At 40.0% G+C, this 71,653-nt stretch overlaps 4 protein-coding genes and 3 pseudogenes across 5 annotated transcripts in view; 6 read left to right on the top strand and 1 right to left on the bottom strand.

Annotated features, from left to right (window-relative positions):
* LOC110067000 (uncharacterized) overlaps positions 1-1,974 on the top strand; it is a 5,711-nt gene extending 3,737 nt beyond the window's left edge. For both annotated transcript variants that reach the window (XM_020774271.2, XM_020774270.2), the window contains 2 exons: positions 294-461; positions 902-1,974. In XM_020774271.2, coding sequence (XP_020629930.1) covers positions 294-461; positions 902-912 — 179 coding nt within the window. In that variant the 3' untranslated portion in view covers positions 913-1,974. The remainder of the gene's footprint in view (positions 1-293; positions 462-901) is intronic.
* Positions 1,975-16,402: 14,428 nt separating this feature from the next.
* LOC149097493 (uncharacterized) lies at positions 16,403-21,305 on the top strand. The gene is made up of 5 exons (XM_089280090.1): positions 16,403-16,595; positions 18,256-18,390; positions 19,045-19,143; positions 19,733-19,912; positions 20,506-21,305. The coding sequence occupies exons 1-4, from the start codon at positions 16,445-16,447 to the stop codon at positions 19,909-19,911; spliced, it is 564 nt and encodes a 187-aa protein (XP_089136216.1). The 5' UTR covers positions 16,403-16,444; the 3' UTR covers position 19,912; positions 20,506-21,305.
* Positions 21,306-26,660: 5,355 nt separating this feature from the next.
* Positions 26,661-34,139, top strand: LOC110066978 (uncharacterized). The gene is made up of 5 exons (XM_020774245.2): positions 26,661-26,840; positions 30,295-30,429; positions 31,374-31,472; positions 32,445-32,634; positions 33,806-34,139. The coding sequence occupies exons 1-4, from the start codon at positions 26,708-26,710 to the stop codon at positions 32,621-32,623; spliced, it is 546 nt and encodes a 181-aa protein (XP_020629904.1). The 5' UTR covers positions 26,661-26,707; the 3' UTR covers positions 32,624-32,634; positions 33,806-34,139.
* Positions 34,140-38,942: 4,803 nt separating this feature from the next.
* LOC110066989 (uncharacterized) lies at positions 38,943-58,679 on the top strand. Its single transcript, XM_020774254.2, has 14 exons — positions 38,943-39,398; positions 41,527-41,765; positions 48,440-48,560; positions 49,404-49,573; positions 50,254-50,372; positions 51,113-51,204; positions 52,090-52,200; positions 52,571-52,663; positions 52,931-52,972; positions 53,251-53,361; positions 54,284-54,373; positions 55,597-55,722; positions 57,453-57,566; positions 58,294-58,679. The coding sequence occupies exons 2-14, from the start codon at positions 41,565-41,567 to the stop codon at positions 58,407-58,409; spliced, it is 1,506 nt and encodes a 501-aa protein (XP_020629913.2). The 5' UTR covers positions 38,943-39,398; positions 41,527-41,564; the 3' UTR covers positions 58,410-58,679.
* On the top strand, positions 44,395-46,754 carry LOC149097492 (E3 ubiquitin-protein ligase TRIM45-like; annotated as a pseudogene).
* A 3,083-nt stretch (positions 58,680-61,762) lies between the features above and the next one.
* On the bottom strand, positions 61,763-64,914 carry LOC149097491 (uncharacterized; annotated as a pseudogene).
* A 2,104-nt stretch (positions 64,915-67,018) lies between these two features.
* Positions 67,019-70,396, top strand: LOC149097490 (uncharacterized; annotated as a pseudogene).
* Positions 70,397-71,653: the final 1,257 nt, after the last annotated feature.

Raw genomic sequence — 71,653 nt, 5'->3', positions numbered from 1 at the left:
TCTGTTTACTGTCCTTCAAATATTTTTTTCACCACGCGCAGGTTTGAAAATTGGAGAATATTACTCGGGCATTCCCCAGTTTTGGCCGCCGGGGGGATATTCAGTCACGTGTCGCGGCGAAAATACTTGATGGATTGTTATTATTATTTTGGGCGATTATCTTGGTCCTCTTGGTCCCTAGTCTTTCGGCGGGACGCAGTAAAAGGAGTCTTCTGTAAACAAGTTCCAGTAGGGGACAACACAGCCCCAGTGAGGTAATTTTTTAAGGTTTCTTCTCTCTTTCCATGTCACAGAATGCAGGAACCTTTATAGAAACCTGTGCAGATACTGGAGTGATTATTGTGAGCCTGAAGCATTGAGATACGCAGGCAGAAGGACGGTGGAGCAGTACAGAGTCATTTGTCCGGTTACGTGCAGGATATGCTCGCCTGGACAAAAATTGCTGAACACATCAAGATATGGTGAGTAATACCAGTCTCGTGGGTCTGTACCGACTAAAGCTGGAGCAAAAGTGGAAATTTAAAAGCAGAAGTAACGAGGCTGGGAAAATAGGTTCGCAATGCGTACTTATATTGTTTGCTTTTCAGCGTGACTTTGAAACATCGCGGGTGATGGATATTTAAAGATTAAAAGCTTTGTGGACTCCATCTAACGGATAAAAAGAAGAACGTTGTCCCTGTTGTTGGAAGATTTTACAAATTGAGTCAAACTGAGATCCATTGTCGAAAATTGAAATTTGTCTCTTTGATAACATTGCAATGAATCATCGCCGACACTTTCTTTTGCTACTACTACAGATATTCCTTGAATGTGGTTTAACTGAACAGTTATTTTTTGATGTCAGATTTTCAAAATTATTCAGTCAATTAAATTGTTTTCTTTCACTGCTTTTGTGTTTCAGAGCGTCAGTAAATGCTACTTGCATTGGAGGAAAAACACGCGTGTCGAAAGAATACGAGCACATGCACCTTAATCACCGACTGTTGCACATAACGTGAAGAAGATTGACATCAGCGGCAGAGAGATAAATCTTAGCCTGCGAGCAGGCTCACGTTGGAGCACAAGCGGGCGCGGCGTACGAAATCGAGCCGCGATACGAAAAAGTGGCGCCTCTTCAGCAGACTCCTTCCCGCCGGATCGCCCTTGCTCTTCACCGCTAGCGTACGTGAACTCAAAGGCGAGCCTGCTCGCAGGCTAGAAAAAACCGAGCATTGAAACCATTCACGTCTGACATGGAAGCAAGTCGGAGTTTTATAACAAAAAAAGCAACCTCTTAGTTTATCATCACTGAGTTCTAGCTGACAACGGAAGATTAACAGTCATTCTGGATTGAAACAGTTCATTTTACGACAATTTTTGCGAAGAAGAGCGTAACGAAATAGAATTACCGGATGCTGTCACTGAGAAAGATCTGTACAACAAGCCATAGCTGAAAATGAAGAGGCAAAACGTAAAGATAATTAGACAGTATGGAAAGTATACTACAAATTCCAATATTTCGAATAATTCGAAGAAGTAAGACAGTGCCCACGGGGGAGGGGGAGGGGCTGCAGTGCCGGCCATGGGAAATATTGAAGGAAACTAGGCTAAACTATAACTTTCATACCTTTTAGCAAGAGATTATGATCCTAAAACATCCTTGGGTTTTTCTTAAGACTTTAACTTGAGAACTGGTTCTTGCACCAAGAGTATTGATTATCATGTGTAACTCAGTCATTGCAACAATGTAAATGGCTTGTAAGTCTGACCGAAAAGTAAAAAGGAGTAAAATATGCATTTCTGAAAAGAAACATACAGGTTGATAACGGCTAAAGATGTAAAAAGGTAATTTCACTGTAGCCTATGAACCTAGTCGGTTAAGTAAAAATTTTCATTGTAATGATATATCTAAGGGATAAAAAAGGATTACATGTAATAAGTTATTATTATGAAATAGAAATGATTATTAAAAACTGGATCATTGTATACATACAATCAGCCAAGAGTTTTAATTTCTCCGAGATTTCTGTAAGAGCGAGTTGTGTTCTTAGATGTCTCCTGGGAGGGGTATTTCATGACGATTTCATTTGCACACTACGTGACCCGTTTCTTCTTGTCTGCGCAACAGAGTACAGACCCTGCTACAGGCGCTCCAGTAGGTCAGAGCGGTGCGTGAGTGCGAGGACACATAAGCGCGCGCGGACACGCGTCTCCTCGTCGCGCGTGTCGTACCGCTCCAGCTTAATTATTTCGAATTACCAGTAGACTCTGAGTCGAGCGCATGTTATACAGGTTACGTTTCCTCAGTTCGTTGTGCATCTCCCTCCCTCTGGAATCTAAAATGCCGTTTCTGCAGATAAATATATATACATGATCGGCTCACTAGAGGCTACTGTGGGTATGTGCGACCCCAAATGGTATGGTTTAGAGTGATTTTGGCCTTAAAAAGGTATAGATTTTGACCAGATTTGTCTGAAATTGGCTATGTTTTTCACGCTGGCTTGGCATTGCACGTTTTGTTTTCAAGGAAATAGTTTTTCCACATCAACATTGGGTACAGGTCAGGTTTCAAGGTTTGGGCTTACACCCCCACCAAAACCTATGGGAAGTAACCTCCGGGGCGATCACACCACACTTTGTGCTTCCAACGTCAACAAAGAGTTCACTTCTCTGAAAGAGAAAAAAAGAATGAAACGCGCAGAAGAAGAAGAACAAGAAGAAGAAGAAGAAGAACAACAACAACAACAATAACAATTAACAGCAACAAGTAGTTTATAATGTAATTTTTAAAGAGTGATAAAAGCAATAAAGTTCAAAGTACAAGGAATGAATTTTAGATCTTCTTGTTTTGCCGCTTCTGACACCTATTTGATTGACACTTGCGCCCAGTTTTACAAGTGTAGTTGATTCTAGACTGTTCACAGTCCCCTATTTTTCCGTGAGATCGTAGATGTCGATCGTTGAGCTCGACGGGCCGCCATCTTGGTCTTTTGATGCGAGCGAAACTGGAGAGAGTACAAAATGCCCGTGGGTAGGGGTGGTGGAGGGTACGGCTGACGTCCCTAATTTTTCCGCCCCGTCACCCCCACGTTATTAACCCCTCCCAATTAATTCGTCTTGTTGTTAACAAATTTAAATGTCCATTAATAACTTTTTTTGACCTAACACAAAGCTTTCTTCTATTAAGCTTTCTTTCGCATTACTGCAGATCAATATTTGACTGTACTACGACTGCAAAATAACATCTCCCGCAATTTTTATTAGGTGCCTTTGGGAGGTCTGAAGCTTGTGTTTTATCACACTGACAGTGGTTGGCGGCATAACCGCGTTGATAACCACTTTGATGAGGTGTGATAAGTTTGAGCCGAAAAATTGCCTTTTCTAGCTCTTTCTTAAAGCGAATTAGTTAACTGCTGGTTTTCAACAATCATGTTATCAAAAATAAAGATCGTAATCATTCAGTAAATAAGCCAAGAATCCTGAATATGACATATCATTGCATGATAGATATATGAACAAGGTCGCAAAGAATCACGTCTGTACAGTTTTTTCTTACGCGAGTACTACATTGTATTCTGGGAAATGTTTCCTGGGATTCCGGGGGGTACTTCCCAAGGTTTTTGATCGGTGTGAGCGGCTTTAACCGAGTTGAAACCTGTAACCTATTTCAGACCAAAATCTGTGATTTTCCATACCCTACATACCCTACTTTCAGATCAAACTCTGCAATTTTCCATACTCTATTTCAGACTGAGCCGAAAATGAAAATCGACACCCAATTTCAGACCTCTAAAATTAGCACAACGCTCTAATATATGACCACAGCTATTTCAAAATTTATGAGAAGGGCTACAAATGCATGTACGGTATGCCAATGTTATCCAATATCCAATGCCATCCAGAGTGAAAATCATACCGTGCAAGTATTTTAGACCAAAATCGCTCAAAAACCATACCCCTGAGGGCCCGAAGGGGGGGGGGGGGGACTTAAAATAAAAAGGACGGGGGTGCTCTTCTTACGGTTTTGGTGCCTCTTAGGGTGTTCAGCCTCAAAAGGTCCACAGTGGGAGTTTTGAGCCGAAAAAATATGACAGGAGATAATATGTTGCCTTAGAATTGGTACCAATAGGGGTGAAAAAAATTTAAGCCACGCCCACAAAACAGATTCTTGGTACCTCTTAGGGGCTCTTTTCAAAAATTTCAGACGAGCACCCTCATCTTTTTTATGTGGAAGTCCACCCGGGCCTTAGGGCCGCACATACTCAATAGCACATATAAGGGAGTACACCCCCCCCCCCCCATCCCCGCCGAGAAATTTAAAAATTTATAGAACTTTGACGCCATATGTTGGTGCTCCTCCCTCAAACGTGATCTGGATTACAATGCAGGGAACCCTGTCGAGCGCTACAACTTTGTAAAACGTCAAGTAATTTTGCACTATGACAACGTGGCGGTCAAGGTCACGGCACTAGGTCAAGGTCACGGCGTTCCTCGGAACCGTTAATCAGCTAAAATACATACTTCTTCTCGAACGCTTTCTCAAGTGATGAAGGTTGGCTAATAATAAACTTCGTCAATGCAAGTTCTAAAAAGATTTTCTCAATATAAAGCCTTTCTATTGTAGTCCATCACCTGCTGTTTGAAACTGTGCAGTTTGTTTTGCAATTGGAAAAGATTTTTTACTGACTTATTAACCAAAAATAATCATTTTTTCTGATTCAACATTTTGTTAGCTTTGCAATGGCAGGTACTTTTCTATGGTTTTACGTTTTTTAAGCGACGCAAGTAGAAGACAACCGATAGTGTACAGATGTTATTGCAATAAAGTCATAATGACGCTCACCTTCTCAGCTTGAGCTGCAGCTGGAAATGCAATGAAATAATACTCCTCTGCTCCACGGGAACAAAATTGCAATAAGATGTTTTTATAAATTTGTGAAAAGCGTGTCAGACGATTGTACGAAGTTATTGTTTTTTTTTTCTTTCTTAACATTTAGATGGAGCACGATTTTAAAAACTAAATCGCGACGCAGAACATATTACAGTCGTACGTGTTGCTCTTAAAATAGTCTATACCGGCAGTATTGCACATTGTCTGAGGGTATGGAAGAGAGTCACGTTTTTTAAACTGGAAATCGTTGCGCCATCGTTCTTCCCCCCGCCCACACAAACTGCGTTATAATTTTTTTTATAATTTTTAATCTATTCTTGTTGTTGTTGTTGTTGATGCTCGGTCGTGACTCAAAGCAAACTGCTTTTGTGAGAAACATAAATGTAGAACGAGAGGTGCAAAGGTACGAGGAACGTTCTTTTTTCTAAGCAAGATCTAACGTAAATTAACTCACATATTTACTGTTAAGAAATAATGTGGTCACGTTTGTAACGCGATTCGCTCGTCACGCCATCTTTTCTCCGTCAATAGGTGAAACTTCAAAATATCGATAAGTACAGAACGTATAGTCTTGTAGGATTACATACATACACACTTTATTGTTACCTCCCCAATGGGGCTTTTCAGGAACAATTACTTAAATTACTAAGTTACTAATAACTACACAATCAAAATTAATCAAATTTTAAAAAAAAACATTTACAACATTATCTAAACTTTATAGTCGCGAAAAATACTAAAAATAAATGAAGTTTAGGGAGTATTTACAAAATTGTCTAAAAGCTTATTCTTTAAGATACGTTTAAAAACTTGAACTGAACAGCTTGATTTTAAAAAGGGGTCTAAATTGTTCCAAAGTCCAATAGTTCTGTAATAAAATGTTCTTTGTCCTGAGGCTGTTTTAAAAAACGATTGACAACAAGCTGGTGTTGCTTTAAAATTTGATTAAAAAGGATTGACAACTACCTTTATAAATTCTTGTTTTTGTTGTTGTTGCTAGTCGTGACTCTACGCAAACGTCTTTAGGGGGAAAATCGGAACATTCAGATTGAGCAAGATCTAACATAAATTCACACGTTTACTGGCGAGAAATAAAGTACTCACGTTTGTAACGCGATTTCCTGGAAACTTGCTCGTCACGCCATCTTTTCTCCACCACACCGCAAATGGACTGACTTCAAAATATAAATAGCGGTCTTCTAGGATTGACAACGCAGATGAAAAATCGCTTGTTAGCAATGGTGTTAACTCTGTCGAGTAGACGTTTACGAGAAAAAAACAGGTGGACATAGCTCACGCGGAATGAGAGATCATTCGGAACACGTGCAACCGCAGACACCACCCAGGGGTCCAGGAAATGAACTGTTGCTTTTTATAGCAACACCAACTTGTTATAAATGTGACTCCAAGTATTTCTGTGTTGCAATAAACAAAAACACGACGATTACTAAGGTGGAAGAAGTTTCTCCAGGACTGCAGCAAGCGGACGAAAAAATTTACGCACTACCTGGTAAGTTTGACTATAAAATGTTTAAGTACACGATTTGTTTTCTTCGTGTCAACCGATTTAGTGGCGCGAATTCTTTCCACATGCTACTTGAATTGAATCACCTTTACTCGCGTACCTGGGTTGCGTACGACTTCGTTTAATTTGGGCGCGACATTTACTATCGATATCACTTATAAGTCGCATGCAACAGTCGGTAAAAGATCGCACAGCCTAAATCGGAATTTAGAAGTCAAACCTTCATTAACTTTGTAATATTTGAGTTTCAAAGGTGTGTTTTGAACGCCATAGGTCTGGAAAAGTCTTTAGGTCTGGCTCCGAAATCCGCTCGGTAAATTTTGCAGAACAGCTCTTTCAGTGCGGAAATAATCGTGTGTCATTTACTTTTCGGACCACAAATTCTCTGAGACATGATAGAGGCCCGCTCAGTCACTGACCGTCACTGCATTTTGAGTGTTTTTTGGCCATGTACACAATTACCTATAAATTGAAGGAAACCTGAAAATAGTAGTTTACTTAGATAGAGAAACACCAGAAAGATAATAACAGACAATAAAGGAACATAGATGGTTTGGGATGGAGAAGATTGACCCGGATTACAAATTTTCCCACGAAGATCCCCCGACCTTTTCACGTGGGATTTCCCCGGGTTCGATACATTTAAAAAAAGACCGGAACGACACCGCCTAATTGTGATTTCGCAGCAGGAGACAGGGAGGTAATTCGAATCATGCATGTCAGGGGAAACACAGGCGTCTCGAGCGCATCACGTGAAAGCAGAATTCCTGTGAAATTTGTTATATGGTGTTGCGAAACAACGTAACTATATCGGAATTTATATGGGAATGTATCGAACGTACCTTATTATCACTTATTTTCGCGAGACTTCATTTTCACGATTTAAAAAAATTCGCGAAATTGAAGTCCCGCGAAAAAAAGAAGCCGCGAAAATTAAAGACGCGAAATTTAGTGACCTTTATATAATCCTTTATTTTAGTTTTCCATCTGCTGTGAGTTTACCTACGAGTAGGAGGGCTCAAATTTCAGTTCAACGCAACTCATTATCTGACTGATTTTGCTGAATTTAATAGTTCCTGTAACACTTCCTCAGTACAGTCGTCAAATTTGCCATCGGCATCTGGCTCCCTATCGTTCTCTGTGATCAGCTGCTTGAACCTGTTCATGATGACTTCATTCTTTTCAGAAGAATAAAATACAGAAATGGAAGTTTAAAAACGAGCACCCGTTACTTGATTCGCGAAATTTAATTACATTGAAAAACGATGATTCGTCAAAATACGCGAAATTGAAGTCCCGCGAAATATTTCTTTTCCAGATTCGCGAAATTAAAGTCGCGCCAAAATAAGTGATAATAAGGGAATTCCCCTTTGGGAATTTCTAATGTTACTGTCGATTTCCACGAGTTGCAAAACCGCCAAAAAAAAAAAAAAACTAGCCAAAAAACAACAAAAACAGGCTACGAAATTGTTGTCATTCAAAAAATACTGTGAATAAAACCCTTAAGCGGCCACCCAAAAGTTTAAAATACATGTAATACTGTTTTGTTTTGGAAAAGGTGAACGACAGAAATATAACAATCTGAAAAAGAAACTGACCACAAGTTTTTGTCATCACGTGATTCCATGATGCATGTTTGTATTTGAACAAATTTACGTTTCCACTTACCCTCGTGCTAATTCCTGACGAAGACTGTTTTTGCTTTGTTGACTAGTGCAAATATTTTATCCTGTCGGGGCAGCGTCCCTATTGGATTATTTTTACGAGTTTCTTTTTTTAGGTAATTTTTGTGCAGCAAAAACTGAGCTCTACCGAGCATAGGCACATGTTGCCATAACAGTTGTTAGAAAGAGAAGGAATGTTTTTAAAAATCGACAGGAGCCATAATCGGGGACGGAGACCGTAAGTCTCGGGATTCGCGCGCACCTATGATATGGGACAATTTTTCTATTTTTAGAACAAATTGCGCCATCCTGACGTCATATATCCGCGCGGATTCACGCACATGTCGGGGGCTCTCGCGTGGATGTTGTCACGTTGCGTGATCAAATGGTGAGAGTTGAGAGATTCTCTTGCGTATTTTTCACGGCGATGGCAGGGAATAAGGCAGGGAATACGAACCAGGGCGCTTATATGTAGTTTTATGCTCTGAGCTAACGGAAAAGGTGGGTTTTTCAGGGTCGAAAACAAGGCTTCAATCTCGCGCTGAGAATGAATAATAAGATCTGCTCGGGCTAGTTGTAAGCTTACGCGTATGTTTTTGCGTTCGTTCTGACTTAAGAATATAGCAAGAAAACTCTCTACTCTGGTATCGAGTTAATTTGTGAGTTTCTCAGACAATGGTTAATCATAACCAAAACCTGTTTTGACGGTTTCTTATTGTTTCTGCTTGTTTGGTGAGTTTGCAAAAGATTTTGCCGGAAAGGAAAGTCTGACGCGTACAATTGGCTCATTTGCATAGTGCAGCTCGTGCACTTTCAAGTCCGAGTCGGTGTTTTCAATTGTCAACAAATCTTGACAAAGATTTCTTTCGTTATATTTTGTGCTGAGATGCTGCAACAAATTTCACGAACGCAAAAAAGGCTACTAACATTATGTGTGTTTCTTCAAAATAAGCATAGTGAAGTTTTACATTGCGAAAATGAAAATAGACAAGGAGTTTTGATAACTCGATCAACAAAATCGAAATCGTTATTCGAAGTTGATTAAAGAAAGCGTCATCGTAACTTTGCTGATTATTTCTGCTTTATTCGCATATTTTCGGCTTAGCTTTTAATATGTTCTCAAACATTTATCAATCTTAAACATATTTAAAAACTATAGAGTTATTGTTTGAGTTCGATGTACGCTTTCACACGAAAGTGCGGCGGAATTACAATTTGTCATGTTTACTGACTGTGCAAAACACGCATCGGCAGGCGCTCTCATTCATCGACAACAGAGAATTTACCGGACTTTTACACGAATAAAACTGAGCAGTATCTACGGACGTAAAGTTATTGGGCCTTGATAAAACATCAAGCGTTGCTTACAATTCAAGCGAAACTCAAACTAGCAATTATTTTGTTTAGTTTTCGGTCGCGATAGACTGGCAAACTCCTCGCAAGCGTGTGGCAAGAGGAGCTAGGAAACTATGAAGTCCTGAAGCTCTCCTATATCTTAATGTATCCAGGTAGTTTTTTTCTGTGTAATGGAAAAGCTGTTAATCTTCAACATATGTGAAATATAGAGTGGAGTAATGTACAGCTCATGCAAAAGAAGCATCCGTCGGAACACAACTTGGTCAGCGATATATATAAGCTTACAGCGGAACATACCTAGCTTCGACACTGTCTTACTTCACTCAAACTGGAGCAGCTTACGACGAAAATACCTAAGCAAAATTCCAACAGACGTAAACGCGTTCAGTTGTGGGTCAAAAACATGAAAAATTTCGGGAATTTCGGACGCCATTTCCCCCGCGCGACATCCGCAAAAATCCTCGCAGCATTTACGCGCGTGTGCCGCAGGTGATGGCGCAATTTGTTCTAAAAATAGAATTATTGTCCCATATCATGGGGACAACCCCAATACTTGAAATGGCGCGCGCTGACGGTCTCCGTCCCCGATTATGGCTCCTGAAATCGGTTAATTTGAAAAACTGAGGCTCGTGTCTAAAAGAGCATCTAAAAGTTATAAGTTTACCAAATGTAAGTGTTTTTGGTTCAAACACGAAGATGTAATGCACTTTTGAAAAGCTGTGATTTAAGAGAGCTTTGTATGGTTTGGAGGGACAGGTGTCCCTCCAAACCACCTTTTGCTGTTGAGCCTTTTTTGCCAAATTAGGACTGATAAAACAGGTAGTGAGACTGAGGTAGCTGTTTCACTTATTTGTGGATCTCTAAGAATTGTGTCTGAGTGGATCACTTGTCGAGTTTTACCCATTTATCGACAGATTCTGATGTAAATCTATAGCCAACCAGCTGAAGTTTCAAAATAACAATTGTTCTCTAAGGAATAGTTTTCGTTTACAACTGCAGTCGATTATGTAATCATTAGAACTGACCAAACTGGACGAAAGAAAGCTAAGCTAATAATTTGTTTTGAAAAGTTTTCACCATCTGTTCACCTTCGGCTATAGAAAACTTATGGATGCGTTTTTACCACTGAGAAATAAGTTAACGTATGTGGTCAAATGTAAATAAAAATCAAAGAAAGGTGTAGCACTTGACATAAGAATTTTTTTGTCCTGTTTGCAATTTGAACAATTCTTTTCTGGCGATAGTTTTCGTTTACAACTGCACTCGATTATGTAATCAGTAGAACGGACCGAACTGGACCAAAGTATGCTGAACGAATAATTGTTTTGGAAGTTGTTGCCATCTATACACGTTCTCCGGTAGAAAAATCTTGTTCGCGTTTTTACCACCGTGGTAAAAGCCAACATTTTAGTCTAGAAATTGAAACCAAAGAAATAAACAGCACTTGACATTAGATTTTTGGTCCTGATTGCAATTTGAACAATTCTCCTTTGGGAATGGTTTTCGTTTACAAATTATCTAATCAACAGAACAGCCAAACTCGACCAAAGAATGCTAAACTAACTACTTATTTTGGACGTTCTTTACCTCCTGTACACTTTCCCCGTTAGAAAACTCTTGGTCGCGTTTTTGGCACTGAGAAAAAATCCAACATGTGGTCAATAAATAGAAAACCAAAGACAGATGTAGAACTTGACATAAGATTTTTTGTCCTAATTGCACTTTGAATCTTTTTTGTCTGGGAATGGTTTTCGTTTACAACTGCAGAGAATTATGCAATCAGCAGAACAGAACAAATCGCTTAAATAATAATTTGTGTTTTAAATCTTTAGCATCTGTTCACGGTCGCTGATACAAAACACTAGTACTAGGTCGTGTTTTTATCACTGAGAAATAAGCCAACATTTGGTGTAAGCCAAAACCAAAGGAAGATACAGCACTTGACCTAAGTTTTTTTTTTGTCCTAAGTACACTTAAAAGTTTAAGGCAGCATGTATTAAGTTACCAGAGTTTTGAGTAAAAACAATGCCTTATTTACTGCTAAGTACATTTAACACAAAACACCTTTATGTCAAAGGTTATATAATTCTCGCTTTGAATTTCTCGTTTAATTGTTATTACAATAACTGTAATTGTAAAAACCAACATTCCATTGCGCGGTTTGTACCGAGATTGTTGCAAAATCGCTAGTTTAGCGTTCTTTCGTCGAGTTTGAACAATAATTCTGCTGATTACGTAACCACCGTTATTATTTTAAAACAACACATTACAGGAATGTTTGAACTAAGAATTAAAACTATGAAATCTGAATTGGCGATCAGTCGGATAAGATTACCTAAGTTTAAAATCGATTTAATAAAATCCAGAAGGGTAGACCGAATGAATTTACGGGCTTTATCATGGTGCATATACGAATGTAGTGAAACTGTTTGTACTTTTAATTCCCATGTGGATTCTCTTTGGCTTAGAACTAAAAACATATAAAACGAAAATCACATATAAGGAAGTGTGAAATCATTGAAGAGGACAAATGTAACAACTTGAAAAATGTTGAAAAGTCATAACACGTTTACGAACGAGATATCAGTGGTAGTTTTGCAATGTATAAAAGCCAATCGATTAAGAGCAAATTTGCTTCTTTTTGTGCCTTCTGACGCGAAAAGAGCTCGGGTGTAAAGCAGTAGTAAGTTTCAAAAATGCTAGGTGTAGTTAAGTGTGTAGACGTGAGAATTTGACAACCATGGTTGATATGACAAACATGTGTATTTAAATATAAGTGTGTGGAAGTGAGACTGACAACCATTGGTGATATTACAAACATGTTTAATTTAAAAAAGGATCTTCGTTGAATAAGGCGGTGTTTTTTAAATAGACATTGTAATTTGGACCGATTGGGTCTGATGAAAGGGCCTTATTGTCTGAACCCTTTTAAGGTACAATGACACAATTGATTAGCAAACATCTACTTAAACGTCAATTGCTGTTCTTTCATCGCTTTATACTGGCAATAAGATCTAGAGTATGCGATGATAACAAGTGTCTATACAATCTATGCTCTCGTGATTACAATACCATTCTTGTTACTAGTCACAATGTTGCTTCACGAAGAAATACATGTATCAGATCTAGAATATAAAAAATGTCAGTCGGTTAGCTAAATGAATTGGAAAATATTGAGCGATACGGGACGACTTAGCATTCACTTGACCTGAAAGAGCGATGGATGAGAGAAGTGGATTTCGCGGGATTTCGCGCGCGAGTGCTTTTGTTTTGGCGCGAACTCAAGTATATTTCAAAATGTCTTTCGCGGAATTTGTAACAGACTTGTGTACCACCTTGTACAACAGAAATAAAAAGTAGAAACTTCTATTGAATTGTTACATACTAGGGTTTCGTTCGCAGACAGAAGATCGAATTTAAACAAAATTCACCCGTAACATATACTTGTGACAATGTTTTCCTTTTTTTCCCTTTAAATTCACGACGCATCACGCATGTCTTTTAGCTGTTTTTCACGCGTCACGCGCCAATTTTTGCCCTTATCCCGTGTCATGCATTTATCCCTTTGGCGTTTTCATCCATTGACTTATAAATTACAACCACCTGGCCTTGTACAGCACAATAAACGGTTCCACGTGAAGGTGAAGAGGGGGGTGAATAGGTTTTCGGATCGACGGATTCGATCTTGAAAAGCGCACGGATTGTGGATTTTTCCGGTAAATCGAGCGGATTCGCGGATTTTGAAAACACGGTGGATCGTGCATCAGCTGTGAATTTTGGCGCGGATTCCGGATTGAGCCTGTCTTGATGTTTAGATCTTGGGTCCTAAATGAAATTTGGATCACAGATCTTTCGTCAGCCTTGGTTGGTATGTTAATGAGTTCATCCAAATTATGTCTTTTTTTCCAAACAAACCTCATTTAAACACAGGTGTGAGACTGTTATTGGAATTGTACTGTGTGATAGTCGTCTAGCATGTTGCCTGTTCTTTACTATTTGTGCGAAATTAACAATGGCATTCACATTTACCAGTTTACCTTTGAACTTTTACACTTCTGTTTCCGGATGTGGTTGTGATTTCGGATTTGAACAAAAATTTTGGCGGATCGACGGATTTGGTGAAAAAAAAAAACACGGATCGGCGGATTTGCGTACCTCTATTCACCCCCCTCGGTGGTCACACACTAGGGTCTCATCCACCCACTGCACAGTTAAAATCGCCTCAGCTACACGTGACAGTGCCACCTTGGTAGGTCTGGAAGAAAACTCTAAGAAGAAGTAATGAAGCTTCCTGTCCCTTGGAAGCATTATGTAGCAATACAGTATAATAAATATTCGAAACACTTGTTTGTAAGAAAGCACTGCTAAATAGCGAGATCTCCTGGGGGGAAGGGGGGGAGGGGGGGCTCTCATACAAAAAGAACAGGGGTGCTCGTCGTACCTTTCAGGGGTCAGTTAAAAAAGCGGAATTGGTACCTCCATAAAAGGTGATCAGCCTCAAACTTTTGCGGTACCTTCTAGGGTATTGAGCCGAACAAAATAAAAACATTATTCCATGCTTCATTGTTTCTCAGCTTGGAGGCATCTTGCAAAGCATAACAAACATGCTAAACGCTAATACACGAGAAAGTACCGCCAAATTGCGATATTATTTCAGTGGGTCAGCACACAATACGATTTCGTGATTACTCCGGTAGACGATACAACTACAAGAGACAGCTTATCACAGTAATTCTGCAAGGGAAGTTGATAGTCCTGACATTGACCACCTTAGGGTTGAAAAATAATTCGCGCATTTAAGTGGATTACACCGGTGAGGGGCGATGAATCCTACAGAATAAAGCGATTTTTATACCACTGGAAATCAAAGAAAGAGAATATACCCCCGACAGGCTTGAAGGAATAAAGTAAAACCATACCAACCAATTAACAAATCTCGGGCAAATAAATGCATGCCATCTTGGTTCAGTGCGACGGAGTCGGTAGGGGTTGTTGCCTATTTTTGGGTGTACTGCTCTAATTTGGGAGTTGGGAGGGCTATTATTCGTGTACGGAAATCCTGTTAAAAACTAAACGTTAATTTTGGGATTCAATCAAGAGACCAGTTCAACTATCGAGGACTACATAAATAGATTAAAACCCATTACTTTACATATTGTATGTTTAAATTCGGGGGAGTTAGAGGGGTGGCGGAGTAATTTACACGAAATTTCTTTTCACAATAAAATCTCCCCTCAGGCCCGGATGCAGTGTTTGTCTGAAAAACTCGCACGTCAAATAATTCATTGACAATTTGATTTTTTGTCAGCATAAAATGACGCTATTTCTTTTCAGAAAATCAACGTAACCATCGCGTGTTTCTTAGTTTGGTGATCTCGGAAGTGTACACGTACATACATTCTCCATCGGATTTTAAATATTATCATGTTTGTTTACACGGAAGACGACCCTGAATTCTTATGCCTGGCCGGATAAAAACTTCACGTAGATAAACGGAACTCTAATTTCAGATGTTATCTGGGTTATTTTCATTCGATTAGTAGCGATTAGTGGTTCGAAGATAAACCACGCTGGATAGACCTGGGTAGTAACTGAAAACGTTTACGTCAGCGTTGACGCATGGGAACAAATTTAGCCCCAAGTTTTGAAATTTGTCCAGGTTGTTGTAAACAATCTCGATCTCCTCGAATCTTAACCATTCGTGGTGGCGCTCTGTGGTTCATTGTTCCTTAGTTAGGTACATACAGCTTTTCTTGAGTTCGAAGGTTTTGCGACACGGTAATTGGGCTGCACCGCAGACCCAAAGGTGTTCTTGTAGGGGTACGTGGACGACGAATGGGAAGTAAAATGAACATCCTGGATGGCTATACCCGTGGATTTCCCAAGAAAGAATTTTTTTAAAAAAAACCATTGACTACAACCCTTTTCACATTTGCATTTTAACTTAGCGGCTTGGCCCCTCAAAAAACTAACTTAAATTAATTAGCGCTGGCAGCCGTGTGGGATTCGTTTCGCTAGAGAAACTTTAAAGCTAATACGTGTCCGGTCATAGGTGATTTACGTCAAGAAATTCAGGAAAGCTTCTAATTAATCATTCGTTTTACCATCTTTTAGTAAAGATAAACCCCAAGACCAGACTTTTGAGTTTAAAGGTGATCCTTTTACCCAGACAAAAGAGGGGTGAAAATGATGGCCGGAAATAAGAAAGGTCGCCGCAAGTCGTTAAAAGATCGATGCAAGAAAATGAAGACTAACGACAGTTTTAATTGTGCAATCACACGGTACTTTGCACGTGTACGATGGGCACTGAATGTTTATTGGAAACTGTACTTCGAAATCGCGTCAGGAATGTTTGGCATTTTCATTCCAACATTAACCAGATCAGATAAAAGCACTAGAAACGAAAACACAGGATAATCAAACAAATAAAAACAGCAGGACAAGCGCTCTCGATCCCGTACGATTTTTCGTTTCCACGCCCGATTCATTGATTGTTTTGAAGGACTTGTCAGAGATATTATCCAGAGCGCTGAACTTCACGAATAGCAGCCGGAACTCCAACTGTGCTAAAAATTTGGCAAAGGATAAATAACTGACGATTTCTACATTCCTGTGAGCACGTCGGAGAACAAAGAGAAGAAAACATCTTGTGATAGTGATCTAAGACGGAAGACGTTAAAGTACACACTGGAGGTGTATAAAAATAGGGTTAAACAAACTCTAGCCAACGTCTGGAAAGTTCTACAAATCAACCACAATCGCTCTTTGGTAACGTCAACAGAAATAAGTGAAACGACTGACCTAGGCATATTATTTTCCTGTCGATGTCTGGCATGTAATAGTCGAGTACGCGACGTGCTTCTGTCAAGGCAATCATTCCGTTACAGGACACCCTGCGCGTGGCTTTGTGACACGACCTCAATCCAATCATTCCCCACGCCCCCTACTCAGACTATAAAGCCACTAATGATTTGTGTTTTTCGGCAGACGAGTAAGCAACAGAGGAACAGAGAGCTAGCAGATTTCGACATGGCAAGTCATATGAAGATATCCGTCCTGCACCTTTTGGTCGCAGTTTTGTTACTCTGTGAAGTTATCGGACAACGTTCATATTCACGCAGAACTTACAGAAGGCCTGGAGCGAGGACGAGGTACAGTTCTGGCACGATCAGGAGAAAAGGTATTGCACCACAGTCGATCCATAAATTCTACTGATCTGAAGCTTTCTTGATGCGTTCTTAACAATTTTGAACGCAACACAAGCCAAAATTTCCTACAACGTTTTAAGCTCGAGACGTCGTTTTCTAGGACACTTTTCGAGTTTAGAATTTCGTCGATTAAAAAAACAAAGTACATTTGTTTCTACTTTGTCTTGTTCGTGGCAGCGTTTTTTCGACTTGACGCAAACGGCAGTGAAAATGTAAGACCAAATTAAAGTACGCATTTGTTTAACCTTTGCCTGCAACGCCACATTTATCGATTTGTCCTCAAAAATTCATTTTTTGTCTGGAACGTGGTTCGAAAACACTTGGAGTTTGAGTCACGACGACATCGGATTTCAGAGTAAAAAGCAAGAATTCTGTCGAGGCCTGCAAGTTAATAGCGAAAATCTTCTGCCTGGTCAAAAAGAAACGAAAGTTTCACTATTTTCCAATTTCGTTGCCTTTTTCGATGGTAGATGTTTACAAGCATTTTGGCAGTTTTAAACATGAAACAAATCAGACCGCAAGGTACTCCATTGTCTTTGAAGGAAACGTTTAATTCGCAATGTTTTACACCATATGCCACTCAGGAAGTCGAATAAGGACCTCATGAAAAATACCTGAAGCTCGTTTCATCACTATTTGTTTTAAAATGAGATTTCATCGTTTGAGAGGACGGTAAAGGCTTAATGCGTAACACGTGAAGAGAGTAAAACTAAGCGTGTGACGCATGAAAAACATCCAAAAGAGATGAGTTATCGATGCGTAAATTTATGAAAAATCACTTTTCACGGTAGTTTAACTGAGTCTATGGGATTTGTGGTTGAACCAGTATCACAGCACCCCCGGCTTCGCTACCCGTAGAGAATTATCTAAGAATTTATTGGATGCAGTTTAAGCATGATTGCAATCTTTATCGCCACTTAAGATTTCCGTCTTTTAATATAATCCACCCGAGTCAAATAGCTTGGCATAAAAAAAAAACATAAGCGATGGTAGATGTCTCACACGAGTATTGTACTTTGCTGGAGTGATATAAAACAGACAAAAAAATAATCAAATTTCCCCTTTGAACAGCTCATGTCTTATTTCCTATTTACCTACAGAGGCCCAAGACAAGAAATGTAATGATGATTTTTTTTTGTCAGTTGATCGCGCAGGCCGCGCGCGGTGTTTGCGGGCTTAGCGTGCGAGAGTCATCTTGCGTGACGCGCGGGTGGCCGACAACAACACCCACGCGTCCTTGAAATACACGTAATTAGTATCGTACGAATTTCAGTTGAATTGCTTTTTGGCTGTTACGATGCCAGGATATTTAGGGGAACCACGTCTGTTCCCGTCGTATTCTAGACTTGCCACAAGTCAACCTCATGAGTCTCAGAGTATGAGTTTCGGGGTAGAATAGCTAGGCGAGCGAAGAAAGCTGCAAGGTTTTAGGCCGCAAAGTGGCCGAACGAGCGAACGAAGCGCAGGGCCATACATTATGTCAGTCGGGATAATTTATCTGGTCGTACTTCATTTACTAACACAATCTCCTACTGATCTTTTTCTTTATTCTCATCACCTGTTTGTTTGACAATGTATGGAGCTGTTAGGAGAAATAAGATATTGATCACACTTTCTCAATCTTTCTCGCAGAGTGCAAAGACGAAACAGCGCAAAACGACACGTGCGCGAAGCTAGTCAAAGAACTGGGCGTACAAGTGTGCCACACGAAGGTCAGCCAGCTAAGAGCTAAACTCGCGAGAAGCTGTGCCAACACTTGTCACTACTGTAAGTAGCGCGACTGAAGTACATATTTCATAAGAATGTACATTTTTCATGGCCGCCTCTAGCTTGAAAATATTCTTGTTGACATTTTAGATTACAGAGTCAAGCACACTTTTTTAAAGTATATATTTTATAAGAGTATCGAGGTTGAAGTTTTCCAAAATATTTGAAATAAAATACAACACAATTATATGTTTTTCACCAAAGAGTATAAGTTCTTCCTTTCTCTAAACGGCAAAACTAGCCCAAAAACAACCCAAGTCGTATGTCCGATGTTAATAACATTTCTGCGAGAGGTTACGTGTGTCTTATCAGGCTTTATTCAGCATGCAGGCTGGCTCCAAAATTACTTCAACGCCACCAAAGTCAATAAAACCGAAATGTCATACGCTGTAATTAAAGAATATTTACAAGAATGTTTTCAGCCAAAAATCGGCAGAAAAATAAGAATAGTTAGCCTCGACTGGAAAAACAATATTCTCATAAAAAAGAGTTTACCTCATCCCTATATAGGTTTTTATCGTTTTGTTAGCTGGTTTTTATTTAATAACCGCTATGACCTGCCAAGGGCACCATTCCGTACACATAATTGCAGAAATGCATTCAGACCCCAAGAAGAATGTTGTATATGCTGACAGTTCTCAATGCTGTTTTCAGGTGGAGAACCTTTGCAAGGTTGCAGAACAAGCAGGTACGGCTGCTGTTGGGACGCTTATACACCCAGAGGAGATATCTACGGCAGAGTAGGCTGTCCGGGTAAGTTCAAAACACGAAAAATATAGTTTCACGTCACCTTGCAGTTCAAGTTGAAACGTTCGCAAAGAAAACCCCACTGTTTATGAAAGAATCAAAACCAAGCTGAGCCGTTTTGGTTTAAAATAGGGTTAGGCGGTATAAATTTTAACCAGTTTGGTTGGAAAAAAGCTTTAGTTTGTATGAAAAAAAAAATTCATATATTATTCTCTTTCACACAGCACAACCAAAATTATTGAGGAGCTTTCTCAGGTATCCCTTAAAAAAGTGGAAGTTTTGAGTTCGATTGTTCATTATTTTACATTATTTGCCTTTCCTTCCCCCCCCCCCCCCTTTTTTTTTACTTTTTTAATAACCTTAAATGTAAACCGCCATGGACATATTAGTGGATTTGGCGCTATGTAAATACTTATATTACTATTGCACACGAGAGGCGATTATATAGACGGTCCCCTATACCCCTTTGTAAAACTCAGTCGCGTAAAAATATTTGGCCTTTTCACGCGTCATAAATAATATCCAAAAATGATGGCCAAGCGTTTATCCGGCCCTAGCTTACCTGGAATTTATTTTGTTCCTTCCTCTGCTATAGAATGTAAAGATCATCTGCATCTGTGCCGTCGGTTTAGAAGATTCTGCAATTCAGAGAAAACTGAAAATAAAGCTTTCATGGAACTTCACTGCCCGCTATCTTGTGGAAAGTGCTTCCTAAGGAGAGGAAGGAAAATAACAGGACAGAAGATCAAGATGTCAGACTGGAGCAAACTGTGAAGTAAGTTCGCTTAAATTCCTTTTCTGATTATTTTATCGTACGAGTTCGCCACTAGTCCCTGATTCGCCTATAGAGGAATCGTTGTTTACAATATTTGACATATACATAAGCGATACAGTTTCTGAGCCAGCTACAAAAATTTCAGTTATGAATTTGGAGAGGGCGTAGAGGGATAAAACTGTCCCAAGGAATTTGAGCCCGATGTATGGCTTGCTTTTTGTGCGACGTGGGCTTAAAAGCTCCAATTTTTTTTTAAAACGAACTTATGGCTCATTCATAGCGCTTTCGGCACCCAAATATTCGGCTGTTTTTGAAAACCAATATTACCTTGAATATTGCAATCAATGAGTCAAAACTAGCCAAATACCAAGGTTCACTAGCTATCTTTGAAAAAAAAAAAAAAACTTTAAGAGAGATTTAACCTGCCATTTTCAAATTTCCCGATTTTTCAAATGAATTACTGTTCTCCTACGTGGCCCGAGAAATTCGGCTTTCTCCTGTACATATGTAGTTAGAAAATGTTTTTCTCATCCGTCCGAGCAAAAGAACTTGTTACGTACTCGTTTAACCACCGATTATTGTTTTACTTTCAGATTTTGAGGTTCAACATGTATAGCGGGATTTCCATGCAAATACAAGCCCATATGACAATATCCGGATTTCGGCTGAAGGAGTTTGAAGATGACATATCGCGACGGCCGCTCTATATGTGCGGAGTTTTAATCCAAAAGAAAAACATTGGCATCAGCAATTCACGAACGTAGAGCGTTCGTTTTGAAATCATGATTAACTGTATAATATATTTTCCGAAGGAATCAAAGGTTTCACGTCTGCAGTGCAGAGAACTATCACGCGCTACGAACATGCAATACTTCTTTCAGGTAGCGTCCACACTAGGCCGGATAAATTTGAGAACACAGCTTTATTTCTCCAGTTAGGCCTACCGTCCACACAAATCCGTCACGAAAACGGAGCCTTTCGAAAAACGATGACGTCACGATAAACAATTGATTTTACCTGACCGAGTTTTCCTCAAACACAAATCCAAAGACCGGAGATTGTTACGTTTTTAAATTTCTCCGGCGTAGTGTGGATGGGGTCTCAGTTAGAACGCTAGATTTTTCAGTTATTGGGGTGATTTTCAGTAGACTTGAGCTAGTTTTTACTGCAACTGTTATTTAAATGTTTTCACAATCTACAGCGGTGGACTGTAATGCACGATATAAATAAGGTCATCACTTTTTTTAATATTACCAAGCATTGCAATGAAAATCACCGCTAGAAAGTAAAGGATGCATAAACACATTCACAATTACGAAGTTTTGTTATTTATAAAAAGGTTTTCTTCGTGTTAAATATAAATAACCGAAATAAATGTCGGTTTTTCATGAAACTTTGGATGATCTATTTATTACCAATAACATTTCTAAGAGCCTTTTGTTGCCCATCTTTACTCTTATATTCCCCATGCAAGTATAATTTTCGTGCAGCGAAGGCTTTGCTGGTAGTGAGGGGGTGATGAGTTGAGGGGGAGGCGGGGGGGGGGGGGTGATGGAGTGACGTAATTCCGGTCGAAGGAATTGGACGTTTTATGATCCGTCTAGCTGAACACTTCACTCTCAATAATTCAAAACACTGAAGGAGCTCAATAACGTACAAAACTACCTTAAATTGAAGGAAACTTGAAAATAGTTTACTAAGATAGTAAAACACCAAAGAGATTGTAATAAAACATAAAGGAATAATGATAGTTAAGTTTGGAGAAGATTAACACGGATTAGAAACGACGAACTTGACAATTTTAGGCTAAACTTTTCAAGATGGGCAAACCGCGACGTAGCTCCTTAATAACAAAAGAACCGACGAGGTGACGCTGTTTTCAATTGAGTTCTTGACGGGTACTGATTATGCCGATTTTACTTCTCTGGTGTCCGTGATTTGGGTTAAGTACTAAACAATCGAGGAAATGTTTCATCACAATCTCAATTCTGTCACAATTCCTAAAAAATATTCCGCTGCGCTCCGTATTTTCAACTTTTTACACGGTGTTTTTCAAACTCTGCCTCTCGTGTTTGATAAAATATTTCATATACATGTAATGCCATTTTGAGATCTCTGGATCGTGGGTCAAGAAAACAAAATTTCCATTGTTACGACCTCGTTAATTCGTTTCTCGAGAGCCGGAAATTCCATGATGCACTCTCACTTATTTTACAGGAGCTCCCTGAGTAACCTTTTCCTTTTAGAAGCTTTCAAAAGCTCCCGTAAACATTTGGGTGAAGCTCGTGTAAAATTGGCAGTTTTCAGGTGACGTTGCCATATTTCAAACTAAAAAACCTACCAATTTTTTTTCGAGGTTTTAGCTTCATTAGATAGAATAGATGTAATAGAACGCTTTGGATTTCCAAGCTTTTGAGTTTCGTGACTGTAAAAAATGGTGGCCCAAAAAGGATGTCGCGTAGGTCAATAGATAACTTATCTCGTAAGGTTTTTGCTTACTGAACATTCCTTACATTAGACGAAGTATAAACATCAATATATCAGAGCTCTGGAGAAATAACTTTTTGCAGTTAATAGCAAATTTCAATGGTGCCCCTCTGAGGGGCACCTGTATGGCATTCCCATACAAAACTCTACAAATTTCATTTGGACAAAAAATCGTGGCGCGGACTGACTTGTTCATAACTTACTATTAAAAGCCTCTACCACACCTGTAAATAACGGTTTCTTTCCTTTTCTTATTTATTAGCTGTCTAAATGTTGAGACAGGATCATGCAACGGGACTATTCACATGTATGTGTGGAGTTGTTATCACTAAAGTTGAGATAATCAACAAAACTCCTGTTTGAAAGTGAAGAATGATCATCGCAGTTAATTTTCCAATTTAAGCAACTGGAAAGAAGAAGCCTGAAAAAAAAAAATCAGGGCTTCAACGGGATTCGAACCCGTGACCTCCGCGATACCGGTGCGATGCTCTACCAACTGAGCTATGAAGCCACACATTGGGAGCGAGGTCAATTAATTGAGTTCATGTCTTCCCGCGAGGAGTGAAATGATGTAAAGTTTATATGAAATTTTTTTTTTTTTTTTTTCAGGCTTCTTCTTTCCAGTTACTTAAATTGGAAAATTAACTGCGATGATCATTCTTCACGTTCATCTATAACCGCAGTTCATATATGAAATATTTCATATAAACTTTACATCAAAACTCCTGTTTTTGAGACTGAACAGTGTTGGGCAGTCCAGGAGCTTGGAAACGAATGCAGAGTTTCCCGCGCAATATTGCTCACAAGGTCAACCTCGTTTCCAGGCCCGCGTTGCCGCGTAGCCTTTCGCAAGTCACGATAAGGGATCAAAGGATTTTTCTGAGCGTTGCGAGTGGCCTAGTGGGACGCCACTCTCTCAAGTAAGTGTTGTGTACTCCAACAGTGTGACACAACACCGCCACGTTCCATTCTCGCCTGTTTTGCAGGCATAAGTGGGGAAAGGGTAGGGAGGATTCTTCCTCTTTCCCACTCGGCCTCTTTAGACCATCCCCGTTCTCTCTTTCCCTTCCTAACGTTTTATGCCAGCCACGCAGGCTAGTTCCTATCGTAACGCCTACGTAAATGACTGCCCCTGTAACTACCTTGATCTCGTACGTATCGTAAACTTGGGCTGCCTGTGGTTCATCGCGTGATGTTCGTGTGACGTGACGAGTTTGCGTTGCGTGCTTGCTGTTTATTAAAGCGTACGTCTTCTTCTTTTTTTTTCAGAGATCATCATTCTTTGTCCAGGACACACGGCCGGTGAGTATCAACAATTTTATTCTACATTCTACTCCGCAGTTCGCCCCAGAACATTTTCCCAGTTAATTACTAGAAAAGAACATTTACGATGTTTAATAGCTTTTGATTTTCTTATAACTGAAGTCAGTGTAGAAAATGATTTCACGATATCATTTTCAAATTTGACTTCAATCAATGATGTCGACTATACCTACTTAATTTATCTTCAGGCACAGCACAATTTTCATGATCAATCTTATACTCGTTGTTATATTTTGTTCTCAGTTGTTGTGGTTGAGGGTTAAATTTTGTATCGTTTTGTAGAACCTAGAATTGCGAATCTTGGGATGGGTAAAGATAACAAAAAAAGACAACATGATTTGATTTCTATGAGCTTCGTAAAACTTTTCCCCCTTACCGGTCGTTCTTTATTCTGTTTAGCATGCGATCAATAAACCAAACGTCATCGTCGTGTAATTTAGCATAGATAGAAAGAACCAATTTGTTTATAGCTAGCATCCTTTAGAACCAGCTGAGTCTATATCTGGTAATTTTATTCCCCTCCAACGGCCAAAAAGGATGTGATAAAAAATGACCCCGACTGCCAGACCATGCCGTGCTTCGTACATGCATGAGATCTAGCTTTGTTCGCATCTCAGTTAAAATTCTTATCAAATTTTCATTACAGTGAGAACTTATAATATTATAATAGCTTGCTGAATTGGGCTTACCGGGAATAAAACATTTTTTGCAGGTATGGCACAATGAACTGTTCAAGGTTTAGGCGACTACTTTCAGTCAAAAAAATGTTTCGTGATAAACGCGAACTATTTTCCTTCCGGTTTAAAAGCAATCTGCGTCCATGCACAGTGGGTTTTGGCATCGAATTTTAAGATAAACAAAAATCATTATGCTTGCATCACGTTTGCGTGAATTACAAAAACACGGACGCGGTATTTGTCCCCCAAAAACAAATTTCGGGGCCTAGGGCGACCGGAACAGTTCAGAAATTCTGAGAAATGTTCATTCGGATGCCGAGAAGACCATGGCACGAGCAGTGTTATTTATTCGACTGTAGGGCAGAGCACTTCATGTGCATACCCTAAGATGCCACGCCCCCAAGGAAGATAACATCATTCTGCAAGCAACAGTTAAAGAGGCTATATTATACATGTCGTTAGCAAGCTTTTGGAACGCTCAGCCCACCTACCCTTTAAAAAAACAGCGTTTTCCATCGCTGTGCCATTTTCCGGCTACTTCAAAAGTATGAAAGAGTGACCGTTCAATTGAAAAGCTACTGAAGCTGAGCTATGAGCTATTGATTGTGTTGCAAAAGGTGCTTCTCACAAGTTTAGGGTGTCGGTCAAAACGTAGCGTTTACCACTTTCATATGACAATGTTTATGCTGTAATTATGTTTAAAGTAATGAGGCAAGAAGAATTATCCCCAAGTCAAAGTAACCTCTGGTTAGTGGGACCGGAGCGCGGGCGACATTTCAACTTAGCCATTGCAACGTGACCACGAAGAATCAACCAATAAGAGCGCACGTTAGATTCAGCTGATTTCCAGGTATGACTTTGAAAAGTCAAAACCCAAAAGACTGATGAAAACCGTCGCTAAATCCAGTATAATGGTCTAGTTTTGTCCAAAATTACAATACAAGTGCACTGAAGCTGAAAAAGAAGTCTTATAATGGGCAAGGCGTCCATAAGAAGCTATAAGATTGTGATGTCAAATTGGAAAAGTCTGAGAGACGTTTTCAAGTTCTTTTGCCCTGCCTACGAAAATCGCTAAAAAAAAATCGCTTCACATTGCTCTCTCATCACTGAACAATTCACTTCATATTTTCATCTCAGTGTTCTTGGCGCATTTCGTGTGCAGGTGTACGGTTTTGATCCGTAAATACAACAAAATTTCCGTAACAGTGCCCCATTAATCATTTCAAGGTAAAATACACGAAGGAAGAGAAAGTAAATCAAAAAGGAACCAGGATGGTAAGGGGTTAAGACTGGGAAAGACGGATTACGGACGGATTAGTATCATGGACAGAACTTCTTTCAACATTACAGAACTTCTTTCAACATTTGTGATACTTCTAACGTGGACGATCCAGTAGGATATAAAGTTGTGACGCGAGGTAAAATAGTATGGGACCCGGTTAATTAAAGAAAAGCATTATTGAGACCCCACTGACCCGAACTCAGTGTTTCCTCCAGCCTTAAGTGGTATCAGTAAATCATCCATGTTAATTAAATCATTTCAATTTTCTCTGACTTTTATTCAAAATATCAATTTTCCCTGACACAAAATAACATTCCCTGACTTTTCCTGACTTGACGGATTACTCCCTCTGTCCATTTCCTGACCTGTGGAAACCCTGCGACCAAACAAATGTTCATCCAACTGACTTCTCGGACTCCGCCAAAATGGTGGCACTCAATTTCGCCAAATAATAAATGTTGTTCCACTTTCGTAAGACATGTTTGCAATGTATGTAGCTTTTAGAGTTGTATCCTGGGCTCTGTGAGACACAAAACGAGGCGAGAAATGTCTAAGAAGGAACGCATTCGAGAAAATTCGATTTGAAGTGATTACGGAAGTGCTGTCGTATTTATCACCAAATTAGTGTGAAAAAAAAGCGCGAAAACGTCAAATTAAGAAACAGCGTGGAAAAATAGCGTGTACGTGGTCCAAAATTAAACACCAAAGTGGCAAGATTATGTTTATACTGCAGGTTATCTTTTATCTCTTGCGAAAGTAAACCAAGTCTTGACCCGTTACTTGCGGAGTACCCCGCAGTTCTCTCTAGAACAACAGATTTTTATCAATTTAATGAACGAGACTTTAAAAACCTGGCATGCGTGCAAGAAATGTGCGATTATATAAATTCCTAAATCCTAAGTCGCGTGCCTCACGTCATCGGTAAAACACGCCCAGTAAATACGACAGGTATATAACGCTTATGCATTCCTCTTTTCAGGAGACAAGTGGAAGGAACAGAATTGATATCATCTCAAGCATCAAGACATGGCGATTCGAGCTGTTTCCTTTTTGCGCCTTCTGGTTGCAGTTTGGTTGGTTTGTGAAGTCTTTGCTCAACGCTCGGCTGGCAGAAGCAGTAGAAGACTAGCGACAAGGAACAGACTGCGAAGCGGCGAAGGTACTTGATGGTGTGAACTTTTCTAAAATCTTATCTATTTTAACCACAATTTTATCCAAAAGTTTCTAATGCAGCCAAGTGCAACATACCTCTTAAGAAGTATCTAGTCCGTCGAACGCAGCTCATTTCAAGTGTTTTGTTTATTTGTAGTGCCGTTGCAATGCTAGCAGAGTCGCTTCGATCTTTTCTAGAAAAATCAAGGAAGTGGAAGGTCAGCGCGCAGGATATTTCTTTTTTTAATCAATTATTTCCAGTTTGTTCGAATTCATAGCAGATAGCAGACCTTTGCTTTCTGAAAGACGAAATGCACGGAAAATATTCTACACCTCTAAATCTAAACGGCATAAAGTTCAATAGTTTGTAGGAGCACAGAATTCTTTGCTTTAGATGTCGTTCAATATCGGGACCTCTCCATATGAACTTGTTTCGTGTAAGCATGTTTAGAAATGGCGTGCAAACATTTTTCTACACGATAAGGATCTTGCGTTAAGGAGAAAAAGTGAATTCAAGATTGTTACATTATCGTGAGTTGAACTAAATCAAAGAAACAGTTTACTGTCAGTTACAACGTTGGGAAGTTCACAAAATCTGTGATGATGGATTGAGCCTCTCAGCTTTGTGAAGTATCGGAAGTATGTGCTCATTTGTCGATACCTGTTTGAACCTAAACTTAGACCTTGATGGGTGTCCTCCTGACAAAATAAGGCTTGTTTACGTGTTGTTTGTCAGTAAAGCGCTGGAACTGTTACAGTAGATTAATCCCTTTTAAATTAATGTGCTTAGTATCAGATCTTTTAAGCTCTTTAAATTAGAAGCAGGCTCTTTGATAATCGACGCATTGTGTGGCTTTCGAAACTCCCTAAGTTATGAACTGCTAAATTTCGCGGTTATCTTAAAATCTTAGCCACGGCACAGGCACAAAGAGCCAGAATTCTGCGAAGCTTTTAAAGGTCAATCAATCATTTATTTACCGTCAATTTCGGTGTTTGAGCAGCATGGAGTGTTATAAACCCATTGCAGCATGATGTCTCCTGAGAAATATTTGGAAAGTCCCAAACATCTCACCGACACAGGATGCAAAGAAACTCAGTTTTTCCGCTTGCCCGAGGGGCAGGTTAAAACATAGTTAATAGAGGGAAATGGTAAAGAAGCCAGGTGAACATCAAAGGAACAAACTAGTATTTTAAGATTTATGTTGGAAAGTCCTTGAACCCGTGCGTCTTTTGTTTTATGCTCATTGACTATGCACGAATTAAATAATCGCAATGCTTCTATTGGTTAGTTGTACGAGCACATAACCACCTTTTGTATTTTGCCAGGTTAATTCAGGGTCAACCCCCAAAATAGCCAACAAAAACGTACATACAACAAAGAACTTTGCCAGGTTTCATAACCCGATTTCTCTCTATCATCTATGGTTGAAACTTGGATGTACTAACCTAGCAGTAATTTTAACTACCCCCCCCCCCCCCCCATCTCCTAACAGTTTGATCTCTTAAAGCACTAAAAGAGAGTACAGCACCTCTGCAAACTTCACTTGCTCAGCGGGAATTGGAAGGATAGAATCTTGACCGCAAAATCTACGAGCCCAGGGCAATCCGACACAAAAACGTTTTTCATTGCACGCTGCGGCAGTGGCTCACGCTATTTTTATCAGCGATACTTAATTAAACCGCATCATTGCAATTTGTCAACTCATAATATCAGATACCTGCTGCCGCTTGAGGAGGTCAAAGTTTCTCAATTACTTCACGCCTCCCAGCCATCACGCCAAAAAATATGTTTAGTCCTTCTTCGTCATGTTTTATACCTCTTGAAAAATCATATTTGTCATTTGATGCCCCTTAAGCGAGAAAAACACTTCCTAAACTGCTTAGTTCTTACTTTAAAACATGTTGCCAAAACATCCCTCTATTTTAATATATTTCTGATCGATATGAGTGATAACAAAGAGTGGTATCATCGGAATTTCTGTAAAGGGCTCCGCAGTCTGGCAGTACATGTAGTGGTACAAACTCTGACGTAGAAAGACCTTCCGAATATGTTTGATATATCTTTTTTACATTCAATTCGATAGATATTATAGGTTGTATTAGCCGTCACTATGCGTCCTGCGCTAATAAAGGTCGCTGATAAAATTTCGCGCCATGTTCAAGTAAAGGAAGTTTTGTCGAATGCTTCAGTAGCATTGCGACGCCCGTCGCCATTTTGTTGAAACGACTAAAGATCTGAATTTGCTTAGGCAAAATGCCGCTGGCTGTGACCAAATGCAGTGAAAAAGTTGCGAACAAATTCTAAAACGCACTAATAATAGTGGCGACGAGAAGGAAATTATACTTCTCTTATCTGTAAAATAATCATATCAGTTTCTCGAAGCCCGCCTTACAGTGTCTTATGATAACTTCGTTTAATTAACACTAATTTTCGAGAACAAGACAAATCAGTATTGAAGTCATAATGAAGTATCAGTAATAAAATTACAATTTGTTTACCATTTAGGATCACTAATTAAGCTTAGGATTTCGTTAGCCTGTTTTCAATGTTGCCTTTATCCAAGTTTCATATAAATACGTTATTGGATGGCACGTCTTAAAATCAAACCGATTCCAAAATCAAGCCTGTCGATGAAAGGTTTCATAATAGCTTGACCGTACTAGCGAACATGCACTAGGTTTAAAACAGCTCTTTGCCTTAGAGCCTAAGCCCTTCCTGTTACTGCGTCATAGACAAAACTAGGTGGTTTTTAACAAACTATTTGACAATGAGCTTTATTTTGATCTTAAGAAACTCAACTAGAAACAATTGGCTTGCGAGTCAGGCAACTGATTGAAATAGGAATGACCCGAATGCTGAATAATACTTTAAGTAGCGCTGTTCATTACTTCGCTGATTGCGTGCCCCCAGCACCCAAAAATCAATCACTTGCTTACTTCAAATGAACCATCTTTTCGAACACATAAACTTATCGCTTAGGTGTCCGAAAAGAACGAAATACACCTTTGAGAACCATAGGAAAGATAGTTAGTTTCTGCCCCAGTTTAAGAGGGACTCCCAGAAAAATTGGGTGGGGGTGTGGTGTGCGGCCCGCTTCCCAAAACCCTCACCCTATTTATGACCAAAATCTGCGATTTTCCCTTCCCTATTTATGACAAGACCAAAAATTCGTTATCCTCTTTATGACAGTTGCCCTAAACATAATTTTTGAAGGGCTTTTGTTTATGGTCTTATCGATAATGATGAAAAAGTAGCCTCTTCTAAAAACATACCCAATTCAAGACTAGAGTACAAAAACCATACCCCATCTAAGACCAAAATGGCCAAATCGATACCCTACTTATGACCAAAACGGCTGAAAAACCATACTCTTTGGGGCCGCACATACCTTTATAGCCCATGTAAGGGAGTACCCCCCGGAAGAGGGATTTGCTAAGTAAACTCCTGTCTAAAATTGCAGAATGCAAGGATCAGGAAAGGTCACATGACACCTGTGTGAAGCTTACCAAGGAGCTGGGATTAGGAGTGTGTGACACTGGAATTGGTCAGCTGAAGACCAAGCTGAAGAGAAGCTGCGCAAAGACCTGTCACTTCTGTGAGTAACACAACCTAGACAGTCAGAGAGTCACGCAACACGCATGTGTAATAAAACAAGTATAGAAGTGATGTTACAGAGTTTAAGTAACTACGACGGCGTGGCCGAGGACAACGTCGTTAAGAAATGAATTTATATTTTACCCACGAATCTCGCGATACTCTAAAGTCATTTAGTTTGTTTCTCTATGTCAAAACTATTTCAAAATTGAATACGAAACACAGCTTAAAATTCGGAATGTACATTATATAAACTATCGGCCCTGGTTCACGTCCTCCACACAACGCAGAATTTGGTCATTTCACGTTATGGTTTTACAGAGGACGCTAAAGAAATGTACGAAGAATTATAACACATGTGGACAGCCACTGTTCTGCTCATTAAACCTTTTGTTTAGCGACATTCCCGTTGCCGTTGTGGTTTTCTTAACCTTCCTATTTACTAGCTCAAATAAAGGGAAAGAGAACACGGGTTCTAGCTTCATTTTATATATCAAGGCATTTGAAAACTCAGAACCATTTTGTGTTATAGTATGCTCGACTGTCTTGTTCCCAGGGCCCATCAATTCCCTTGACCCACCCTGTGAGAAAACTTAAAAGGTAAACCAGCAACCTCACTGATCAAGAAAACCGCTGGTACTGGAAATATCGTGGAGACCAGGGAGACAGAAGCAGATGAAAATTTGTCTTTACTGGTTATTGACATCTTATTTCGCCTTACAATATCGCTACAAAGTCTGACACGAGAATTACGAAGCTGATCATCAGGGGGAAATCATGTTCTTTACAACATCGCTACAAAGTCTGACACACAATTAACGAGAATTACGGAGCTGATCATCAGGGGGAAATCATGTTCTCGAAATTAAAGTCAAAATTGTCTTAGAAATGTATAGAAGCCATTAAGAAGAATATCAGTCTAACAGTTCTCACTGTTGTGTTCAGGTGGGGAACCTTTGCAAGGTTGTAGAACAAGCAGGTACGGCTGCTGTTGGGACGCTTACACGCCCAGAGGAGATATCTATGGCAAAGTAGGCTGCCCGGGTAAGAAAACACGCTAAAAATATAAACAGCCAATGCATTGAAAGTAAAGTGAAAAAAAACTTTTGACACTTGAATCCTCTTCAGTTTTTCAGTGACTCTCAAATTACTTTTTAAATTCATTTTTTCTTTTAAACGCATTTCGAAAATGTTAATTGGCGTGAAAAGAAGTGTTACAGGGAGCTTTTTTGTAGTACATGACAAAGATCACCTCCATACATGCAAAGATCACCGCCATATTTATGGGCCTGTGGCTGATGTGCATTTTACCATGGAGTGATGGCTTTGGCAGTCAAAAGTTAAAAACGAAAATTCAAAGCAAACAAAAATATAAAGAGCATTTTAAAAACCTTGATGGTTTTCCAATAAACAGTAACGTTTTGTACCAGCCGGTGTAGAAAGCGGTGATAATAATGATAATGACAATGACAATGACAATGACAATGACAATGACGATGACGATGACGACGACAACGACGATGATGATGACGACGACGACGATGATGATGATGATGATGATGATGATGATGATAACCTTAGTTGTTGTTTTACGTTAGTACCTTTCATTTGACGTTCTATTCCGGGTTGCTTTGAGGCAACGCTTAACCCAGTAGAGACCCGGCTTATTGTAATGATAAATGTGATGAAACTGAAAAGATTCTAAAGTTTCGCCCTGGACAGGTGCTTGTAAACTAAGCTACGTTTCCTCGGAAAATATCTAAAGCATGCCGCGAGGTCGCCATCAATAGGCCATTTTCGAGTTGTCTTTTGCCTCTATTTCAAAACGAGTCTTCGTGCAAAACCATTCATGTGGAAATGAGTCTCGCCTACGGGTTCATTTCATGCAAATCAAATTCATTTTCATATGAACTGTTTGGCACGAGGACTCGTTTTGAAAACGAGGCACAAGGTAACTCGGAAAGGGCCTATTGAAAATTTTTTATATTTTCCCCCTTTCTTTTTTTGGGGTTGTAGAATGCAAAGATCACCTTGATTTGTGCCGTCGATTCGAGGGATTCTGCAGGTCAGAACAGAAGGAAAACAAGGAATTCATGGAACTTCACTGCCCTGCAACTTGCCGCAAGTGTATAAAAAGAAGGAGAGCGATAATAAAAGGAGAGAAGATCAAAATGGGAGACTGGTTTCGTCTCTAAACTGGACAACCGTAAGTTAAATTCTTCGAAGGGGTATTATCATTGAGATTTAATTTTACCGTAATTGCGGTAAAAATTGGACTAAAGTCACGACGGGTTCCAACGCTATAGTGAACAAAGGTAATTTAAAGCCTTCGCTACATTTTTGGTGAAACGGGTGGTAAAATTTTGACTTAGTACCTTCGCTCATTCACCCAAGGTTCGCCGTGCACATTTTGAACACCGAGATGATATCACTAAGTGAATTCTTGTATAGAAATAGCGAATTCTTCCATTATTATTCTAGAACACAAAACTAGAAATAAAAGAACTCTTTCTGGTTTTCTCAATTTGAGAAGCTTTGAGAACATAACCTTATCCGTGTGTAACTCATGATAATATCCCTCGGACAACGTCACTGCACAAGCAAAGTATTATTATTATTATTTTTTAACAAAACAAGACTTTTAACTTTTCGAGGCCGTGGTCAAGAGAATGCCACATCACGATAGAATGACAATTATCTCACCAAATTGCCGTCGCCAAGAGCCTTTTCATCCCCCCGCTGGGGGAGGGTGGTACTCTACAAAGTTGTATCAGGAGAGGCTCCGCCCCGAGATCCAACCCCTTACCCTTTTGTAAACCTTAAATTGAAAAAGGTACCCCTTTTAACATGCTTTCATAAACGGTCCGTTTCCATGAATAAATGGCCAAATCAGGAAATCTTATTTCTTGTCATTTTCATGTAGTGCTCAATGAATCAAATCATGCAACATCAGGTGCGTCTGTTCGAAATATTTTAAATAACTGAATGACAGATTTCCCTACCCTTTCATAAACCTCAGCTTGTGAATTCCTTACCCTTTGATATACCTGTAGCCTGACAATGGTACCCCTGTCGGGTGGAGACACACCATATAGGCCATTACAGGGAGTACCCCCGCCCCCCTCCACACGGCCTGCTCTCCCGCCTGGTGCCAGTTGCCCATAATGCGGCCGAGCGTCTAGGGCAAAAATTGGACTCATAAGCCACCTGCGGACGCTCCGCTGATCAGCACGAAGACTATCATCCTCGACCTAAGCGAGGGATAGCCACGGCGACGACGAACCCCCTCCCCCCGACTCCCCCAGGCTTTTTACTTTCTGCAATATCATCCAATGCCTACTCAAATCTTCACCCAGAAATGTTCCTTTATCTTTCAGATTTGTGACGGAAGCCTCTTCCAACTTGATGGAAATTCAGCTTTCTGGAGCATTGTACAGCCTGCGATCGCTATATTATAGTCGAGGGGGTTTGATTTGACAATTAAAAGAGCGCAGCACTAATAATATTCACGAAGAAATTTATGATGATTTTTCAAGTACATGACGAAACGAAATATTCTTAATGATAGGATTTGCCAGCATACGCAGTGAAGTGTCGTGTGAGACGCTATAGAAACGGCAGAGAGGGGCTCTAAGAACTACAGCTGTAATTTTAGTATACTGTATAGTTAATAAATATTACTAATAAAGCCAAAGCGGACTGAAGTAAAAACATAGCCTTTTTTGTACTGGTAAGTTTTCTTTTTCTACCCGCTAACTATAGCGAAAATGCCTCGTTAAAACTGTCGCCGGGGTGGAGGAGAGGGGAGGGGGGGCTCGAGCTTTATTTGCCCCCGAAAAGATGCCACTTTAAAACGGACAGACTGCGTTTTCTATTATTTCTTCGAGTGCAACCCTAAAGGATACCTAGGCGGCTAAAAATGGCGATGTCTCGTCCTGAACATCCTAAGTTTGACGAAAATCCTTGATTTACACCCCTAATCGAGATCACGAGCACCCCGACCTTTTCATGTGGGAGCCCCTCCCCCCGAGCCCTAACAAGGAATATTTTTGCCCCTGCAGGCTCTCCGACCACAGAGCTGGAAAGCTAAGAAGGCACCCTAGGTGGCACCCACCTACAAGGCACCCACTTAAGCTTAGCTTACATTTGTTAAAGTAAAGCAATTTCTTTGCTCTTTTACATCTGCGGTGATGGGTAAATCCCTTTGCAGATTACATATATAGATGTAGATGTAGATAACAATATTCCTGTGGTGAGAACCAAACGATGATTAAGCTTATCCCCCGGGGATGCTCCCTTATATGGGCTATATTGGCATGTGCGGCCCCAAAGGGTATGGTTTTCTGGCCGTTTTGGTCATAAATAGGGTATCGGTTTTAGCCATTGTGATCATTAATAGGGTCTGATTTTTGCACTCTAGTCTTGAATTAGGCATTTTTTTTCGACGAAGTCACATTTTCATCATTATCAATAAGGCTGATCAACAAAAGCCCCTTACAATGCCTTTAACATCGGTCTGAGCTAGGAACCTAAGTGTAAGGCAGGTTTGAAACAGGGTGTTGATTTAGGGTCAGATCATAAATAGGGTATTGAAAATCGCAGATTTTGGTCATAAATGGGGTAAGGGTTTTGGGAAGCGGGCTGCCCACCCCCACACAATTTTATCCTTTTGTTTACTTCGTTTTATTGACGGGGTTTTGACAGAAGCTCTAAAAAAAAATATAAGATGTATAGATTGCAAGATTGTTTTATTTAAATTCAGATTTACCATGAAGAGACAGCTCTTGAAGAGAACAGTAAGTCAAGCTGATCCGAATCGTCCACCATATTATTGTTCTTCCAAGAGAAAAAGAGAACATGCAAGACAACTCCCCCCGGGTTTCAGGGGGACCTTCGAAGAAAAACACTTTTGCTGCTTTTCTTGGAAAATATGAAATTAGATCTCAAAAAACAAATGCAAACTGTAGCTACATAATTAGCAATGAGTTTCTGTGAGTTTCGAGCCGTCAAGTTTAGCCAAAGCCGAGAGATCTATCGATGTATGAGAAATTGACCAGTATGTACGAGAAATCGGAAATCGACATACATCTGGCAGAGCCTCTGCGCCTGCACTCACTTCGCACAGCGGATTTATATAACGAACGTGACGTTCGAATCTCTGCAGAGGAGAGAGTACATGTTGTTTTAAGACTTCAAACCGAAGCGACTGCATGTTGTTTAAAGACTTCAAACTGATGCGACTGAGTAACCTTCGGATCGCCAGGTTTACGTTTGGAATCTCGCTTATTTGGATCGCCTATTTTCAGTGAGTTATGGCCTTATGATATGCTCCACTCACGAAGGAGCGAAGAGGATGAGTGAGTGATTTTCAGTGAGTAATCTTACGTAGCATAGAGCGCAATAACTTTGGATCAGAACTTCATTTTGCACCGTTAAGTTTTCGTTCGTTGCATTTATGACCATTTATAGCCATTTATGGAAGGTCTGTATGGTGATCGTAACGCGATACTTCTGTTTTCGTCTTGAAAAAACTCGCGACAGCAAATTTCAGATTTTCTCAATTTCTGTTCTACTTTCTGTTTTGTTTGTTTTTTTTTCCAGGGGTTATTTTTGTTCCCTTTCAAACGAAATATGGTAAACTGCTCTGCTGCAATTGCTTGTTGAGATATTTAATATATAAAGAATATCGTTTCAAATTTGGGGCGTCGATAAAACCAGGAACATGGAAGATTCCGGAACATCCCGGAACATCGAATAATTATCATAATTTTGCCAAAAATATGTAAAATGAAATTTTAAAAAATTAAATCAAACAAAAATAAACTGGTATCAGCTTGAAATATGAAAAGATATTATTGGGGATAGGGGAGTCGGTAGCAGAGTGGTAGGGAACGTTGGGTATTCATTCAACTGACCACAATGAGCGCAGGCTCCTCCTCTTTCCCGGCAATTGCGTCACGTCGCTTTTCAGCACTCTGTTTTTCAACACAAACATGGACGATTCTGACGATGAATGCCAGGTAATTCATTACGTCTCCTTTTTTGATCCCTGATTTCTCCAACATCTGAGGTGTTTGTCTGAGCATCATACAGTTGCTTGTTAAGCCAGTATTCATAGTTTTGTCCCTATTCCATCTTCATGTTGCTATTTATCATCCCCAGTTTTCGCGCCTCTCCGCTTGGAACGCCTGGCACTATGATCCACTAAGTGCAGACTCGGCCTTTCCGGAAGCCCGAGTAACAAGGAAGTTATTATTAATAAACTAGTGGTAATCAAAGATTTATAGAGCAGCGCGTTCACGTGCGGTTTTCGCATGTCTGGTTTCCTTTGGTGGTGTTCGAATGGCTCGATAGAAAACTAAGTTTGATCGAATGTCAGATAACGATCTGCACGTGAAGTTGAACTAGCGATGAATAGATTGTAGCCTGCGGTAAAAGTATTTTTAATTAATTAAGTATTAACTTGTACTGGACAAACATTTTCTAGGAGATGCATTTAAACTGTTGGCGACACTTAGAATTCAATTTCAGATCGCCAACGCTTGTAACAAATATTTCTAGAGACAATAAAGTTTTGACCAGCGACCCCGCAGGACAGCGCGCGCGTCGCCAAATGTTTTTAAATTTTGTGTTTGTATTTGTTTACACTGTCATCAGAGGTCGAGCAGTCGGAACTAGTTTAGACAAGAAACTCAATGCCGAAGAGTTTCTATTTCTATCTCATGGAGAAACTATTTCTTCATGAGAAATCGTGTATACGCATATCTTTGTATTGACATAATGAATTGAATAAAGAAATCACACTCGTGTACCCATAATTTTAGGTCTGATTGAGGAGTTCGAACGCCACCACCTTAGTTTTCTGTAAAGAACGAAATCTGGAAATAAAGGACAGTCACGTGATTAAACTGATCACTCCTTTTAGTTGCTAGCCTTAACTCATTGCAGTGACTTTCATTTTTCTTTCTTTTTTCTTTTTTTTATGTTTGTTTTGTTTCTATTTTCCGAGCTGATACCAGTTTATTTTTGTTTGAATTAATTTTTTAAAATTTCACTTTACATGTTTTTCGCATAATTATGATAATTATTCGATGTTCCGGGATGTTTCGGAATGTTTCATGTTCCTGGTTTTATCGACGGCCGTCAAATTTGTCATTTAAAACTGTCTGAAAAGAGTTAAAAAAACATGTGTTGCGTTGGTTTAGTCTCCTTAGTTGATAGTTTGGATCTTATTCAATTGCCTAAGGGGCATTATGGTCAGTATGAGTGATATAGTTAACAGAAAAAGAAATAAAAGTTTTAGTTCATGCATATTAAATGTTTAAGTGTGTTCAATTTTTTCATGCATATTAAATGTTTAAGTGTGTTCAATCAGCAAAATAAGCGGGTGTAGCTTTAGTGAGAACTATTACTGGTCTTAATAAATACGCTCTCGCCGTGTGCTCTTGTTACGTCTCACTCGGCTCGGACCTCGGAACTTCAGTCTGAGGGAGGGCATTCAACGAAGAACGAACAAGTGTTTAACGACGTCATTTGAGAGTTAAGCAAGAAGCTTGAGGCAGACGGCAAACGGCAAAGGTTACCTCTGAGTTTGTGTTCTTTTCTTCTAATCCTCAAATAAATCACACAACGTAGTAAAACGTCTCCAACTATTCACAGCAAATACAAATATTTTCACTCTAATGTACAGACAGCTGAAGACAGATGACAAAAGGTTCATTGTTGCCCTTTGCCGTTTGCAGTGAGGCCATGCTTAAACTCTCTATAATTAAGTCCCGCGCGGATAACCCGTGGCAATACATGCATGTTGGGTGAAAATCTTGAGGCCAATTGAACACCCTGTTGAGACATATTGGAGGATGATCAAACGCTTGTCGACCTACATATTCAAAAAGTAACGTGGAATTTGGAACATCCCAACATCGGTTGCATGCATTCGTTTTGACAGAGCTTGATGAACCAATGATGATGAAGTATTGGATCAAAATGTCGGGACCGTTTGCTACTGAATTGCAAGGGTTTGATAAAAGGTCTCAAAGAATTTCTTTAAAAGTTAATCCAACTGATACACAACTGTAATCGTGAGCTTCGAAAAATTTTAATTTTCAGTTTAACGGTAAAGGGCGGGAGAAGTTTGCAGCTGAGTTATTCAGTCCACTGATGTAAATAGGCTGAATGGAACATAAGCATGCTAGACATGCTATATGTTAATTATTTGCAAATGTTTGCGCAAACATTTGCAAATATGTCACATTTAGCGTTTTTATAAACGGCAAACTAGAAAGCAATTCGATAAGTTAAAATTTCTCACAGGTATTTTTCAAAACGTTTTCCGTGACTATTTAGTAGTTTCGAGACCGTTTGTGTAACGGCCAACTAAAAAACGTAATCAAAAATGACAACAAATCGAATTGAAAAGAGTACGCTTCAATCAAGCGTCAATCAAGCTTTTCAAATTGGAACAGAGCATAATTTCTATCAGCCAGTCACGTGCAACGATGGAACAAACATTAAAGTTTACTGACAACACAGCGAGTCACGAAAAGAGTTTTATAAAAAACGCCTTGTGCAAGCCTTGCTTGTCAATATGCTTGTTCGTGAAAAACTAAGTCAAAAACCGCTCGTTGTACATAATTCGACGCAGAACGTTGCACTATTCCAGTAGAACTGTAGTTTTGATAAAGACTTCTTCTATGTCCACAGCGTCCAAAAAGTCAAAACAAATTAACAAAAGAGACATACAATAAGTACTGAAAGATAAACAGTCTTTCATAAAACGGCGGGAGACCAAAGAGTCAGGGTTAACCGACCGTTACAGGAACAGCGCGCTAAGCAGAACTGATCATTTTCAACGCTACAAATTGGCGTGCGCTCTTAGCTAGACGCACTTAGACACTAACGGCCAGCTGGCAAGATCTCTCTGTAAAGCATATCAGACGCTTGAAGGCAAAATATTCTGGAGAAATTCAGGTAAGTCAGCCTTTTATCACATCACAAATGACAAATAATACAAGATAGCGATTTTCGAAGCAGTTTAAAAACAAGAAGTGGGGCAAAATAATAATTATTTCAAGCATCCCAGACTAAGTGTATTGCCCAGTTGTCTAAATTTCAAGAGTAGGGGACGGCATTTAGCGCCAAGGTAAGACTACGCGACTACTTTTCTCCTCAGCGCGGCGTCAATCTTGAGGTCTTTGAGTTCAACACATTTTATCGGATGCAAACACAAGTCACTTTGGGTAAAGACAGTTTAATGCATAATGGCGGAGGCCATTCTGTCAATTCTGGGTGAAGACACTGTACTGTACCACTGATTGACAAACGAATTATGAATTCTTAAACTCGCGGGATTTTTAGCTCGTTCCAGGCAATCAGATCGTGATAGCTGGTGGACCATATAAACTAGCGGAGTTAAAAATGTAAACCCCAGCAGTATATTTACCAAAGTCAATTCACTGCCCGCTCTCCTTATCTTTAGCTTGTCTGTCTCTGTTTCTCGGTTTCCATACTTGTGTATCCTTTGCTCTGGCCGCAATCTGAGAGGTCTGGAGCAGCTACAGAATTTGGTGAAAAGAAAACTAGTAATCACGAAAAGTTTGATTCAAATCTGACTTTGACGGTCTCATATTCTGTATATGGCTACCCCTGTAAGTTGACGGTTAAATTTAAAATTTTGATTCAAATTTAAACAGATTTCCGTGAGCCATATAGCTTTTTAGCACGCATGATTAAGCCTATTGAAACAACTTATTGACGATTTGTGGTAAATATTGCCTGAATAATCCGTGGTTTGACAATTAAATGTAATCTATTGGTTGGATTAAAACCGGATTAAGACCATGCACTTAGTTTGTGCATCGACAGTTAAATTTAGTCCATTGGACCATGACATTATCCAATCTACCTAATTGGTGAAGATCCATATCAATTAGACATAACTGTCTTCCAGGACTTTCTAAAGAGAGATTTGAATCATGATCAGTAGCTACCAATTTTTATTCAAATATAGGAGAGCAAGGCCCCCGGGGGGCGATGGGTAGTGCCGCAAATTTCGGATAGGTGTGTGCCCGAAGGGTGTTAAACCTTGGCCCTTTTTAAGGATGAAGCAAACGCAAATTGATACCCCATTTAAGGCACAAACTCGAAAAATGACACCCTGTTCACGGGAAAAACTAAAACTTAAAATGGCGTGAGCGGGTCAGCTATATTTCGTTTCTGTATTGAAAGTTAAGCATCAAGCATAGAATTTGTTTTTCATTTAGCTGGGCATTTATGCACAGGAATAGCAGATTTGCACGATATCGTCATTTGACCACAACTACCAGAATTTCTTTCGTTTTTTCTTAATTATTTAAATTTTAAAGTCTCAGTGGGGTTTAAATAACAATTGCCCATAAGAAACAGAAAAAGTGAAGGATTCTGGTAGTTAAATTGTAGTCAAATGACGCCATCATACAGATCGCCTATTTTAGCTGATTTAGGTACACCCTATTATTATTATTATTATTATTATTATTATTATTATTATTATTTTAGGTACACCCTATTCAAGGTTCGGCAGGCGCGGTGGCCTCATGATTACTGGGTTCGAGTCCTGGCCGGGGACATTGTGTTGTGTTCTTGGGCAAGACACTTTACTCTCACAGTGCCTTTCTCCACCCAGGTGTTTAAATGGGTACCAGCAACTTAATGCTGGGGGTAACCCTGCGATGGACTAGCATCCCATCCAGGGGGGAGTAGAAATACTCCCAGTCGCTTCATGCTACAAAAATCGGGATAAGCTCGTGCCTCATGGGCCACTTGGTTCGTATGCAGGCTTTACCTATTTAAGGTTCACATCGGGAATATGATGCCAACAGCGGCTGAAATAATACCCTATTTAAGTATCGGAAACCTCAAAAACCATACGCTATCCCGCGGCACATACCTGTATAGCCAATGTATGGGAGTCCCCCACCCTGAGCAAGGTGCACGTTCTAATTTATATTACTCATATGGTTTGTTAGGCGCATTTGATCATATTCACATGTTAATTTGCGCCTTAGAAATATTAAATATTATTCAAGTATTATTATTTAATATCGTTTGCTCGTTACAGCATCGTTTTGCACAACAGTTCAATCTCAGCAATACGTTATGATTTCTGTGGTGTGTTCCTTGCTCTGGCTCTCGACTGTTCTAAAAATCAGCATGGGCGGTCAAATGGGCCCCACTACCCCTCAGCCGAGTGATTTTACTCAGTGTCGTTTGAGTGACGAGCTAAAAGAGGAATTTGTGGACTTTCACAACAAGTTCCGTGGAGAGGTACAGCCAAGTGCAGCGGACATGGAGTACTTGGTGAGTTGTACAACTTTACCACTTAGCCCACGATTAACTAAACCTAATGATAAATGACTCCGTTTGATATTAAAAGCACAGAATTTCAAACTCAAATAAGCATTGGAACCAATAAGATAGCACTCACACCCAGCCTCTAGGGACTTTATGTTAAGGAAACCGGAGTTTTAAAAGTTTAGCACTCCTGAGGGCTCTGAAAAGTCTTAAGTCTTTAATTTCCATTTAGCACGATACAAAATGGAACTAAAAGTTGTTGTGTTGTGGCATTTTATAGCAGCTGTTTTGCTAAGTGTAAGTTCGTACAACCTGTTCTTAAATTTCAAGTTTTTAACATGCGCGTTCATCAGTTTAATCAGCGTTGTTGTTAAACGAAGCACGGCACATACGTTTTGTGTTCAGTTCTTTTTTATAAAGAAGCCCTTCTACTACCAGGGGCGGATCTAGGGGTGGGGTGCAGGGGATGCGCACCTCCCCCCCCCCCTCCTGAGATGAAGTCTTCTTCTTCGTATTTGCTTTTAAAAATTTGTTTACCTTACCAGTCAGCTACGCCACTTAGTGGTGCAGCCCCCCCTGAAAAAAATCCTGGATCCGCCCCTGACGACAAAGAATGAGTTATAATGAGGCAAAATGAGTGCTAATGAGTTCATTAAATAAGATAAAACGCCAAAGTATAACGTCCAAGAAAAATATCACCTCCAAAATCCATAGGCAGGAAGGAAACAAGCTGCAAGCGAAGCCACAGGCATTGTTTCAAACAAAAACAAAACGACATTTTCTGAACAGTGGAAGACTATTCTGTTGAGTTGTCAGTCCATTAATGTCAACATGCAACAGGTAACAAATTAAGAAACATTAAGATGAATTCCAGAAGGGCCTGGTTAACTTTCGATCCTGTTAGTTTAATGGTAGAACCCGTACGGAATTCAATGTCATTAAGGCGCAAAGTTGGCCTCCAAGTAAGAGAACCGGAAGTCGATAAGAGTTTGTTCAGAGAAACGCTTTCATTACGCTGTGTAACAACTGATGCAACATCGCTTTTGCAATGGGTGTTCTTATACTTGTGATTAACAGTGCGGTCGCCTATGTACAAATTCAAGTAATTCTGTTTTATGGCTCGGTATATGAAGAAAGTTATAACTTTTTAAAAATGGCATGAGGCAGGTAAAGGGTTGCGCCGTTTTTTAAGGAGTTTTTAGAGGATTTTTCCCGAAGTTTTTAAAACGGATCAAAGTTCCCACTCTTGCGAAATGGAGATAATATGACCACAAAGCATTCATATGAAAATGAGTCCCCCCCCCCCCCCCCTCCCGGAACAGGTTCATTTTCATGCAAATCAAACTTAACTTCATAAGAAAGGTTTTGCACGAAGACTCATTTTAAAACAGAGGCACAAAGTAACTCGAAAATGCTCTATTCTCGTGGAAAATTCGACACTCTTATAGTTTCCATTTGTTCTAACGTTTTATTTGTTGGTTCGACATAAAGTAATAATGGGACACTTTCTGTGATTCAGATATTTCAATGCTCTGGATGGAAAGAAATGTTGTTTATTGACTATACAGTAAATCGGCAACCGGTAATTGAAATTCTAAGTTGGTCACGTTTTAATGCCCTCCTCCGGGAAGGGGTAGTTGACTTATGTCTGGGTATAGGGGTACCGCCGAGGGTTTGAAATCATGAGTCTGTTTAGGACAAAAATACTTTAAAAACCCTACCTTGTGTAGGAAAACACCTTCTATTTTAAGACCCTGTTTTTTAAAAGAGAAGAGATAAAATACGCACTTTCCTGTTTTACAAGAATTTTACAGGCTAAACACGTACAGATCGTGTAACTATACCCTGTTTAGAATAGAGGCGAGGTAAAATTGTATACCCTTTTCAGGACAAGGAGGCCAAAAAACATACACTTTCCAGCGGCACGTCCCCACATAGGCCAAATAAGGGAGTACCCCCCCCCCCCCCCCACGGGTTTGATGCCCTTTGTCGACGAAAGGTAACATAGCCTAGGTGTAGTCACGATTTAATGCGCATCAAAACCGCTGAAGACTATTAATTAAACCATTCCTAACATTTTGCCAAGCACAGGCAACTGATTTAAAAAGGTATCTGATACTAGCCTTTTACATCTATAAGGTTAAGGAACCCTAATCACAATTCTCAGAAATCTTGGCTCATTTTAAGTCACCTGATCTAATGAAACTCTGTGATTGTCAGTACCACAAGTCACAGTGACTGACTTCTTTCAACCATTCAATCATTTAGCAAACTGACACAACATGATTTGAATAAGGTCAAGCTTAAATTGATCACAATTCACAATTATTAGAAATCGTGCATGTCAAACACGTCTATAAACAATGTTCTGTGATTGGTTTATATTATCAGTCGTTCTATCAAAAGACTTCATTGTTGAAGGCGTTTACAACTGCAGACCCTCTCCGTTTTCTGCCTTTGAATAATCATGGATATAATTATAAAAGCCTTGCTAAACAATGACCAGAGAATAGTTTGATAGTTATAGGTAGGTGTCTGATAGCCTTTAAATTTACAAGTTCAAGGAAAGCTTGTTACAATTCTCAAAGAAATCGTGGCCCATTCTGCAAACCCTCCCCGTTTTCCGCCTTTAATCATGGATAAAAAAGCCTTGCCAAAAAATCTTCAAGGAGAGGTATACTGTTCTGTGTGCAAGACCACATTCACAGATCCAAAACAGCTGCCATGTTTACACAGTTTTTGTCTTCAATGCTTGAACGGGATTCAACGAACGAGTAGCCGCCATGATATCATAACATGCCCGGAATGTAGAAGAGAGAGTAGAGTCCCTTGCAGTGGAAATCTCAACGGCTTGCCGACCAATTTTCGCATCAACAGTTTGCTAGATGCGTTGGCCATCAAAGATTGTAACACTACAGGCGTCAGATGTGGAAACTGTGACAAGAAAAGCTCCCAGAGTTTGTACTGCTTCGGGTGTTGCGCATTCTGGTGTGACGAATGTATTACCGCACACAACATAATCCGTGCTAATAAAGAACACCGAGTGATCGGGGACGTGTTAAAGCGACCAGCATTTTGTGGAAAGCCAGGGCACAAAAAGAAAGAACTGGAATTGTTTTGTAAGAACTGTAATGAACCTATTTGCAACTTTTGTGTCGTAACCTTTCACGACGGCCACGTCAAACTGATACATTTGGAAGACGCGGCAAATGAAAGAAAAGCAGAAGCGAAGTCTGTGATTGAATCTCAAAAGAAAATGGCGCAACAGATGAGAGATAAAATCTTTCAGGTTGAGGAAAACTGTTCAAAGATTCGAGAACAAGCAGTCAATGTAAAAAGAAAAGTTCAAACGTTTGCTGATAATGTGAAGGCTGCCATCGAATCGAAGATGCAGGAGAACTTTACTGAAGTTGAAAACGAAGAAAAACAATCCCTCGAACGACTGGGAATACAAAAGAGTGAGTTTGAACAACAAGCTCAAATGATCGAGACAGGAGTTGAAAAAGCACAAGCGCTGAGATAGCACAGTTGGATGATTTCGCATTCACAACAATCTTTCAGGAAGGAGTCAGGTGTGAAGGGGAACACGTCGACGGTGACCTTGAAGGCGTTCGTCAATTCAGTTTTGTAGGAAACGAAACATTACTAGCGAAAGCAAACACTGAAGGAATCGGCTCCGTCAATATCAAAGCGTTTCTCAGCCAGCCTAGCGTGAATCATTCAAGAGCTGAAGGTGATGGAATAAATCAAGCCATTGTTGGGCTTGAAGCACAGTTTGTTTTGAGGACAAGAAATGCCAAAGGAAAATAATATTATGACAAACGTGACTGCGTAAAAGTGGAAATGAGAAATCGTCAAGGACAAGACTGTGCCACGGAAACACGAGTGGAAGATAACAAAAACGGCAGCTACAAAATTAGTTATTTTGCCAAAGAAACTGGAAAGTGCGTCGTTTCAGTAAAAGTAAATAAGCAGCACGTCCAAGGCAGCCCATTTGCGGTTCACGCCGAAACCCAAACAGTTCAGATCTGTGTCAGTTCTGTCAAAAATTTTGAATTCAGACTCCAGCCCTGTTGATCCACCAAGCCTGAGTAAGCCATGGGGAGTGGCAGTGAATGACCGCAATGAAATTGCAGTGACTGATAATGGTAACGCCAAAGTCCGAATATTTTCAGGTGATTTGAGTTTCTTGACATGTTTTGGTACAAACGTGATAAAGAGGGAGAATTTAGCTTTCCTACCGGGATAGCTTTTGATATAAAGAACAAGAATCTTTTTGTGGTGGATTCTGGTAACCACCGTGTTCAATTGTTCAGTGAGCAGGGTGAGTACCTAAACCAGTTTGGTGGGAAAGGAAATCTTGATCATCAGCTTGAGTTTCCCCTTGGTTTATCTGTAGACAGTGACGGAAATGTTATTGCCGCTGATTCAGGTAACAAATCAATTAAGATATTTTCTCCTAGTGGCCAGCTTTTACGTAAAATTGGCGAAGAGGGTTCTTTCACCTATCCCTTTCACTGTGTCCAGTGTGACAACCATTTTATAGTATCAGATAATGAAGAAAATTCTACCAAAGTATTTGCTAGGGATGGACATTATTTGTACAAATTTGGAAAGAGTGGGGAAGGGGACGGGGAGTTCAATAGACCTCGTTGTTTGTCAGTTGACAAGGCAGGACAGCTGTTGGTCTGTGATGAATTCAATGACAGAGTTCAGCTGTTTGAACTCAGCGGGAACGTTGTAACAAAGTTTGGAAGAAAAGGCAGCGAAAGAAGAGAGTTAAATAATCCAGTCTCCACAGCAGTTTGTAGCGATGGTAAAATTGTTGTGTCCGACTTAGGTAATCATCGCATTCAGATTTTCGAATAGATTGACATGATCATCAGTCATCTGCTATATCGCATGGGATGAATTTTTCGGTGTTTCGTAAAATTTTTTGTCTCAGTTTCACTTAGAACTTACAGGCCATTTCTTGGTCGAGATTGGTGTGATCTGCGCTAAATCGTGTAAAAGAGTGCAGGGTTTATTTTACATTATTTTCCGCTCAGCACATTCTTGGATTAGCTGGAATTTTACGGTGGCGCTACTGAGTCGGGTTTAACCAAGCGTAGCCATGCGTAATAAGAAACCATGCTCCGATCCTTTGATCCAACTCTTCTAAGGATTCTAAGTAGAAATGTATTACATAAGAGGTCAGTGTTGGTGTTTATTTGATATCTGAGCTTTCAACGTTTCTTTTTTTTCTAAAACAAAACGGACTGAACCTAACAATCAGAGAGTCGGGAAATGACAGAATTGTTTATTTTGAGGAAAAATTGGGGTACAGAGGATTTCGAGAAGGCAAAAAAGTTGCTGGCCGGCCGTAAAACTTTTTAACAATCAATCAATCAATCATTCATTTTTTTTTATTGTACACTGTATACAGACTAATGTAGATAAGAATAACTTTTAAAAAGTTGCTTATGATTGGTTTGGTTAATATGTTTTTTTGCATTCGATTCAGTAACATTAACTAAGACCGTTTTAAAGTAAAGAAACCGGATAAATTTAAATCTATATCTAGATCATGTAGTTTAGATTACTTGTCAGAAATGTAATTAACTCGAAGTCGTTGTCAACTTTTGAGGATCTGGATGGAGGGGATGTAGTCTCAGTTTATCTGATAAATTTTCGGCGATTTCTCAGCAATCAATGAACAATTTCAGTCCATTTATCACTCAGCAATCAGCCAATTTTTTAGTTCTCGAATCTCAGAGCTATCTGTGAAAAAAACGCATTTTTTCTCACCGGATAGTTTTTGATCAAATCTCAGCTATCAGTTAGACCTCATCCAGACCCTCAATGTCAGACTTCCTTGACATGAATAGTTTTGTATTCGTGTCGGTAAGCGTTTTTTACAAGGTATCATTTCGTCGAGATTGAAAAGTGTGAATAAATTGCAAGATTTTGAAATCCATACTTTCCCGGTTTGATATTTCATGATATTTCCGGTCATGCGATGACCTTGTTAACTTTAATTGAACATGCATATTCAAGAAATGAATGGGTCCTCGTTTAGACAGCGACGCAAGAGGCAACTCAAAAATGGCCCATTAAGAGGGAAATTTGGACCCAAATGATTTTATGTAAACGCAAAACTCTTGCTTGATTATTTCTTTTGTAAATAAAGAGACTACCCAAAATTAAAAGTCAGCTGACTGACATGAAGGCGAAAACATTATCAGATATTTGCCAACAATATTTTTCGTCATGAAATCACAATGCGTGACACAGAGCTTCCGTATCCCTCGTGAGTCTTTCCCCAATTTTCTTTCTCCCAGTATTTTTATCTTGGCCGTGCTCCGCCATTATAAATATGTTTAAAATGTGCTTACCTTATTGGGACTAATCATACATCAAACAATATATCTTCAAGCCGAGCCAAGGTACTATGAACAGTAAAATGCATGAAGCTGACGCTCTTCGCGCTCGTCACGCAATCTTCCTCCCCTAACGTGAGGGAGGAAGATTGCGTGACGATCCCAAAAGCGTCTACGTAGGAAGCTAGTGATATAGTCGCCTTTCCGGATAGAAAAATAAAATCGGGACATTTTCTCCGGCGGGGAACGGCTTAAACAGAAGTTGACCCTTGCAGGTATTAGAAATTTATGCGGTGTTCTTCTTACCTTACGTTAATGTAGGAATGGAATGATGATCTTGGTAACCTGGCACAAATGTGGTCGGATAAGTGCGAGTGGATGCATGGCTTTACCAAGTTCGGGGCGTGGTACCCAAACCAAATATTCCGAAGCAAATCTGCAGGTAAGAGAAAGACAATTAACACCTACTACATGCACAAATTACGTTAAATGATTTGTACTATCCCCATTTTCACGATAGCTGCAGAAATTCTCGCGCACTCATTGGCTAATTTTCGTTGTCAATAAGCGGACAGACACATGAATTTATAATTTATGCGATGTGGCAACGAGCGAGAGCGGACTAGTTGACAGTAAGTTATCGTAAAAAACAAATTGACATAAGTTTTTCATGCGTCTGTCCTGTTAGTGACAATTAATTTCGTCATAACATGGTCAAAGTAGTCTGCGGATCCACAGCTACTTTGACAATGTTTAGACGAAATTGATGATCAATAACAGGACTCTGTGTTCTCAACGAGGACCTCCAGCTCGAAAACGAAGATTTCTGTTGACTTGTGAGTTACAATTGATGGTTTATCTTGTCCTTTCCACTAGAAAGTGTTACGTAATACACCAGGCGAACTAAGTATCGGCTGCAAATTTTGCTGTTTTTGTACACTCAAGAAACCTTTTTTTGTAAACTGAATATGCACAAACAAGCCATAGTTTACACCGAAAGTCTTGTAAAGAAGCTGCTAAAATTGTTTCCACGAATAGAAGCGTCTGGCTAGAGAGGTATAGATGTGGGTTGTCTGTCTACAACCATGGACTAATTGCGTTGGAAACTGACGCGCAACAACATGAAATCATAACCGTAATACCCACAGAATAAGTGTCAGCTCTCCCAATCCTCCATTCAATGTTGGAGAATGGTAAAATGAAAACTTTTGTTAGATGAAAGTGTTTTGCCAACATTGGATAGGGGTATCGATTTATTTCCGTGCTGTCTAATTAAATTTATTAGGTCAAAACTTGGCGCGTGAATGGGGCAAGTGGATTGAGAACAAAGAAGCCGGGCCGGAGGACTCCGTGCGTAGATGGTTCATTGAAAAGAGTTATTACACGTTCGGAAAGTTTGCCTATCCAATGCCATCGTGGATGTGCCGCAAAGAACCTTGTGGGCATTACACACAGGTTAGTAATATCAGAAGTCTATAACAAGACTTTCGGTAATATTCCTGTACTTCTCGGCAAACATGATTATCCTGCCGCCGAAATGCATGGCATAAGAAGCCACTGCTTTCTTTTTTCAGAGAAAAAAAAATCTCGAGCTACGCAATAGACCTTTCTAGTTTGGGCGGTTTCTTTCCCCATTACAGACCATGTAATATGAATACTCTGATGAAAGTTGCTCTTTTATCCATCTAAAAAATATACATATATATGCACTCGACTGTTTGAAAATTTGAAAGCAAGAATTCTAGAGAGTATCATCACATGGTCTGAAATGGGGCAACAAACCAAACAAGCTGAAAAGGTCTATTTTGTTTAATAGGTACTCGCACTAAATCATTGGAGCTAGCGGCTGAGGAAATACTTTTGTTGGAATGATCGCTGTATCCAGGCCCATTGTGTCTCTTGAATGGAGTTAGCTAGATAGTTTATTGAAGCTTTTAAACCACAGCTCTAAAGCTGAATTTAACAAAACTTTACAGGTGCGTCGAAAAAATAAAAATATTCTAGAATGTGATCCATGAAAAACACCAAATTAATTCGTCTATATAATAAACGATTTTGCTTCTTCTTCAGTGCCTTAATTTTAAACGTTAAAGAGAAAGCAATAAAATAGAGGTTTTTTTTCCTTCCTCATCAAGGTTGTGTGGGCAAAAAGCAAACAAGTTGGCTGCGCTTTTAGGTGGTGCGACAAATACTTTGGTCAGCCTCACCCCTGGGTTCCTGGAGAGACTGTTGTGACCTGCGACTACTACCCAAGGTAACTGCCTCAATACGATCATGCATGGAAGATGGTACTTCATTTTACCAAATGCAAAGATGCAAGTTTTTATTGCATGGATACAACCCTTTTTTCTATTTCACGAAACGTTTTTGTTGAACTTATATTCCACTCTGAGAGAATTTTGGTGACGTCATATGCGTATAATATGATCGTTTGTCAAATAAGGGGAAACGCCCATTTGATGCTCGCCGTTTCATTTAAGGGTGTAATGTAGGGATTTTGGTGTCACTTAGGTTGTTCAGGATCAAGCACAAATGTTTTTAAGTCTCTTCAGTTCAGGGTTGCAGGTGAAGAAACAAAAATACGCCGTCAAACTGTGCTGATGCTCTAGATCGATCTGGCACAAAACCTCTTCTTAATTGCTGTTTTAGAAAGGTTTCTTTCAAGGGGCCACGGAAAGCTTTAGCAAATCACAGATTTATCCCCTTTACATTTTCCGACGGTACCCCCTTCCCTTTAACATCGCGCTGTTGGAGTCCCCGAGGTTGTGGAAGCCTACTCCAAAGAATGCCGCACGAATTACGTGCTTGTAGTTCAAAGGTTATGTGTTGTGGACAAAGTGAATACATCGATATGGTCAACGACTCTGTGTAGGTGGATCCTCTGAAGCAATTTCAAGCAAGGTAATGGTGGAAGATGTTCAGAGATCAACGAAAAGTGAGAAAGATTAACGCACATATTTGATATTTTTTTCATGGTCCCATTTCTTTCTGCAGCGGTAACGTGGTTGGACAGCTTCCCTACACACCTGGTACTCCATGTACCAAGTGTGCCAGTGGACAGGGATGGTGTTATAAGAATCTTTGCAGTGAGTATAAACGACAACGAAACTGAAAAAACAACCTCGTTTCCACGACTATTTTCCAGCCCTGGGAACGAGGTTGAGGAAGAAATAAAACGATGTACTCGCAGAAAGACAGGCCTTTCCGTGTATTAACCTAAGGACCAAGCGTTATCGCGAACATATTGCGGCTTCAAAAGGAAAGAAAAAGCCACTGTTTAGCATAATCGTAATAAAAGTGGAATTGCTAAAATCGATCACTCGGTCTGTCTCAATTATGATTACCGGCATGCAAGAAGACCTCGGCGAGTAGCCCTTAATGTTCGTCTAAACAAACCAAATATGTTGATTGCATTATAAAACAGGGACTAATAATTTGACATTTCCACATCCCCCATAATACACCTCGTTTGCCCCCCTCCCCCCCAAATTTTGCGTAAGCATTGTCTTCAGTTTCTCTCGGGACGACTGTCATACCCTGGAGAAATGGGAAACAAAGGTGATGCAGAATTTTTGGGGGCAAACAAGGTGTGTTATGGGGGATTTGGAAAAGGCGAATGCATAGAAATCAGTGGTGAAAAATCATTGAGGTTTGCAGTTACATAACGCTCGTGCGTGCGGTGAGTGTATTGCATTCAACTTTAGGAATAAATGCAACTGTTGTGCGTTTAGAGTCGCAGAAGAGTTGCACATTGTCTCACACGAATAATAAGCCGGTACTGTTTTCTGCATATATCTTGGCGAATAATGCATATTGGTCTGCGACGTCCGATTGAGCGGCCGTTTTCGAATGATAGAGTCGTACTTCTCCTAAAAATACCCGGGAATGATACATCGTCAAAGTGATATTAGGTAAATAACACCTCATATCACATGATGCGGTAACTATAATCTGCTCTTTGTTTCCTACAGGAGATTGCAAGGATTTTAGCCCCAAATGTGGCTCGACGTACACGAAAAGCATGTGCCTCACAAAGAGAGACTTGATGGAAAAGAACTGCCCACACATGTGCAACCTCTGCCGTGAGTAATTCAAAATTATGACGGTAAAGACTCCATTAAGGCTAGCAAATCTACCCGACTTACAATACGAATTAGCCTCTTCCAGGCGTTCCCGCATGCAGCTAGCTGGGACAAGAAGACTTGATCTAGGTTGGCACGCGAAAATCGCGAGGGGAAAAAAGAATGAGAGAGGGGCCTAACCACCCAAATGAACGCCTAGTAGGACATGAATGATGTGGGAATCCTAGCATGCTGAGGATAGACTGGAAAGTAGTGAAGTGTGCAGCGCGTGAAAGGAGTGATGGAATAACTATTTTATTAATGCAAGCTGTTTACCGTTCGATTATTTTATTTAGCACACACATGTACACTCTCTTGTCTTGTTTTTCAGGATGTCCTTTGCAGTGCAAGAATGGCGGGCAAGTCGACCAAAAAACCTGCACTTGCACCTGCTATGGCAAGTGGAAAGGCGCGGATTGCTCAGGTAAGAAATATAATACTATACGTTTATAGCGTTTAGTACGTTTGCTTCCTTTACACACACACCGAATCTGTTTAGTAAGCTATATCCTCGTACTCAAAAATATCGATTTCTGCCCGCCGTAATCGATTATTGACCCGTCGTTGTTTTCATTTGGCTTTCAAGTATCAACACCAAATTACTGTCTCAGTCAAGGTAGCAGTTAACATTAAAGTCAAATGCGATAAGAGAAGGACTTTAACTCACGACTCACGTATTCTTTGTCTACAGAGAAAATCTGTGATCAAGGATGGTATGGGGAGAACTGTGAAAGTAAGTAACGCCTGGTAAACCCCTAAAATACTTAGATGCATTAGCTGTCATGTGCGTCTGCTCAAAAAATTTTAAAAGGGCAATTCAAATTCGCAGTGACAGTTCAGTCCATACCCTTTTCTATGCTTTAACTCTTGAATTCCTGCCCTTTTCTGTACCTCCCTTTGTGTAAGTACTACAGAGGACTTTTTACAGGGACTGGTCAACTCGTTTGTGCAGACAAGGGCAAACATTGCATACTGAAAAACTTACGATATTTGCTAATCTTTTTGTCACAGAACGGTGTCTTGACAAAGTGGGAACAGACACGTGCAAATGGCGGGTGCAGAACGGTCACCCGTGCTCTGTGGCTTACATGAAACTGGACTGCGTCAAGACATGTGTTTGTGGTACGTTGTCCACTAATTCTATAAAATACCAAAATTTAATGAACTTCTCTTTCTTTCTCGTCTCTCGAAAATCCCTGGAATCTCCAGACTATAAAGTTGGGTAGTGTTGTGGTTCGAAATCAACCGTTTTAGCCTAGTTGGGTTATATCCCGCCTTCTCTTGGGAAAATCCTTGGTTGGTTTGCTTGGTTTGCTTGAATAATTTTTCAACCGGCCGGCATCAACCCAATTGAGCCGGTGGTCCAAAGAATTCACTCATATTTCTCACATCCTTGAAAAACCTAAGCGCGGTAAATAATCGTGGAGAATTTGGCTTGGCTTATTTAGTGTTCTTGATAAATAGATGGTAATAAAAATAATCCGGCAATTATGGGAGTGAAACTATGAGCTTTTTTTTGTCATAAGAATATTTTTTTTCTGGCCCAGGCTAAATGTTTTTATTTTTCTGTCGATTTTAGGCTGAAGTATTCATGTGATTATTCTAAGATTGAAGACTGATATGACACACATACATGTAACTTCTTACAGAAACGTTATTAGCAGCAACATACGGCTACTAGTGCTGTTTTTCTATCTTGTTTTGCCGTTCAGAGAAAGGAAGAATTTTAAACGGTTTAGTTAAAAAACATATAATTATTTCGTGTTTACAAATTTTCAACACACAAAATTATATTCTTTTCAAATTTAATCTAAAGTATTCTTAAAATTTCGCAATTTTCAGCTTCGATATTCTTATAAAATAATTATATTCTTATATAAAAAAGAGTATGTAAGCTTTAACATACAAGAACAAGTCTCCCATTGCGGCTTCCAGCCTCTCAGTAGGAAATTTTAAATTCATCGCCTTATAAGTTTAACTGTTTTTACTTGTAGACTGACGAACTAGATTCAATCTTACAGAGCATTCCTTTTCTTTTTTGCAGATCTTTTGCCAACACCAAATCCCGCCAAGCCCACCCCCAAAGTCACTGCCAAACCTGTACCTACCCACGCCACCCCATCAACTGGGGAAGGTATGGAAAAACGCTAGTTCAAAAACATGCTGATCTCAGTGATTGGCTTAGTCGACCCTTTCGATATACATGTACAGTTTCAACTTAGGCCCCGTTTACACGGACGCGGTTTCATTTCTAACTATATCTTTTTCGATGCAGTTACGCCTTCTGTTTACACGGCGACGATGGAATAATTAATGAAATCGCATTTTTCTTTGAGAACGCTGTCGTAAGTGGAGCGTTTTCAAAACGATACGGTTTCATGAACTATGTAAACGGGGTTAACCGTGTCTTTTTGAAAACGGCTTCTCCATCTCCATCGCTCCAATAAACGTTAACGTTTCGCCATTCCCAAAACAAAAGGACGACGATTCAAGGTATAATCCTCTTTGGATCTCTGGTACCAAAGCATGTCGCGGTTATGACGTAACAGCCGAGAAAACGGATAAATCGTTTTCGTGTAAACGCGGTTTCGAAAGGATTTAGCCGTGCTGATTTGAAACCGCGTCCGTTTAAACTGCAGCCTTAGTATTTGAAAGGAACATTTTGGGGTAGGATTCAAAATAGATCGCTACAAACACAGCTGAGTTAAATATTTTAGTGGCTTTTCCATACAATGACGAGTGGAAATAATCAAGCAAGTCATTCTAGTTACAGAAAACTTCCGAAAGTAGCGAGCTCACACCGGAATCTGATTAGCGTTCCTGCCAACCACTGACAACATGGTGTAGACATGAAGAACCCACCCATGTGGCAACAACTGACATGGATGTAAACGTAACCGGAACTAAGAATCCTTGTTAGTTTCGGTTGTTTACGGTACATTTTACGCTTGTCAGAGAGAAAATACGGATACAAAGAGAATTCATATTTTGAAAGAATGAGTTGGACCAAGTTGGTGCTGAATGAAAATGCCAAAATTGTATATCTCTTTGGGCTTGGTTTTGATTTGCAAAGTGAATAGAATCCGAAGACTGACGAGCAATTTATTAATTGCAAATCATAGAGCGGTTTTCATTTGAGTGTCGAAAGTAATTAGACAATTACTTTGGTTTTGGTTTTGGTTTTGGTTTTACTACGGTTTGAGATTGGCTGAGTAGTCTAATTGGTAAGTAATTGGTTTGGTTTTGGTTTTACAACACTCAATTGAAAACCGCTCTAAGGGCGATAATCTAATTAAGAGTAAATGGCGACAAATGCAATATCAATCATCTTACCCACAGTTTCGGTTCATTCTACAGCTTGCAAGGACGAATATCACTCACCCGAGAAGTGCCAGGGTTGGGTGAATGCTGGACTCTGCAAGAAGGATTCTAAGTACTTTACCTGGATGAGAGAGAACTGCATGAAGAGCTGTGGTGTTTGTGGTAAGAATTGATTTGTCTTTCTTCTTGTTTTAACTTTTTCGCCGCACCGGCTGGTATCTGTGATGGCGACTACGGTGTTCGCCGTCACCGAAATCAGGCAGTTTAAGAAACCCGCGACGGCAACGGCATCGGGGACGTCTGTAAACAAAAGGTTTACTGAGCAGAACAATGGGATCGGCTGTGCACGTGCGTCATAATTCTTGGTACATGTCTTTACCGTCCTCTGCAAAACAACAACGTGAAAGTACTAAATTCTGCGTTGTCTGGAAAGCGTGAACCACGATGGCCAATTTTTTAAATTTTTATTTCAAATTTAGCGCTGTGTCCCTGATTGATCTTTGTGATAGTTTTGACAGTGACAAACAAAGTAAATAACTTTAGAGTATCGCGAAATTTGTAGACTCTTCGTAGGTAAAATATAAAATCATTTTTTTAATCAACGTTGTCCTCGGCATCGCCGTCGTGGCTACTTAAACTCCCTATTCAATACACAGTGCACAGGTATTCGACTGACTCGTGTCGTGCCTGTTCGTTTTACTTGAACCATACAGATGTATTAAAACGTAATCAAACTTGTACAACGTTAAAAACTACAATAAAGGGCAAATGAGAGCGGCTGTAAGAAAGAAACCTGGAGTAACAAGCAAAGACTATAACTAATAGGTGCTAAAAACAGCAAACACTTACGATCTGTTCTCCTTGGAAGACTTGGAACGACCGACCATGTGCTACAAGTCATGTGATCTGTAGTAATGCTAGTTGCGTAAGTGTCACAAAAAGTCAACGGGCAAAAACGAAGCCCAAACCTATCAAGCCTAAATATTAAACAGCGATCTAAACAATAACACAATGTATAACACCGTGTTCTCTGCTATACCACTCACACCATTTGGCATCCATGCCAGTTCTTTAAATGGTATTTGGAAATTGTTGTGTTAAATACCTGCGAAACACACAAAATGTAAGGCACAAGAACGGCTTTAAATGTAGTCTATTTAACAAATTGACGTCATTTTTTCGTGTGTCTGTCCTGTTATTGATGATGAATTTCGTCATAACATTATCAAAGTAGCTGTGGATCCACGAGGTGATAGTTTTGACGAAGTTCATTGTCAATAACAGGACAGACGTATGAAAAACTGGCGTCAATTTGTTTTTTACGATAACAGATTGTCAAATTGTCCGCTCTCGCTCGTTGACGCATCACATAAATTATAAATTCATGTGTCTGTCTGCATATTGACGATGAAAATTAGCCAATGAGCGCGCGAGAATTTCTGCAGTTATCGTAAAAAATGTGATTGCAATTTGGTATAAAAATTGACCTCTCTGCTCTAGCAGTAACATCAGACTTGACACTACACACACGCCTGGAACTTTCAAATTCTGTGCCTCAAAGGCCGTTAAGGAGTTATCTCCTTGCCTGCCTCACTTAGACTTTGCGATAATATACACCAGTTCAATCGTCGGTTTAAAATAATTTTAAAGGAAAAGCTGAAGAAACGCTTTTTTAAAATAATTTTCGGTTTTTAATTCTTTTTAAATCTTTTACCACGTATAATTTTAAATTTTATTTCTAGTGTCTTTTATTGTAAGGGGGTTGTATTTTAGCCGTTAGCCTTTCATATTAGCATAGAAGAGCCAGTTTTTATTTGGATTTGCTAATAAAACCTTCATTTATTCATTTATTCATTTATTTATTTATTTACTTTATTATTTTTGATTGATAGCATGCCAAGATGTGTACAACACTGCCAGCTGTAAGCAATGGGCACAGAACGACGAATGCAAGAAAAATCCTGTGTGGATGGAGGTGAACTGTCCACGAAGCTGTCTTGTGTGTGGTAAGTCAATGAAAACTAGAAATTCTTGTACTTTATCCCCCCCCCCCCCCCCGGGAAGGAGAGGGGATTCCCATATAAGAAGGACGGTCATGCTAGTCGTACCTTTCAGAGGTTAGAAAAAGCGGTTTTATTTAGTACCTCTTTGGGTGCTCAGCCTCAAAAGGTCCACAAAGCGGGAGCTTTTGCAGTACCTTTTAGGTTACTGAGCAGAAAAAGCAAATGGCAGGAGATAATGTGTTGTTTTAGAATTGGTACCTCTTAGGGGTGAAAAACATTTCAAGCCACACCCTGAAGCAGGATCTTGGTACCTTTTTATAGGGGTTCTTTTCAAAATTTCCGACGAGCACTCCGGTTCTTTTTGTATGGGAGTTCCCCACCACCCTGCCCCCCCCCCCTTATTCCCGCCCCGGGTTTATACCTGACATTATAGTTAGACATTTCTGTGGTAAAATGATTTATGTGACCCGACTCTACAATTCTTGTGATGGACTTGAACATTTCTTTATAGTATATCAAGGTATATAATCAAGGCTCTAATCACCCCGCCCTTAAGGTTTTCATTACGTTTTTTCAATAATTGATAATTATTTCTAAATGATTGTCATTGACAATTAATCAATTTATCAACGACATATTTAGCCAATTTACAATTGTTCTAACACATCTCAACAACTATGACCATTTCTATGGCAAATTTCCATTATTTTTTTTTGGTTTTTACCAACAGATTGCCATGACAAAAACGCCAATTGTGGTGAATTTGTCAAGAGTGGATATTGCGTTAACAAATATGCTGTGTGGATGAAAGAGAATTGTCAAAAAAGTTGCAACAAGTGCTCTTAGGGCTGAACAGATCAGCTGTATTGCGTAACTCGTTACCTAATATATAGTTAACTGACTTTGTTTTCTTTTTAAAGATTTGTGTAGTCGCAATCACTAAATTGTAGAATGTCAGCATTGTTCGTGCGAAACATGAAGTCACTTTGGAAACGTGTATGGAACCATGAGGAGCAAAGTAAGATGCTGTCTTTCTCGTGGGTCAGTCTTGAACCTTGTATACACACTATTTGAGTTTAAAAATGACAGTAATAATAAAAAAGATTTCGAAATCTATATACCACTGTTATGTTTTGGCTTTCATACAACATTAATATTGTTTTATTTTCCAACTGTACCTCGTAGAGTATAAATAACCCGCGTAACAAGTAAGATTACAAGTACAAATATACTCTCCTAAGGAATTTTTTCTCCAGGAAACAGGTTTAGCAGGTTACTCTAGTTGCAGTCCTCTTAGTTGTACTAAACGCAAGTCCGACGCAAAAAAAAGAAGAAAGAAAACAGCTAAACGTTTGGTTGTAGACAAAGAAACATTTTGGATAACACATCTCTTAAAAAGACATTTCACTGTCCAGTATCGCTGCACATTTTTACTCGTCATGTGTGGTTTGAACATTCCTGGAAATAAGATTTATGAAAGTGTTTGATTAGTTGTTTAGATAAATTTGAGAAAACAGGGATTTCTCTGCAGTGGCGGATCTATCGCCTTATTTTGGGTGAAAAAAGAAGAAATGACTGAAGGAAGAAAAGCCGACGAGGGTCGTTCAATACACCCCATCCGGCAGGGCAAGTAAAAAAAAAACGCCGCCCCCCCCCCCCCTTCGCCACCCCCCTTAGCTCAAAGTCTGGATCCGCCACTGCTCTGCTATTAATAGGAACTCGACAAACTTTTGAACAACCAATTTATTACTACATTGTACATCAAGAATTGGAATAAAAATGACTTTAATCTGATTTCACAACTTTGCTGGTGCATATATTAATTAAGATATAGAGGGAGAGAAGTAAAATTTTCTCCTTCCTTAACCCAGTCTAAGACTATCTAATCGTAAGTCCCAAGTTAAATTTTGACTCATGAGTGATTTCCACAACCTAAATTGATAGACTGAGTGCCATTTTCCAACTTCTATTTACCCATTATAACTAGAAACAAAAACTACAAACCTATGTTTTATTAGTGTTTATATGCTGATTATAACCTTGCCAATCAAATCAAAAATACCAAGCAATAGCAATATATAAGGGCAGCTTTCCATTTGACCAAAAATCCAAGGTGACTTGGAAATAAAAGTAAAAGGATTAGCGAATTCCTTGAGTCTCCAGGGAACTTGAATTCTGTTGAATGCAGATATGTGAACCATTTAACCAAAATTTCTACAAAATTTAAGAACAAAATAAAAATGGAATGAAAAGTTTAAGGCAGAAATTTTCGAAAACTTGGGTACACCATGCATGATTGTTTCCTTTTACAAAATCCTCAGCATGCCATCATTGACTTGTCCAGTTCAGTCAACCGGAAGATTCTGTTTCATTGGCGGCTTAAAATTTCTGGAAATTTAAATCCGATTATATTTGTCAAATGGAATGCGCCAAAACTTCCGAGTGTTTTCAGCCAACATTTCTCTGTGTTACCATGCAAACTTTCCTTGGGAGAGAAAAAGATGTATGATGACGCCAAAAAATGGCTGAAGGAAAAAAAGCGACAGCCAGGAAGCCAAGCAGTTCATTTTTTTTGGAGAAGTACTCAGAAACAACCACACTATAGCTTCTCAATTGTAGACCAGAATAGCAGAATAAACCAAGTTAAGCTATATTGAAGCACGAGTGCAGAGTCATCACTTGCAGTGGTTTAAAAACGTCTGGCGTTTGTCATTCTTATCAGGAAGAGAACATTTAAAGATTCCCTTTTCTCGGGTTTTCCCCTTCCCGATTTAGTATTTTCGATTCCGCGTTCAGCGAGCACGTGGTTAGGCGCACTTGTTCCCAGATCTTAGTTGTTCCTCAAACGAAAAAGCGCGGTTGCTTCGAATGGTATTTTTACAGTGATAACAGCATCAACTTAACAGGTGCAACTTTCACATCTTATGCCTGGCTTTGGTCTAGAACTGAAGTAACTAATACTGTTTCTTTGCCAGTCGAGAGAGGAATCCCCAAAAGGTAAGAAAATACGAGTTTACTGTGACTGTATGGGCTTTATTTTAAACACCCAACTACACTCTTGGAATCACTAAGCGTGAGAAATAGTTATACGATATTTGCCCACTTTGTTGACTGCGGGGCATAAAAGGGTGGAACGGTATTTTAATCTAATAGTTTAAAAACAATTAGATTATTCGCTCTCGATTTCTATCGCATGATAGTGCGCCCTCGTCAAAAGTATCACGCATAGAAATCGAGAGTGAATAATCTAATTGTTTTAGTATAAATCTACTAGTCGTTCAAAACTTTATCTAAATCCTCTTCACAGACACCTCGAAAACACAAGGAAGCGACCGTCAGTTTGTCAAAAACCGCACAACGCTATGCTACTCATTATCTACAACAGAATAAATAGTGAGAAGTGTAGCCGATCAGAGAATAGCCTCTTCCAGACGTTCAGTTAGTTGGGGCGCAGCGCGAAAAAATTAAAAAAAAAAAAAGCGCCGCGACTTCCCCTCTTTCACTCCCTTTTTTCGCGCGCTGTTTTTCGCGCTGCGTCCCAACTAACTGATCGCCTGGAAGAGGCTAATCAGAGAGTTAGTAGATTTATACTCAAAGCTTTTAGATGCCTTCTGGCACTCCCGTATTCAAGCCCGGGACGGGGGACTCCCATACAAAAAGAACGGAGGTGCTCGTCGTACTTTCAAAGGGTTAAAGAAGCGGTTTTGGTACCTCCTAGGGCCTTCAGCCTCAAAGGCCAACATACAGCTGATTCCAGCTGGCTGTAAGCTGTGCTCCAAGGTCACACATGGACCGTATAGCGGCTGCCAGAGGCGCCAATGTATGCTTTCGGTTCGACCTTGTTGAGCTGCGTCATGGCTGTACTTTGCGACGGCGATTAGCCGCGACAATTATTATTATTATTATTAAGGCCAACAGCGGAAGCTTTCGCGGTACCTTTTATGGTATTACGCCGAAGAAAATATGACAGGAGATATTCGACAATCAACTTTGCGTGTATTTATCGCTGTTAAAAATTATGAAGTGTCAGTAAATGTGTTATTTTAGAATTGGTACCTCTTAGGGGTTCTTTTCAAACTTTCCGACGAGAAGCCCCGTCCTTTTTACATGCGAGTTCCCGTCCCCCCTCGCCCTCAGCTATGGTTAAGGGAAAACGTTTGCTACCACAAATAAATGTCAAAAAGTGCAAAAACTCTTTTTTAAAACTTAAAAAATGCACCCTGAAGCCAATCCCGAGCCCGAGCCCGGCCTTTGCCCCGTCCACCTGCAATCAGTTTTCCAGGCTTGTCAGTTACGAAGCCAGCCAGTTTCAAATTGTAGGCGTTGACTTTGTCATTCATCTTCGATATACAAGCCGGTGAGAATGGCTTTCCAAAAGCTACATCTTTGCACTGGAATTGCTTAAAAAACTGCCAGACATGGCGTATGTTTTTGGGAATCTCGGCCTTCGCTTGCTTTCTGTAGCTCATCCACACTTTCGCCACGTATTTAGGATTTGAGAATCCCTGTCCACGGAACTGCACCAATCCGTCTCTTTCTTTGCGTGGAAGGCGTTCCCAGATCAATCTCATAGCATTGAACATTCTCCACATGTACTTGCTACTTTTCAGTAAGCATACCTCCAGAGGGCTCTCCTCACAGTGGTGATAGTCTTTATTAGCCTCACCCCAGTTTTCAATCATGGACACCCACAGGTCTTCAGTTGACAGCAACTCTACCAGTACTTTCTTCATTTGTGTGACTCCCACAACATGGCGTAAGGCGCCACGGGTGTGAAGCGCTTCTGCCGCGTAGACATCCGCCTTGGCGAGATCACCTTGCGGAGACATACAAAATGATAGCTTAGCTTACTGTTACAGATGCTACCGGAGCAAACTGATCAGTCATGTTTTACTGAAATCGAGGTCCGCTGGTCATAAACAGTCACGTTTAAGAACAGGCTCCGGCTAAAAGGGTCTGACCTCGGCTGGAAGGGCCGAGGAGGGACTGGCTAAGAGTGCTGTGGCCGAAGGGAGGATGGGGTGAGAGTCTCTCTTCTCCTTTCTTTCTTTCTTTCCTCCCATCCGCGACTAGAGAGCCTGTTCACAAACTAGTTTTTGGGCTGAGAAGTAAACGTTCAATTTCGTTCCCAGAGCCTGCACTTTTTCGGTCAGCGATGACCGAAGAGGGTCAAGTTCGGTCTGGATCAGTCTCTGAATCAGGAGTCTGGATGGCTGCGCTTTATGACAGAGATCTATGATCTGCCATATTTACTGAAAGCTGAGAAATAGCTGCAATTTGAAATGATAGCTGAGACAGCTAATAAACCCTATTCATAAATGGCTGTTAATTTAAAATTCTGTTATATGCATTTAAATTAGCCCAGCTAACTTTATTTGAGAGTAAAAATTCTTTTGAATTATATCAACTCAAAACGAGATTAGTTGGGCTAATTTTAATACTTACTAAAGAATTTTTAATTAACAGCCATTTATGAATAGGGTCTATAGCTGAGATTGTAGAATTCTCATCCAGAACTAACCCCTTTCATCTAGTCGAATGAAAAGCTCTTCCGAGAGAGGAGTGAAAAACAAAATTAAACACTGAAAATAAAACACTAAAAATTTATGAATTAAAATTAAAAAAAAGAGAGAGAAACAAGAAACTGCAAGGGACCTCACACGATGAACGCTGCCAACGTAGGATCTACAAGAGATCTGATCAGTCAAAAAATGTATGAAGACAAACAATAGACTGTAAGGCTAATACTACGTGAAAAACGTTTCGAGACAATTTCATCGGATAATTACACAAACAAGATATACATATAAAAGAGAAATGAACTACCTTAAATCCTTGAATAAACGCCCCTTTCGATGAAGCGCTCCTCCAATCCGCCAAAATTCAAAATAAGTGCCCCCCGTCGAATAACCGCCCCCTCCCCTCCCCCTATATTGTGGACGAGTAATCAGACAACAAAGGATGTGTAGTTTTTTCCGCGCAGTATTAGATTTGTACATTGTTTTAGTTTGTGAACTCGTTAAGTTTGGAAAAAGATTACAAGTACCAAAGGTGCCGCGATTTAAACTTTAGGATCAGCTTTTTATGTCGACAAACAGCTTATGCTTTTGTTTACGCGCAGCTGATGTATTAAAACAATGATCATGTCAGGCCAAGATTTGGAAAAAAAATTAAATAGGCGCCCCCTCCCCCCCCCCCCCTGGATTAAGCGCCCCCGTCTTCCCCTAAATTTGAAATAAGCGCCCCGGGCACTAATTCGAGGATTTACGGTAAATGAAGTTAAAGGTAAGTAATTACCGAGCAGGTCTGCGTTATATCCGCCCTTCTCTAACAACCCTTTGACCTACTTCGCGTACTTCTTATTGTGGGCTGTTCTTAAGCCTTCCCGGGTGTTCAGCAGGCCTCCAAGTTTCAGTGGTACTTAAGCATTCATTTTCTTGAAGGTGTCCAGCCAAACTTCCAGCTCACCCTTGGATTTCTTGGCATCTTTCATAGCCATCTTGGCTCCAACCTCCATCTCGTGAAAGAACTCCTCGCTGTACGTGAAAACCTTGTAGTAAGCACAGGCCAACTCCTGCATTTTATAGTATGTCTTTTGTTCGTTGTTCTCCACACCACTGGAAAAGCCAGTTGGAAGGCCGGCAAACAAAAATGGCATGGCGTATTGAAGGGTGAAAGCGTTGACATTGGTGTCAAACACAATCTCTGACGGTTTCCCAAATCCGTCGGTACTTTGAAAATAGTTGTTGAATTTCTCTGTCACATAACCAGCATCTTTTCCAGCGAGTGAAACATCGTAGCCTGAGGTACAAGAGGCACCCCCAAAAGGTTCAGGAAAGCACACAGAATCAGGGATCACTAATTTGTTGTCAGCATTTCTCTCGCAGACAACCACCTTCGTTCAATACAAATACTGACTGCTCCTCAATGCGATTGATAGTGACAATTCACGTTTAAAGACAGATAGCTTAGCCTCGATAACCGAAGAAAATGGATTCAGGTCATAACTTCGAAAATCAGTGCCGCTTTACTGATATATGTAAATATGTCTTCAATGTGTAGAATACCCTCCAGGAATAATCATGAATTGGCTCTTTATTAAAGTCTACAAAACAAAACAACTCTTCCAGCGAGTCTGGACGCAAAACGGAGATTTCTTTGAAAATCATCGAACCCAACCAACCAGCCACTGATAACCACCCCTCGATGAGGCTTTCCCAGCTTGAAGTAAGAAATGATTAAACTTTTAATGAAATAATTCTGAATTGGTAATGCGGCCCCGACGAAGCTAAAAATCAATCTATACATTAACAATTGAGGTGGCCTCTGCTTTAAGTGTTCTTTTGGACATGTCCTCATCCTATCTCAACCATGTTCTTGTATATACTTCCTTTTTTATTGCCAGTAAAGCAGTACATTCGGAGTTATCGTCTAATCTATTTTCTTCGGTTATCGCGGCTAGGCTATCTGACTGTAAACGTGAGTCGTCACAAATAAATCTTTTCTTGATGAAGCGGACTGTAAATTGTCTTATTAAAGGAAATATCATCCACAGAAATATCTCTTATGATTACATTAATCAGAACTCAGTGCACTTATCTATCTATTTTAAACGTATTACCCCGTCCGTAACATGCTGGGTGGTTAAAAAAATCAAAGGAGAGTTATGGCCAAACTCGTGGATTAAGTAATCTGGAGATGAAATATGTTGGTGGACTTGCAATTATTGGTGTATTATTAAATGCTGTTAAAACAAGCCAGGTTTGTACTACGCAAGGTCATACTTATCTCACAAAGCGTATAGACTTTTGTTGCACACACATTAAAAAGACATACGTCCAGAATAGCTAGGGTGGCAAAATTACAGCTGAACATGGAGAGGTAAAGGCTACGGATTCTTGGGTCACAGTCAGAGAACACTCTTGCCAACAAAAAGCCATAGAGTACTCTCTCTCCACCTCCCCTCCCCCACCCCCCACCCCCCCCCCCACACACACACACACACTCACACATACAGATCTTGATCTTGATGTTTGTCTGCCTGCTGGGAAAATTTGCATGTATTCAAGTCGTACGAGCGTACAGACCTTTTTCATTGCATTTCACTCAAGGCTATAAGTAAGGTTTCTTATGAGACAGCACTTCTTAACCGCTTGTCTCTATATATATTGCACGTAACATACATCAAAATAAGTAGCCTTATTTGCAAACATTTTCAGTGTTGATCCAAAAAATCTGTCGACCTATAAATACGTGTTCCAACAAGCTTATAGGGGATTTCTTTACCTTTATTATCTTTTCAATCAGAAAGCAAAAGTGTAAATAAAAGACAGGGTAAAAATCATTTAAGCTTATCAAAATCAAGTATTTGGGAATTTTTTTACCAAGTTTATCTGCATTTCACATCCCACTCAGAGTTCAGATCAATGTACTAAAATAAGCAAGACGAGTATAGAGCATAGTACACAAGAGAACACAACTTTAGTCTAACCTTAACTCGATGTCGGTTGAACGTGGACAACTCAACATGAAAGTGCTCTTCACAGACACTTTGAAAACGCCAAGAAGCGGCCGTCTTTTTGTTAACAAGGGCACAGTGCTACGCTGCTCACTACGCTAAACACAGTGACTAAAGGTTTTCTAGTTAGATTTTAACCAACTATTCGGCAAATGATGGTGCTCAATGAAATATGAATGAACTCAAGTTTTTCTTCTAGAGTATATCAGTTGATAACACAATATAAGGAGAAAGGATAATTTGATCAGCATCGAAATAGGAAATATCCTGAAATATCTCACGATTATATTATGGCTGCTCCAATAATTTATACTTCCTGCGCCAAAAAATAAGTTTTCCCTTAATTATTTAATAAAGAATACATAAATAATTCGAATGCATTCTGGCTTGCATTTTTATTGTTTAACAACTGGTTATGTCCACTGTAGGTCGCTGTATGTGTTCATTTGTTACGACCATATGCTATTTGTATCCAATTATAAAATGAAAGTTTCATATTGGTTAATGCTTTTTCATTAAAATTAAGTTATCCACGTTTACAACTGACCAGAGAACATCACCTTTGAGTGCTAGCCGAGTAATTATTGGAAAAAACGTAAGGTTTTTTTGCGTTTGAGCTTAAATTGCAGACAAAGCATTGAACATCATTCTGTTGTTTAAAAATTGTATTCTTTAGCCTTAGTGTGGACACACGTCTGTGACGCTTATCAGTTCTGAGAGCCCCCTTAATACCGACACCCGGATAATGCGGACACTTAGCGTGTCCCTTTGGCGTTCCCATTAACCAGGTTCCACTGTCATGTTCTCTTTCTTCTCTTTGTTTGCAACTGAACCCCGATGGACCTCACCTCTCACTAAAAACATCATTTCCAGTTTCGCCGTCTAAATTCTTCTTGACTAATCACAACTTTCATTTGCATTTACAGATTCTTGAAAAATGATTTTGGCGAGTTTTCTGGCTTTCATGTTGGTTCATGGAGGAGTGGTAAGATTTCCAATTTTCTTTGTAAATTTTTTTCATATTTTGTGATAGCAGAGCATCAGTGTTTTCTCAGGTAAAACGAATTGCATAGGTCTAAGTTGGAAGATATGATGTACGGATGATGAAATAACACATCGAATCTGTTATGAAAGTATCTTAAATCAAAGCATTTATATCAGTGTCTGGTGTTAATGTCAGGTTCGCGGCGAGCTGTACCCGATATCAGTCTACAACGATGTGACCCAGGTGAACGACAACCCAGATTACTTCGTCGAACCTCTTGAAGGAAACCTACTTGATGAGGCGTCTGTATTAATTTATTTTGATCAGTTCACCGAGATGATAATATGATTACTGCTTACGGCATAAATATTATGGCCAATGAGGGAGGGACGGTGGGACGGAGGGAGGGAGGGAGGGAGGGAGGGAGAGAGGGAGAGAGGGAGCCAATGAGGGAGCCAGTGCAATCATTACTTTTGTGAGTCTTCTAGGCCTCTTGGTCAAGAAATTTAATTTGAATTGAAAGTAGCCTATTAGATTTAAAAAACGTCTTCAAAAAAGATATGAGACGCCTTCCTCACGATAGCTGCCGTATTGGTTTCCCTCTTAGAATCCAAGCACGGATATGAAGCTTTGAAGATTCAAATCCTATTCTATGTATAGTGATGAATTTTATTCCGATCTTTTCACATTTCAAGGCGTTGTAAAACAAAACACTCAAATATGGGTTTGCTTGTGTTACTAACACGTCAGAATACAGAGTGAACATTCCCTAGAATCTAACTTTCCAACGTGGTGGAATGTTAGGCTGTTAGGGTAAGCTGCTTCTCCGAGAATTTTCGTCTTGGCTGCCTGTTCTGCTCCTGATAGACCACATAGCTACCGTGCATCGCAAATTGTTGACCAACGTGACGGCTATCGGGAGTTAGCTCGCCATCCCCTCCCCCTGTCCTATATACCATGTTGGTTAACAACGATAATCCCCCGGAGTGCTTTATTTACAACGAATTCGAACTTTATCTTTACTTTTTTTTGAGATTTCTCGCCTCATACCAGAGTGACCCCGCAGATGACGAAGAAATTGTCTGGATGAAAGATAACATTGTGGACCGCTACGGATTTGAAAAAGACCCCGCAATGGACGCGTGGATCAAGCAACCTGATTTCAAAGAACATCTCGGGACTGATGAGTTTGTCAGCGCGGCAAATCGAGTAAAGAGCTTCTTTGAAAAGCACAGCGACTGGGACACTACAAAAAACAACCCCGCATTCCGCTCAAAGGACAGCTGCCTTAAACTTCTCTACATCACAGCCGCTAGGTACCTGTTGGTGACACACATTCTTTACACACAAAGCGACGGAAAGCTTGTTCCCTGTGAGAGAAATGCTGACAAAGACACAAAGATCCCTGATTCCGTGTGTTATTCTAAACCTTATGGGGGTGCCTCTTGTACCTCGGACTACGATGTGGGGCTGATTGGAAAAGATGCTGGTTGTCTGGTAGAGAAGTTCAACAACTATTTTCAAGATGCCGACGGATTTGGGAAACCGTCGGAGATTGTGTTTGACACCAGTGTCTACGCTTTCACACTTGAATACGCCATGCCATTTTTGTTTGCCGGCCTTCCAACTGGCTTTTCCAGTGGTGTAGAGTACAACGAAAAAACGACGTGCTATAGCATGCAGAAGTTGGCCAGTGCTTACTACAAGGTTTTCAAGAACAACGAGAATTTCTTTCAAGAGATGGAGGTTGGAGCCAAGATGGCTACGAAAAATGCCAAGAAATCCAAGGGTAAGCTGGACTTTTGGCTGGACACCTTCAAGAAAATGAATGCTAAAGCACCAATGAAACTTGGAGGCCTGCTGAACTCCCAGGAAGCGTTAAGAACAGCCCATAATAAGGAGTACGCGAAGTAGGTCAAAGGGATGTCAGAAAAGGGCGGATATAACCCAGCCTTTCTCGGTAATTATATACCTATAGTTTTTGTTTATAAGAACATCGATGGCTTACAGTATAACGAATCCTTTCATAAAAGAAGTTTTGGGCGAGAACTATAATTTCCCGTGATCCATTTGTCGTGGAAGACAATGAGAAAAGCCAATTGAACAATGTTGAGACAACAGAGTTTTTGCGAGATGAACGAAAGTGTTACTCAGTTAAACGGCGCTTTTTGGGAAAATGTACTTGTCACTCTAGATATCATGTCTTTAGTTAATTGTTTTCTCGCCTTGTATATCTTTTAATTTTAATTTCACCCTCAAATCCCGTTCAGGCCAATCTTGACCTTCTTCGGCAGGCTCTGGGAAAGAGATTGGACCCTCTTCATGTCTCAGCCCAAATCCGAGACGTTCTTAAACTATTAAAGGAGCTTCCTCGTAGTTTGCGTATCGCGAAAAGTTTAGTTTAAATTTTTGAAGACAGAAGTTCGTCGTTTGTAATCCGTGTTAATCTTCTTTATCCGTAACCATCCTTGTTCCTTTATGGTTAATTATTATCTCTTTCGTGTTTTTCTATCTTAGTTAAATACTATTTTCAGGTTTCCTTCAATTTAAAGGTAATTTTGCGGGTAAGCAAAATTCCGTGACTGAGCTCCTATAAAGCTGACTGTTGATCACTAGTGGACTTCTTTTTCAGTGGCGAATGATCGGTTTGTTCCGGTAGTATCTGTAAGCTAACGTATCATTTTGCATTTGTCCCCGCAAAGTGATCTCGCCAAGGCCCTGATCTACGCGGCAGAAGCTTATCACACCCGTGGCGCCATACGTCATATTGTGGGAGCGACACAGATGAAGGTGGAGTCAGTAGAGTCGCTGTCAACTAAAGACCTGTGGGTGTCCATGATTGAAAACTGTGAGGAGAGTCCTCTGGAGGTGTGCTTACTAAAGAGTAGCAAGTACATGTGGAGAATGTTCAGTGCAATGAAATTTATCAGGGCACGCCTCCCAACCGAAAAAACAGCCGGATTGGTGGAGTTCGATGCAGACGACTTCTCAAATCCTGAACACGCGGCGAAAGTGTGGATGGGCTACCGAAAGCAAGGAAAGAGGGAGATCCCCAAAGACATAGAAGATGTCCGGCAGTTCTTTGAGCAATTTCACTGCGATTCTGTAGCGTTTGGAGAGCGATTCTCGCCGGCTTGTATATCCAACATGAACGACAAAGTCAACGCCTACAATTTGATACTGGCTGGCCTCGTGACTGACAAGCCTGGAAAACCAGTTAGAGGTGGACGAGGCAAAGGTAAGGGCAAGGGTAAAGGTCGAGGCAAGGGTCGAAAACAGGATTGGGCCCTTGATGAGGATTGGGGTCCAGGTGCCTTTTTCAAGTTTTAAAAAAGAGCCGGTTACACGTTTTGACATTTCTTTGTGCTAGCAGTCAAACTTTTTCTATAACCATAGCTGAGGATAGCTGAGACAACTTAAATCTATACGGGAATACTTGAGAAAGTTTAAAAGCTTACAGTGTTCTCCTCTTAGCCTTTATGCCCAGCAGTGAATAAAGGGGACAAATATTGTAATAACTATTTATTACGCTTAATTAAAGATTCCGTGCAGTGCAATATCGTTGGGTGTTTTGTTTCCGTACGTTTTTGTGAACTGGCCGCGTACGAATTGAAACAAATAATTTACAGGCAAACACATCAACATAGAGTTTAAGACCATATAGTACAGTGAACTTGTATTTTCTTACCTTTTAGGAACTCCTCTTTCGACTGGTAAAGAAACACTGTTTATAGTTGCCTCCATTCTAGGCCAAAAAGCCGGGCAGCTGGCAGAAGATGTGAAAGTTGCACGTTTTGTTCAAAGTTGATGCAAATACATTTCAAAGTAACCGCGCTTTTTCGTTTGGAACAACTGAAATCTGGGAACTAGTGCTCCAAACCACGTGCTCGTTAAACGCGGAAAAATTACATCGGGAAGCGAAAAACCGGAAAATGAATTTGGAGTTTGACTGTTTTTTTGGTTTTTTTCACTTTGACTGTTCTCTTTCTGATTAGAGTGACAAACGCCAGAAGTTTATAATCTTTGGAAGCCACTGCTGGTGGTGATTCCGCACTTGTGCTGCAATACAGCTACCATCACGGACAAAAGTTGTTGAGACACATGAAAATTACCATCCCTATTTCCGTAGGTGTAAATTCTCCCCTCTCCCCTCGTGAAAGGTAACCTCCCCTTCCCCCTTTTCCAATGTTGGAAACGAATAATCATCAACGCAGCGTTTTGCAACATTGTTTGGGGGGAGGGGGTTGACTAGAGATGAAAACGGTGTTTTTATTCAAAAACAAAGTATTATTGTTAGTTCGAAAGCGTTAGTTTTGCTAAAATGTCTCAACACTTTTGTCCATGATTGTAGCTTGATCATTAACAATTCAAAAGCCATAATGTGGTTATTTCTGCATAATTCCCCGAAACATGTGCCAGCTGCCCGAGTTGAATCCGGGCATTCGCTTTTTTTCTTTAGTCGGTTTTTTTCTTTGTTTGGCCTCATCACACATTTCTTTTTCTCCCAAGGAAACGTTTGCATGATAACACAGAAAAATGTTTAGTGAAAACACTCTAAAGCTTGGTTGCACTCCATTTGAGTAAACA

Source organism: Orbicella faveolata, unplaced genomic scaffold, assembly GCF_042242905.1.
Source record: "Orbicella faveolata isolate gen_17 unplaced genomic scaffold, um_ofav_v1 contig_47, whole genome shotgun sequence".
Lineage (NCBI taxonomy): Eukaryota > Metazoa > Cnidaria > Anthozoa > Scleractinia > Merulinidae > Orbicella > Orbicella faveolata.
The sequence above is the reverse complement of the archived record's forward strand: the minus strand, read 5'-3'. Positions and strand labels throughout refer to the sequence as shown.

Coding starts and splice junctions, on each gene's coding strand:
- LOC149097493 (XM_089280090.1), top strand. CDS start 16,445: ATGGCAAGTCATATGAAGATATCCGTCCTGCACCTTTTGGTCGCAGTT. Junction 16,596..18,255: donor TGGCACGATCAGGAGAAAAG/GTATTGCACCAC, acceptor TCTTTCTCGCAG/AGTGCAAAGACGAAACAGCG. Junction 18,391..19,044: donor TGCCAACACTTGTCACTACT/GTAAGTAGCGCG, acceptor TGCTGTTTTCAG/GTGGAGAACCTTTGCAAGGT.
- LOC110066978 (XM_020774245.2), top strand. CDS start 26,708: ATGGCGATTCGAGCTGTTTCCTTTTTGCGCCTTCTGGTTGCAGTTTGG. Junction 26,841..30,294: donor CAGACTGCGAAGCGGCGAAG/GTACTTGATGGT, acceptor CTAAAATTGCAG/AATGCAAGGATCAGGAAAGG. Junction 30,430..31,373: donor CGCAAAGACCTGTCACTTCT/GTGAGTAACACA, acceptor TGTTGTGTTCAG/GTGGGGAACCTTTGCAAGGT.
- LOC110066989 (XM_020774254.2), top strand. CDS start 41,565: ATGATTTCTGTGGTGTGTTCCTTGCTCTGGCTCTCGACTGTTCTAAAA. Junction 52,201..52,570: donor ACACATGTGCAACCTCTGCC/GTGAGTAATTCA, acceptor CTTGTTTTTCAG/GATGTCCTTTGCAGTGCAAG. Junction 57,567..58,293: donor ACGAAGCTGTCTTGTGTGTG/GTAAGTCAATGA, acceptor TTTTACCAACAG/ATTGCCATGACAAAAACGCC.